This window comes from Adiantum capillus-veneris, chromosome 16 (assembly GCF_014529385.1).
Source record: "Adiantum capillus-veneris isolate H3 chromosome 16, ASM1452938v2, whole genome shotgun sequence".
Classification (NCBI taxonomy): Eukaryota; Viridiplantae; Streptophyta; class Polypodiopsida; order Polypodiales; family Pteridaceae; genus Adiantum; species Adiantum capillus-veneris.
Window position 1 is genome coordinate 817,500 of NC_140946.1, and position 72,089 is coordinate 889,588.

Sequence of the window (72,089 nt, forward strand, 5' to 3'; positions counted from 1 at the left end):
CAACCTATGGCCCTAGGGCCATAGGGTGGCAAACATGGGCAATGTAAAACCTATCAAAGAGAATTTAGGGCCATAGAATCTCTCATTGGAATATTCAAAAACTTACGTCCTATATACACTGGCACCCTATGGAATGGGGACCATAGGATCTTTAATCAAAATTGAGGGTAATTTAATTCCCTAGTGCAAAAGAGAGGACTAGGTGTCAATATAAAATCTCCCAAAGAGTATTTAGGCCATTTCAGTGCACCAACATGCGCATTATAGTAGCCCTATGGTCCTCAGGCCATATGATCTCTAATTGGAATAGAGGAAAACCTATTGTCCTTGACCTACTACACTGGAACCGTATGGCCCTAGGGCCGTAGGATATCTCATTAAAATAGAGGGAAACCTATAGCCCTAGGGGAAAGAGTGGCCCAGTTCTCATAGATTGCAGGATCTCTAATTGCAAGAGTGAGAAACCTATGTCCCTTAAGCTTATACATTGGCAATCTATGGCCCTCATGCAACAAGATCTCTCATTAGAATACAAAAAAACATAAAGGCCTAGCGTAAGAGGTTTGCTTAGGTGTCAATGTAAAATATCTTAAAGATAATTTATACCATTCAAGGTCACGTACGTGGGCATAATGGTAGCTCTATGGCCCTAGGTCCATAGGATCTCTTATTACAATAGAGGGAAACCTATTCCCCTTGAGAATCTACAATGGCACCCTATGGCATTAGGGACATATGATCTCTCATCGGAATAGAGAGAAAACTATGGCCCTAGGGCTAGAGGGTGGCCTTGGTGTCAATGTTAAAGCGAGGGATTACCCTTTTGCACTTACGCAAGGACAAGGGAGTTTTTTCTTGAGCCAACAATCACGCTCAAGGCCTCCAGGGGGGCCACGATCATCCCAGTCGATGTCCTGCACACGCGAAATGTTGTTTATTTAGTCATGTGTCCTAAAATACAAATAATAAGAAAAGCCCTAAATACAATTAAAAAATTTACATAAAGTTAAGGTCAAAGGGAATAAATGACAGTGAGTGCTAAAATAATTTTTAACCAAAAGAGAACTAAAAAAATGCAATTAATAAGCATTTAAAAGTACTACAAAATAAAGTATCCATAAAAAATAAAAAATCTTCATCAAAAAACTCAAAAGGCTAAAAAATGAAATAATGGATAGCTAAGGGTATAGAGGGGTTGGTTTATACCCCAACTCCCCCTACAACCTCGGATTCGCATGTATCTGTTTGAAATGACCGGTCGCGATAATATACGTGGTAATGTCCGCGGTAATGCATGGCGCCTAAAATAGGCAAGAAGACAAAGTATGCCGCATTTTTTGCTACATTCTCTGCGTTCTTGCTCTCCTCCATTGCTCCCAAGCTTCCCCCACCCCCCCCTTTCCCTTCTCTCTCTCTCCTTCTCCAAGCTTCCCCCTCCCTTCCTCCTCTCCCTTCCCTCTTTCTCCTTCTCCAAGCTTCCCAAGTTTCATCGAAGGGGATTTCGTCGAAGGAGGTTTTGTCGAAGGAGGTTTCTGCCATCGTCTTTGGAAGCACAACATCGAAGGGGGTTTTTCGCCATCGTCTTTGGAAGTTCAACCTAGCCAAAGCTCAACCGTGCTACAAAGAAAGGCGTAAACACAAAACAAAGCACCTCCCCCCTCTTTCCCTTTCGTTTTCTACTACACACACACACACACACACACATGCATACACACACGCATAAATCAAAAAAGAATTTTAAAAATAGTGAATCCATAACATACCTTGCTCATTTGGAAATGGTTGCTTTGCTCGACTTGTTTGGAAATGGTTGCTTTGCTAGGCTTGTTTGAAAATGATTGCTTTGCTTGGCTTGTTTGGATAGAATGTAAGATAGAAATGTTAAGCTTGTTAGATAGAAATAGAGAGAGAGTGTTGGACGGATACGCCGGGACGGACGTCAGCACAGCGAGAACTCACTTAACATATAATGTCAACTAAGGACGAAGCTCGACCCGCAGGCGCGTGGAAGCAAGCATAAGGTGTCAACCTACACTCGACCGACTCCTAACTAATTCCTACAGAGGTCTCTACCAATTGTCTAAGTCACAGCCTTCAAGAGTGCATAAGAGGAAACTTTCTACAACGTTGTCTAGAGCCGAACACCCATCAAACAATCTCGAAACACCATAGAACTTGAAGGAGACCCTACTAACACCAATAGGTCGCTCTCCCTAAGGTCTATGAACCAAAACACCCGGTGCAAAATCACGTAGGATGTCTGGCCGAAATTTGCAGGTCTTCATTTCCAAAATCTAAAGTGCCTAATGTGTAGCTCTACTCAATGTGAACGCGTGGATATGCTACAATGCAAAATCGGACAACATATGCTCACCAAATCACCAGATGAAGCTCGTAGAAGGAGCTCGCAAAACCGGACCGTACGCGTGCAATGTATGTATCGGCGCGTAGCTCTCGTCGGGGGCAATACGCTACACTTCTCCACACTCGATTTCGACCACTGGTGCACACGTAGCGTCAAGATGAAGCTCACACTCTCTCTCGTACACAGTACGCTCACTCACAAACTTCAAAAGCTTGTTTTTAAAATGACAAAAGGTTCTTCATTAAAGTCAAAAAGTGGTATATATACCTTATAATTCTCAAACCCTAAAGTTCCAAATCAACCATCTACTCAATCTAACTATCAAAACTGGGATACAATCTGGAAACTTCTGTAAGCCCCAATATTTACAAGGTGAAAAATCAGGTTTCCTCAATAAATGAATAATCACAAAAAATGATAATCTTCCGAGTAGTCAGTTTCCGTGGGGTGTGTCCAGCTTCTAACACTCCCCCCCTCCTTGCTCATATCGTCCCGACATGGCCGCTGAGCTGCTTCTTCATCGTATGGTTTCACGCATCTTGATCAATGATTCATATCTTGCATGTAGATTCATCATTGTTGGGCCGAAAATATCAGTGTTTATTGTGAAGAAACCGGTGTAGAACGCTTCTTCAAAGGCCTGGAAGTGATAGGATGGCAGAAAGATTATCCTTTGATACAACGCATGTATCACCTCCTTGGAAGGCTGACCAGACAGATCATAGGCACATCTGTAAGTATCTTGGAAAAAGAAGATATTGTCTGTCACCTGGCCTAGCTTGAATGTCTCAAATACTGCTAAAAAGAGTTTTGCAGATTTTTTTCATCATGATGCACGTAAGGTCAGGTGAGCCAGTGAACAATTTGATGGCGCCCGTTAGGGTTTTCACCATGTATTGGACACTTATTCTCTCACCTGCCTTCAAGCCCGGCAGCTTAGGATAATTCAGCCAAGTGGGTTGGCTCCTTTGTAATATCTCTTGGGCCTTCCACATCCTGATCCTTAGTAGAGGACAAAAGCTTAGGTTGTCTCTGATGTTTTTCGGTGCCTCTACCAAATGGATTAGGTATTGTGGGTACTTTGTCAGCCAAGCCTTCCTCCATTTTGGCTGAGAGTCAACTATTAACCTGACCCCTTCTGGTTGGGAGATATCTGCGTTGTAGAGTGGCATTGTCGGCTCTTCTCTAATCCTCTTATTGATGGTGGCGGCTTCATATTTTAGCAAAGGATATGGGAGAGAGGGTTGAAGCCATTCGCGCGTGAGGTTGCTGGCGTCGATCTTCTGGATAGTCATGGATTTGAAAACCCTCTGCTCCCATTCCAAGGCTTCCTTAGTCATCTCTCTGATCTCCACCTCTATTGCTTTACGCAGCTTTTCCTCCTCTTCCTGTGTCAGATCTTGTGGCTCTTGAGAGGATCCTTCTAGGATTTCCTCTTTCATAGGTGAGTCCACAGGATCTGCCACATTTTCTAAATTTATGCCTTCATTGGCCACTAGCCCTGTGCCTTCTTGCTCTCCGGCTTGCTGTCCTCTCAGCTCCTCAATCTACTTTAGGAGTTTCTATTTTTCTGTTTCAGCTTCTTCTCCCATATTCACGAGGAGGTCGTTCAACTCGGCGTTTATCTTCTCCGCCTCCTCGAGCTTTCTTTTGATACTTTCTAATTCCTCTTGCATGGATTTTTGTTCTTCTTCCATTCTTGTTTGCATAACAATTGACCCCTCTGCCATCATCAATCGTTGCTTTTTCTCTAGAGTCAGCTCTTTCTGAAGTTCTTGCATCTTCTTCATACATTTGGCTTTCCGTAGTGATATGAGTCGAGCTAGTAGCTCTGACTCTGGCAGGAGATGCCCACAGCCTCTGGATGGTTTGATCTTTCACTTTGAGCTGGTCCTTGAGCTCAAGGACCTCATCCTGGCTGGCTTCTTGATCTATCTCCACCTTTTCTTTGGCGTTTCGCATTGCTTTAACTTCTTTAGATTCCTCAGCCAGCTGTAGGGTCAGGTTATCCCTTTCCCTCTCGGCATCTATCAATGATTTGCTGAGTTGCTTACATTCCTCTTCAACTCCTTGCATTCTTTGGGCTGCTACCTAATTTTCTTTTTCCATTTCCTGGCATCTTTGCAATGCCCTTGCTAGGCTGACCTGTAGCTCCGCTTCTCTCTCTTTCTGCCTTTGACTTTGTCCTTGTAAAGAGTCTACTTCCAGCTTTATCTTCACTTCAGTGGCCTTGCTAGCTGCCATCTCACTTTCTGAGGCCATGGACTGCGCTCTTAACCCAGTTAACTTTGTCATCACCACATCCCAATCCTTGGAGGGCAGGTGCAGGTCCATGGTATCTGTGGCCATCTCTTTTAGTTCTACTAACCTGATGCTTTGCATTTGTTCCTTAGGTCTTGTGCTTACCAAGTCGAATGAGACTGTGGCAGCCTCTTCTTTCGTGTATCCTGCAGCTAGCAGGTCCAGAAATGTACTGTATGCTTCATTTGGCTCTAGTTGTCCACTTCGAGGCTTAGCCTCTTCCTTTGGTTCCGGCTCCTGGCTTTGCTCTTGCTTGGACTCTTCTTGTTCTTCTGGTTTGTCTTCCTCCTCTTTGTCTTCTTGTGGAGGGCTATGAGGAGGTGGTGAGGGCGGTGGGCTGGCCGGTAGAGATGTAGTCTTTTTCTTTAAATCTCGGTCTGCCTTAGTCTTCCTTTCTCTTTCTTGGCTCTCCTGCTTGTCCAGCAGTTTCTGTCTTACCTGCTCCACTTCCTCTTCTGTAAAAGGTACATGCGGGATTTTTTCTGATGCGGCATCAAGAATCTCAAAATTTTTAATGTAATCTTCGAATCTATCCCTTTGCACCCTTCGGGATGATCCCGAGATTGCTTCTAGAGACGGCTTCCAGAGTTCACTCAAATCGCCTTTAAGGGACCTTTCTGCTCTGAAGCTCTCCATCAGCCGCTCTAGTCTTGCCTCTTTTTGTGACTTTGTCTCTTTTGCCGACACTTGGGTAAATTCTTTCTTCCCCTTCTTTTGCTTGGGCTGCTCTTCTTGAACAAGCTCTAGCCGTCTTTTCAATCTTGAGGCAACCCTTAGTGCTCTTTGTGGCTCGTCTTCTTTGTCTTCTTTGAGCCTCAACCAGTCGTTCTATGACAGGGGGTCGGGCCATCTCCCTTTTGCATGCAATGCCCCATAAATCACCTTAGTAATTAGTTCTCCTGGCACAATATATGTGGGCTTCTTGTTACCCATCTTCACTAGGTTGTCATGTATATATGCTGCATAATTGATTATCTTTGGAGTGCTCTTCATCATTGCCCAAGTGAATGTCGTGGCAATTGCTCCTAGCGGCATTCTGTACTTTTGTGACCGCTTCATGCACATATGGAAGTATTGGTTGTACAACTGACTCATGATTGCCACTCTTGGGTTGGCAATATCTTCAAAAGTGTAGTTACCTTTCTTCTCATTGTACACCTTGACATCATCCCTTCTTTTAGTTACACTATCCCCCTTGTTGGAGAGGTCTAGTGCATCTGCTACAACTTGCTTGGTGATGACTATTTCTGTTTCTGGTCTGCCTTGCAGATCGGTTATTCTAGCCACTCCATCTTCCTTTATTGTTGTCACAAACTCCCAGACTCTCTTTATGTCAACCCCTGCCGGCACTGCTTCAAAATAGTTGTGGAGATCAATCTTCTCCAAGTACCCGGCCATCTTGCTTCTTACGAAATCATTGAGTTCTCGCGGTAGCATTGGTAGCTCGATCACATTCCCTTCAGTGTCTTTGAACACTCCTTGGTAGATCTTTAGGTCGTTGGACTCTAGCAGATCTTCTTGGATCCATGTGCTGGTGGGCTTTAATGTTCCTTCTGGTATGACGAAAGGCTCCACTTCTTCTAGGTAATCCTTATGGTCATTCTTTTCTTCTTTGCCGGTGACTTTGCGACTGCCATAGATCCTGTTGCACTCAGTAGTCCGAAGTTAGCGTTTTTTCCATATTATCTGAGAAACTGAGTTTAAACTATCCAAATGACTTGAAAATTGAAAATAAAGCTTAAAAGGAACTTGTGAAACTGTGCATGTGCTCACAGTGCCATTCTGGCCAAAAATTTCCATTTATACATCCTACACGTAGGATGTCTTTTTCATCAGAATTGGTTGATACTGGACATGCTGGTAGTGCATGGCTTATGGAACATGGCTATGCTCTTGGATTTGGATTTGGGCATCAAAAAGTGGATTTTTTGGGCTGATTCAGGCTTTAGGTCACAAATTGGGTAGAAAGTCCATAACAGGTAGCAAGTGATGTCCAAATGGGTTGAAAATTGGTATATGGGCTCATTGCACCATGGTATTGGCTCCCATGAAGTCACTCTTTGCACAGAAGGCCTAAATTATGCTGGAGACATTCTACGCGTAGGATGTCTTTTTCATCAATATGGCATGGGATTTGTTATGTGGGTAGTCCTCGGCCTATGGAACATGGCTATGTTCTTGGATTTGGATTTGGACAAGGATTGATGCTTGCAAGAGCCCGTGTAGTGTTTTTGGGCTCAAAAAGTGTATCTTGAAGGTGTTGGGGGTCAAAAAATGATTAGAATGGCTTCAAAATTGGTATATGAGCTCTTGATGATGATGTGATTGGATCTGGAATGGACAAACATCCTCTGTAGGCCAAAAATTTCAAATAGACATCCTACGCGTAGGATGTCTACTTCACCAATTTTTGCTTCTGACCACACAGATTGGTTGGTTATGTGCTTGTGAATGTGTTGTGCAAGTGTCATGTGATTTGGACAAGATTTGGTAGGTCTATGGCCCATTATTGCCTCTATGCCCTAACTTTGCATTTTTTCATGCATATGAGGTCAATGTTGGTCCAAATGTGATGAAACTTGGTGGATAGCATGTAAAGGTCATTCAAAAAATGTGTGTGATGAAAAATGTTGGAATCTGTGCCCAGAAATTCCCTTGAGACATCCTACGCGTAGGATGTCTCCTGATGATTTTTTTAATGGAATGTGCCACTAGTGCCTGTCCTTGGTCCTCTTGAGTCCCTTTTAAGCCTAATTTCAACAAATAAGTCAAATGGATAGAAAGTAACTCCTTGTGTGGACTTCAGAGCCTCCGAGCCGTTTTCTGACTTTTGGAGTGCTTTTTGGCGATGAAATTTCTTGATGTTGGTCTCCATAACTTCCTGATCCCTTGAGGATCCTTGCCGTATGGTTTTTGTCGACTTTGGCTTCACTGGAGCTTCATTTGGCAATTTGTCGCTCTAGAAGCACACGTGGTTGCGTTTACATATCTTCGATGATTTGTGGTGGTCTACCACCATATGACTTGGTTGTTGATGGTCTAGGAAAGTCGCTCGTGAAGTTTGGTGGCAAACGGGCATGCGGTTTGGCCGCGAGAGCAATTTGATGCTTTGTGTGTCAGATGCCGTTTTTGAAGTTTAGTGCCGCTTCGGGTCACTTTTTGGTCATGTGGGCCACATAGACTTGTCGAGCATGTCGAGATGCTCCTACCCATGAATTTTGGTAGCATTTGGGCGCCTTTTCGCTGATTCCCCATTTGGTGGCCTCTTGCGGGATTCTAGGAATTAGGGTTTTTCCCGATGGTTTTCTACTGCCTTTGGACACTGGTCTCCTATGCTAGGGTAAACTGCCAATGAAGTTTCATTGCTTTTGGGTCAGCCATTAGGTCGCCGCCTCTACTTGTAGGTCTCTACCGCCCGCTTTGTGTGTGAACCCTACGCTAGTTTTCGCGACAAAACGACAAACATGCGCGAAAAGCTCAAGGTGGTGAGCCTACCTCTCATGTCTGAAGCCCGTCGGGTAGTCGTGCGCGTTGTAGAAGTTGCTGGAAGCTCCGTTCGCTCTAGGCGGCAGAAGCTCTCTCCAAAAGGTCAATAGTGCAAATGAGCTAAAAATGAGGTGAAAATTTCTTATAATGGAGGTCCTTGAACCACTTTTCATGAAATTTGACATGTGCTCCCAACTTCTTGTAAGATGCGGTTTAGGCTCAAAAATTTCTTGATTTGGACTCCATTTGCTCTGTTTACCAGAAATTTGGCATTTCGGTCAAAACCTGGCCAAAACACGCTTTTCGCTCCAGTCTCATAATTGCACCTCCACTATACCATAGGTTGTCCTATAGTCTCTGATCATCCCCATATTTTTGTTTTTCATTACGATCGTTTTTCACCTGCTTTTTGTATTTTTGAAGTTTTTCTGCCGAAAATTAGCAAAATTAAAAGGAAAATAGCAAATCAAACCCAAAAAATCTCCAAAAATCATAGTAAATCACAAACATCACCGCAAATCATTATATACACTCACATGCAATTTTTATGGCCGGATTTCTCCGTTTTACCAATATTTTGCCCGAAAAATGGCTATTTCTACTTATATACACACACCTAGGGGCTTGATTTGGCGTTGGGCCCCATATACCTATAGATACATGCTGTGTAAGGGCATGTATACTTGGGTTAGTCCAAAAAATTCCGCAATCAAACAACAACCCTTAAAATAGTCGAAATTCATGCCCTTTTTTGCTCTTTTCTGCTATTGGTTCCGCATTTGAGAATGCCTCCCCCCCTCCTAGCCGGAGTCCTCTCGGACGACAAGGTATCGCCTCGGAGTATGTGCCATTCATAGGTTGAAAAATTTGTGCTAATGCTTGGCCGATTAATGTGACCCTAATTTATGCATACTCGGTCAATGCATGGAAAAATTAATGATGTGCAAGAGAAGGGAATAAGCAAGATGCTTATTGGCATTCGTCGTCAAGGTTTCCTGTTTTCTTTGCAAGTAACAGTTGTAACTCTAGTGCTCTCTGTTTAATTTTCTTTTTTGCAAAAGGCAATCGCTTTGCTGCTACTGTTGATATAGCCGTAGTTGTTTCTATGGAGAGGATTGGCTTGGCAGGAATGGCCGTGGATCGTATTTCCTTTGCTTTCCATTGGTAGCTTGTTTTTGCCAATTTTTATAGATTTTTTTCTACTTCCTTGGTTGCCACTGTTTTGTTGCTAATTGGCATCCACATAAGTCGGTTGTCCTTTTTCAATGGCAGCTGTCTGCCTTCTGTTGTTGCTTATACTGAAGGGAGTTCCTTTTGCTTTTGTTTCGGTATCCAAATGCGAGTAACCTTTGGGTTATTGCTGAGCAGTTTCTTTGGGATCCATATATGTTTTATGCCCGAGGTTTTTGGTTGAACTATCGGCTTCGGTTGAATTCTTTCGTTGCATTGTTGTTTGTCTGCCATGTCATTTCTATCCTTCTGCATCCATACTTGTCTCCCTTGTTTTGGTAACCTAGATCTTTGCACTACGGTCGGTGACTTTGTATGTATGTAATTAACATGGTTGGCTTTTACCTGTCTGTTGGCCTTGGATATCATGTTGTTCTTTGGTGGCATTCTTGCTTGTGGCTCTTTTTCCAGTGATTGCATGGCTGGCAGCTAATTATTCCGGTATTGTGGAGCAAAGGCTATTACCTGTTGTTCGTGTGCATGTTGAATTTTGACTGCATTCGCATTCCAATCTATTTGAACATTGTACTCTTTTTGCCAAGGTTGCCCCAACATCATTGGGTATTTGTGCTTTCATCCCCGACTACATAAAATTTGTGTGGGTAAATAGATTGATGTACTTGTACATGCAATATAGTCCATCCCAATGTTGTCAACGAGTGTGATGTACTACTTTCCAACACTTGAGGAGTAGGATGAAGTTGACCTGTGGATTTGAGCATTTGGTATAATCCGTAAGAGATCAAATTTGCTTGAGCTCAAGAATCAAGCAATGCCGTCGATTCAACTTGATTGCTACCCACTTTGACTGCAATTATTGGCTCCACTGTGTCTTCATCCAACTTCGTCAGTCGAATGGCATTGATTCGCAATGGTGCTCCACTTTGTTGTTGTTGTCGCAGAAGTCTTCGTTTTGCAATGCGTTCTTTTGCTTCTGCTTGAGCTTCTTCTCGTACTCTCTGTTTTTCCTTCATTCGTTGTTTTCCTTGATGAATTTGTTGAAGCATATCCTGTGTGAGTGGTAGATGATATTTCTTCAGTCGACATCCACTAATCCAGTTCGGCATTTCTTCACCTGCTAATGTAGCAAGCTTGACAGCTCCACTTTGTGATAGATCACTAATCACAAAGGGTCCCATCCCTCGCTTTTTAAGTTTCTCCACTGTGTCTTCATCCAACTTCGTCAGTCGAATGGCATTGATTCGCAATGGTGCTCCACTTTGTTGTTGTTGTCGCAGAAGTCTTCGTTTTGCAATGCGTTCTTTTGCTTCTGCTTGAGCTTCTTCTCGTACTCTCTGTTTTTCCTTCATTCGTTGTTTTCCTTGATGAATTTGTTGAAGCATATCCTGTGTGAGTGGTAGATGATATTTCTTCAGTCGACATCCACTAATCCAGTTCGGCATTTCTTCACCTGCTAATGTAGCAAGCTTGACAGCTCCACTTTGTGATAGATCACTAATCACAAAGGGTCCCATCCCTCGCTTTTTAAGTTTCTTGGCATGTTGCTTCAAAGTATAAACAAGTACATAATCACCTGTTTTGAACTCTTTAGTGCGCACATGCTTATCAGAAAACTCTTTTTGTCTTCTCTTTTTAGCATAGATTGAAGCTACAGCTCTCAAGCGGAGTTCATCTAGCTTTTCAAGATAATCTATTCTTGAAGAGAGCTCATGCCCTGTCCATTCTAAGCGTTTTGCTACTCGTAGAGTTGGAATTAAAAACTCTATGGGTAGTATAGCATTTACGCCGAACACCATGTTGTACGGTGTTGTTCCTATCAATGTTTTGTAAGCTACCCTGTATGCCCATAATGTTGAGTGTAGCTGCTGATCTCAATTTGTTCTTGACTCTGACACTATTTTAGTAAGAACCGTGCATAGTGTTTTATTTGTGGCCTCAGCTTGTCCATTGGCCTGAGGATGGTATGGAGCAGATTTCCTATGTATGACCATGAATTCCTCTAGCAGATATTCAATGACTTCATTAAGAAAATGTGTCCCACGATCACTGACAATTTCTATTGGTAAACCGTATCATACAAAAAAACATGCTCATACAAAAATTGTGCAGTAGTTCGTGCATCTGCTTTTTGCGTTGCCTTGGCTTCCGCCCATTTTGTGAGATAGTCCGTAGCCACAATGATATATTGGGTATGGGTGCGATATGCAGGTGGTGAGATAGGTCCCACAAAATCAATGCCCCATTTTGTAAATGCTCTTGCTCCCATCATTGGCCGTAGTGGCATCTCATCTCTCTTTATCGGCACCTTGGTGCGCTGACATGCATCACAACGCTTTACAAACTCTTCAGCATCCATATGCAATGTAGGCCACCAAATTCCTGCAGTTAAGACAATTTTTGTCATCTTATCGCCCGAAAAATGGCCCCCACTTATTCCGCTATGTGCATGTTCTAGAATCAGCAGGTATTCGCTTTCACTTGCACAGATTCTAAGTTGATTGTCCTTTCCTCGCTTATAGAGTTGGTTCCCAATTATCTGAAAGTCGCGAGCTTCCAACTCTATAGCCCTTTTTCGTGCTCTTGTGATGTTCTCAGGAAATGTCCTGGTGGTTAAGAAATCAATGATATATTGACTCCATGCAGGTGCAATGTTTACCTGAAACAATGTCGCGTGATCCACTGGTCGTTTGGCACTACTTATAGTACAATTGGTAACATAAGAATGTGTGTCTGCATACATAGTTGGCCAATAAACCCCTAATTATTTCAGTCTCTGGTGTGTTTTCACTGTTGAACAATGAAATGCACAATCCTGGACATGTGCTTCTTCAAGGTAGCACTCGAATTCTTCCAGATTTATACATAAGCGTAGGATTTGGTCTGATCCTAGATGATACAGCCGTCCTGCTATCAACTGGAAGTTTTTTGTTTGTCGAATTGTTTGTTGTTTGGATCTGTATTTCGTATTATCAAACCTACTTCCAAAGGAAAGAATGCTAACAATTTCCTGAGACCATTTGGGTATCATTTCAATATTGAAAAGATAAGCATCTGGTATGTCATCATCTACTCCTTCAGGAGCTTCCCCGTTGTGTATCCTTGAAAGATGGTCCGCTCGTAGATGGGTTTTACCCTTTTTTACCACCACTGTGAAATCAAACTCTAGCAATATAATAAACCAGCGTACAATTCTCCCTATATTGCATGGTTTATTTACCAGATACAAAAGAGCTTGATGATCTGTGAAGAACACAAATTTGTTTGCGAGCAAATAATGCCGAAATTTCTTCATAGCATAAATCATTCCTAACCCCTCTCGTTCGATGGTTGTGTAGTTCTTTTCCGCACTGTTTAACTGTCGGCTTGCATAACAAATTGGAAAAAATCCATTGTTCCGTCTTCAGGTTGAGCCAGAATACTTCCGATTGCATATGCAGAAGCATCAATGTAAACATGGAATATCTTTTCCCAATCTGGTGCTTTAAGCACAGGTGATGATATAAGGTTTTCCTTCAGCTTTTGGAATGAAGTTTCACACTCCTCAGTCCAATCGAAATTGACTAGCAAACGATACAGAGGTTGTGCGATGACTGCATACATATATATGAATCTTCGATAATATCCGCAGTGTCTCATGAAGGATTGCACTTGTTTCGCATTAGTGGGCTTGGGTAGGTCTACTATGACTTTGACTTTGTCTAGGTCAGTGGTTATGCCATTTCTTGAGACAATGTGTCCTAAGATGCGGCCTTGCTTAACCATAAATATACACTTTTTCGGGTTAAGACAGATTCGATATGTCCTCCATTTTTCAAATACCTTTTGCAAATGGTCAATATGTTCCTTTTGTAGAAGGGAGTGTACACAAAGATCATCAATGTATATTTCTAAGAATATTCTCAGGTATTCTTTGAACGCGTGTGTCATTAATCTTTGGAAGGTAGCTGGGGCATTAGTTAAGCCAAACGGCATAACTCGATACGCATAAATTCCCCATTCTGTGGAAAATTCTGTTTTGTGTTGATCCTCCCTTGCAATTGCCAGTTGGTTGTATCCTGAAAACCCATCCAGAAAGGAATAAGCCCGTTTTCCGGCCACCCGCTCAAGTACATGTTCTGTGATTGGCAAGGGATAATTATCCCTTATAGTGGCTGCATTTACCTTTTTGAGGTTTACACACACTCGCAGTTTTCCGTTCTTTTTGGGAACTACCACAATGGGTGACACCCAATATGTATGTTCAATTTTATAGATGAATTCAGCTTCCATCAGCTTGTCAATCTCCTCTTTGATTCGTTTAGCAAATGTGTCATTATATGTATAAGGACGTTGTTTGCTCGGTTTTGCATCCGATTTCAAAGGAATTGTATGTTGGCATATTGATGTATCAACTCCTTTGAGGTCTTTATAAGACCATGCAAACACATCTTTATATTTCTTGAGAAGTTGTGTTAGCCGTTCTTCTTCTTCAGGCTCTAAATCGTTTGCTATATAGACCGGCTGAAGCTTTTCACCTGGTTCCGTGAGGTCTATCCTTTTTGCATTTTCTGGCCCATCATAAGATTCTTGGTTGGTTTTTTCCCTGACTGGTGGTGTCATAATGATTTTTCTATCCTAGATGGTAAATTTATGATAGTGTGATGGTACATTCATGTTTCCTTTCTCTGCCTCCCCTTTACCATCACTATCTTCCTCAGTAGTCCATATCTCACGTAAAGACTGTTTCAGTTTTTGGTATTTATGTTTACGCTCCAGTTTGGTCCACTCTTGGTCTTTTATTGTTTCTTTTTTTTCTTTTTGAGATTTTGGTGATTTTGTTTCTGTTTTAGCTTTTCATTCCTGTTTTATTTTCTCTCGCGTTCTTTCCCCTCGATCTTTTGAGAATCTTCTTGATATTTGATCTTTTACACAATCCTCTGCTTTTACAAGCATCAAATAGTGAGTTTTACCTTTTATCCTGGGCATCAGGTTCTTTCTTGCTTTGTTTCCTGCTCGTTTCCTCCTATAGTGCTCCTAGCGTTTAGGGTGCTGATTAGCAAAATCATAAAACTTCCACGCTCACTTGAGGTGTCTGAACACTCATTATCTACATCATCATTTACTTCCAGATGTTCAGAGGAGTTATAAAACTCTTCTTCCTCTGGTGGTTCTATCGTCTCATCTTCTCCGGGTATAATGCTTACCATGTAGTAGGGTAGCACATCATAGCCATCCTTATCGCAAAATTTTGTTGTTGGACTATCTGTAATGGTACAGACATCCAATGTTGCTAGTATGTGTTCCCATTCTAGAGGTTCCAAGGCATCTTCAAGGAAAGGTTCCGAAATATACTCCTTGTCCTCAATCGCTCTTTCTAAGACGCATTCCTCTCTTCTTAAGCTTCCACAATGTGAAGCTCCGCACATCCATAGCTCTTTTTGTTGCCCTAACCATGTTGGGAGTTCCGATCCTGCTACTGTAGCTGAATCAAACTTTTCCACAGGTGTTTGGTTCACATCTTTGTAACTATGGTCTTTCAGGTGTATTTTAGTTGTTGTCTCGCCATGTCTGAAGTATATGTGATCGTAACCCCAATCTTGGACCATTTTCAATTGTCACATGAATGGTCGTCCCAAGATGATCTCATAATTGTTCTTTTTGTCGAAATCGACTATCGCAAATGTATGCTCATACTCGATTCCACACGAAGTGACAATCACCTTTTCTAAGAGTCCTAGAGGCTTCTCAATGAACCCATCTACCAATTGCAATTTCATTCTGGTAGCTCTTAAAGCTGGTTTTTCCCATTTTTTCCAGATTTCCTTGGTGGCGATAGCAACTCCCACTCCACTGTCAAGAATAGCTTTGGAAACTACTCCTTGGAATTCTACTGGTAGTGTGGTGTTTCCATCTTCTCCCTCGCAGTACTCTCCAACCTTGTTTAATGGTACTGGCCTAGTGTTTAGTTGAGGCCTGTCCAACTCTCTGATCCCTTCATGTAGCCTCAAGGTGGGGTCTCTCACTCCAAATTTTTATAGGCATTTACCTACTGTGGTCCACATATTTGGTCGTAACCTTAGGAGTTCTGCTAATGTGATTGTGCATGCCACCAAGGTGGACAATAACTCAATCAATCCTTGTGAATCCATCACTTTGTTAGAAGAAAGTCTTTGAGATGGGATTGCTCTCATTTCAGACTTGGCTTCATACTCTCCTAGGTAAGAGGGTAAAGTTTTCAGCGAGTCGGGTTGGCTGTGCCCCGAACTAATTGATCCTTGGTCTCCCCCTTGTGAATGTATCTCAAAGTTCATTTATGACCTTGCCTCAAATTATTCAATAAGAGGTAAGGTTACATTCTTTTCTTTTCTCGTGCTATTCATGTGGTTACTCATCCTATTAGCGTCGTTGGCCTCACGGATTTGCTTCCACAGATCATCTAGACCGTTACAGTCCTTACCCATTTCTGTCAATATTTTAAGCTGGACCCCGTCACTTGCCTCATCTGTTGTATTTGGCACTATGATAGGCTCTCCTTTGGACTCATAGGCATTAGTGAGTCTTTCCTTTGTTTCTACATGTTCCTCTAAAGTTGGTTGGATAGGGGTTGGAGCTGGTGCTTCATACAAATTTGGAGGTTTACCCAGCGGGTCTTCCATCAATGATTGAGCTGTTTCAATCATCTTTTTACACATTTCCAACCTTTGTTTTTCTATTTCCGCATATGGATAAGTCATCCATCTTTGCTCCTGGGTTTGGTTCTTTTTGAGTCTCGCTTCATAAGCTTTTAGAAGAGCATCTAACTGCTCATTTACCTTGTCTGCCAGTACAAATCCTCCTGATCCTGCACTTTTGGGCTCTGCTATTTCCTTGGGTGCTATGCTTGCCGTGGTGTGTGAGATTAAGCTAGCTAGATCCTCTAACCACTCTATTCTATCCTTTGCATGTTTCAACTCCTCGGATAGAGCATTTGCTCTCGTTCTTTCTTGGCTTTCATACGCGCCTTTCTAGCTTACCAAGTGCTTCTCTGATTTTTCATTTCTGAACTTTGGGCATCGGTTTTTTGCTCTTCAACTATGGGTTCGTTCGTCATTCTTTGAGCTTGGGCTCGTGTTACTGCCTAAATAGGTATGATTGTTTCATTTCCAGACCTTCCATTGGAAGGTACTGTTTCTAGCATGTTCAAGGTAGTTTTTGCTCCTTTGCTCGGGTTTTTAGGGCAATCGGGAATCAAATGAGTAACTCCACACTCGGTGCAATATGCGTTTACTCTAATGATTTCATCATGAGGACAGTCTCTTAGCCAATGGTCTCCACCACACTTTTAGCAGGGTCCCTTGGGTTGTTGAGGTGCTCCTTGAGCTCCTCTTTGTTGGTATGCATGTCTCTGTCCGCCCATGCCTCCGTTGGCTATGAACAACAATGTTCGTTCATCTAAGCTATATCTTCCTTCTCCTGCTGCATGTGCAGCTGTTGGTGGTCCTATACTTCCTATCATGCTCCATGGTTCTGGTGTCGAGGGTTCTTTCGGTGGGTAATAGACAGAGTTTGCCGCATATCCATTGGGATCTTCATAATATGCATGCATAGGCACCAAAGCCTTATCCTCTGATTCGGTTACAGTTGGTGTGTATCTGATACCGACTGGTCGTAATCCTGGTAGGGGTGGTTGTTGCCCCAACACTGGTTGTGGTCTTTCTACACCTACAGGTCCTGGTAGGTTGCCTGCTTGATACCTAGGCATCGCTGGAACTTGAGGAGAAGCTACCTGAGCTTGGGGAGCGTAAGGTCTCTCTCTCACATATCCCTTGTTATAAAAACATTCCTCTGTCCCATGGTTTGTCCATTTTTGTTCAATAGCACACCACTTGGGCTGTTTAGCCTGGGGTTTGGCATACAAGTTAATCTTTTTTAGCACTTCATCTACAAGCTGCTCTTGGTTTACAACTACTTCTCCCTTCGGTGCTGTCTTAGAAGACTTGCTTCCACTTTGTTGTGAAGATGAATCGTTGTCAAGGTCCTTGAACTCCCCCTCTTTGTAGACCGCACAAATGTCCACAAAGCAAAGAGCCTCCTTGGTTAACTCATTCAACGTCGTGCTCCTCTTCATATGTAAGTCCTTCTGGAGATCTGCATTCCTTAGTCCTTGGATAAATATAAGCATAAGTCTGGACTGAGTTGGCAGTTCTTTCACCAGACAGAACTTAACATATCTTTTTAGTCTTAGGGCTGCCTTTCGTACAGATTCCCCATCTTTTTGTTTGAATTTATGGATTTGTGAGACGGTATTATGAGCTATCCCCCTTTGTGAGAATTCCTCGATAAATTCGTCAAACACTTTCTCCATAGACTCAAACTCTCTACGCTCTACAGAGTCAAACCAAGTGGCAGCGTCATCCTCTAGGGTTAGTCCAAACCGTGCAAATTGGGTAGGGAAGTCTAACATCTCTTCAGCTCTAATTACATGCACAAAGGCTGCTACATGATCTCTTGGGTCTCTGTTTCCTGTGTACTTCTTGTTTACCCATTTTTGCACTTGAGAAGGTCTAATTCTACGATGGTTTACAAACCTCATCATTGGATCTCCACGTCCTAATCGATATACCTCCTCAGGTCTTCTGTAGTAGGCTGGTTCCTCTCCCGGTGGTGCTCCTAAGCCGTAATTTCTAACAGTTCTCGTCAAAGATGGTTCATCTCTTCGAACTCGTTCTATGGATGGTTGTCCAGGCTCTGTTGACCCTTGAGTCTTTGGCTTACTCTCTCCTTGATACCTTGAATAGAGTGGTGGTTCTTGCAAATCCCTTAGCCCTCGTGCGGCTTGAGAACCATCTCGGGTTCGGTCTTGTTCCAATGTTGCACTCTATCGAAGCCATGCTTGCAATGATGGCTGAGTTGCTGGTTGGTTTTGGTTGTTGAATGCCTGCGGTCGAGTAGAATGTGAGGTAGCGTCATACTCTTCAGAAAAGGGATTTGTCGACTTTCTCGGGGTGTAGGTGGCTCTTGGCACTTCCTCTGGGGCATATGCTGATGCTCCTGGACCTGTCGCCCTTTCTACCTCCTCTGGGAGAATACATTGGTATTCTCGCCCGTATCTATCAACAAAAACTATACCCTTCCCCATAGCAGTTTCATAAGAGGATAAGTAAAGAACCTTGTCTTTGCTTAATTCGTTTAAGTATGGTTCTTTGCTACGAAAGTAAGCGACTATACCCTCACTCTCATGCTTGTAGATTCCCACGTTCTCATTATAAGTTGGAACCTTGGTTGTTTTCTTATCATATATAAAAATAGCTCCGGGCCGATCAATGTTTGGTGGCGGTTCTTGAGCTTCTGAAACCATTTTCCCTTTCACCACATTATCTCCATATCTGTTGTAATCTTCAGGGTTACTGACTATCAGATAGTGGTTCCCCTTTTCGTCTCGGAATCTATCTCCATCATCATAGGCTCGGATTATTTCCAATCTCTGAGCCGATACAAATGCACTTGCGTCCTCGATAGTCAGAATAGACTAGGGCTCCCCTCGAGTTTGTTCCCTCTAAGAAGATCACAATGAGCTTGGAATCATTTAAAGGATTTAGGGAGGTGCTTCCTCCTGGCATTTGTCTGTCATAGGTGAAACCTCCTGGCTGTTGACTACCCATCATGAAGAAAGATTTGTCTGACGAAGTGTCAATATCACTACCTTCCTCAATAATCGGTGCTAGTGGATCTAGCCTTGCCTGAGTTACACTCTCCTTGGTGGACACTAAGCTACCTTGGTCACCTGCCACCTTCTGGTCTCTAAAAATGTATCTTCCTGATCTTAAATTTATCAAACTTATCAATGCAATTTATCACAAATCCAACCACTCACTTGGCAAAGGATCAGTCTCCACACAACTTCTTGCTTTGCTGTTGAAATATACCTGTCAAACGTTTAATTTCGGCAATCGAATCAAAGCATTTATATGCTAGAGGTTATCTTAGTAATGATTGGTATAACTGGAGAGTTAATTTTGACCACTATTGTATTTTATATACTGCTGATGTTCTGGATTAGGTCTGCTATTCTGGAACTATACTTCCCTCGGATGTTGATCAATTTTCGTGAAAAAGTCTGAATTCAGTCTTTACCCCGTCAAATGGACAAACAAGGTCCAAATTCACTTCTAAAAGAAGTTCTGGAACCCTCGAGCCAAATGGAATCTCGCTGTCTAAGCCCTGTCAATTTTTCTCTTTAGTAGGTCCCAATAGATATCCTACGCGTAGGATGTCTCCTGCTTTGTTTAGCCTGGATTTTTGCACTATGGATTCCCCTTGATGTGCTGAGCCCACAGCTGTTTTTACTTTTTGATTTGGACACCTATAAGCTGGTCAATGGATCAGAAATCTGTTCCGACAGTCTGCTGCTGATTTTAATCAGTCTAATCAACTCCAATTTGGACCAAAATGGACTAGGGGGCTTGCCTCAGGCTATACAACACCTTGCTATGCCCACTGTCAGTATCTGGCTTCAATTTCTTGCTTTAGACATCTTACACATAGGATGTCTTTTTCATTAGAATGACTTCAAATTCAAAACACAGGCTCCCCTTGAGTTGCTGATCACTTTGGTATGCTCAAAATTAGGTTTGGAGTGTAAAATCACACATAAGACATCCTACGCGTAGGATGTCTTTTTGGCTTGTTTGACCCCAGACTTGACCCACAGCTTCCCCTTGATGTCAGTAACCCAGTGGTATGCTTAAATTTTGGTTTGGATTTCAAAAGTCCCCAACTTTAGATGTTCTTGCCTTTTTCAGTCAAAAGTGCTAAAGCCCGCTTTAAATTTTCTCACCCAAATGAGATGAAACCCCTCTCAGTCACTCAATATATCATGCAAGTCATGCTCATGCAGCCATGTTATGGTTTGGGTCTTAAAATAATGCTTTAGCACAATTTGGGTAGGATGTTTGGCAATTTCAGTCTATCTGGCCTTATCCTATCAAGATATGGTCAAATTTCCACTTTCCAGTTGAAATTAGGGTAAACCCCACCTTCTGAACACATTGGTCAACTCAAAATCCCAAAATTCCCACCAGATTAGCCTGTAGACATCCTACACGTAGGATGTCTCCTGGCTTGAAATTAATTTTTTTCCTGATAGAAATGCTCATGATGCTCTGCAGCTCTATCAGAAACACTCATAGTAACTTTTGGACTTCTCTTAGGCTTTCAATCACACTTTTGCGTCTTTTACAAACTTGTGATGAATTTACCAAGCAAGTATACATGCATGAAGTGCTCTAGATTCTGAATCATGATGTCCTACTTACTCTACTCCTACTCATCATGTGAAATGGTGATAATGGTGTTTTGGTTGCTTTCTGGCCTCTCCGGACTCTCGAGCTCTCCTCTCACCGCTTCTACCACTCCAACTTCTACTCAAGAACTCAAATAATACCTAAAACTATCTTAGTCTACCTAAATCTACCTAAGTCGAAGGATCTAGGCCAGACACACGCTTCCTAAACTCCCTCTAAGACCTAGAGAGTCGTCCACTCTCTGATCCTATCTAAATGTAAAACGAGACTCTTGGCAAGCCAAAAATCCCTATCCTCAAGGACTAGTTTCGGTCACCTACCTAAGGTTTTCGTCCCCGGCAGCGGCGCCAATGTTGGACGGATATGCCGCGACGGACGTCAGCACAGCGAGAACTCACCTAACATATAATGTCAGCTAAGGACAAAGCTCAACCCGCAGGCGCGTGGAAGCAAGCATAAGGTGTCAACCTACACTCGACCGACTGCTAACTAATTCCTACAGAGGTCTCTATCAATTGTCTAAGTCACAGCCTTCAAGAGTGCATAAGAGGAAACTTTCTACAACCCTGTCTAGAGCCGAACACCCGTCAAACAATCTCAAAACACCATAGAACTTGAAGGAGACCCTGCTAACACCAATAGGTCGCTCTCTCTAAGGTCTATGAACCAAAACCCCAACCCAAAACACCCGGTGCAAAATCACGTAGGATGTCTGGCCGAAATTTGCAGGTCTTCATTTCCAAAATCTAAAGTGCCTAATGTGTAGCTCTACTCAATGTGAATGCGTGGATATGCTGCAATGCAAAATCGGACAACGTATGCTCACCAAATCACCAGATGAAGCTCGTAGAAGGAGCTCGCAAAACCGGACCGTACGTACACAATGTATGTATCGACGCGTAGCTCTCGTCGGGGGCAATACGTTGCACTTCTCCGCACTCGATTCCGACCACCGGTGCACACGTAGTGTCAAGATGAAGCTCACACTCTCTCTCGTACACAGTACGCTCACTCACAGACTTTAAAAGCTTATTTTTAAAATGACAAAAGGTTCTTCATTAAGGTCAAAAAGTGGTATATATACCTTACAATTCTCAAACCCTAAAGTTCCAAATCAACCATCTACTCAATCTAACTATCAAAACTGGGATACAATCTGGAAACTTCTGTAAGCCCCAATATTTACAAGGTGAAAAATCAGGTTTCTTCAATAAATGAATAATTACAAAAAATGATAATCTTCCGAGTAGTCAGTTTCCATGGGGTGTGTCCAGCTTCTAACACACACACATAGAGAGAGAGAGAGAGAGAGAGAGAGAGAGAGAGAGAGAGAGATAAATGAAGAAAGAGAGACTCAAAATAGAGAGAGAGAGAGAGAGAGGGAGAGAGAGAGAGAGTACATAAATTTAAAGACAGGGAGATAAATAGAAAGAGGGATAAATAGAGAGAGAGATAAATGGAGAGAGAGAGAGAGGGAGATAAAGAGAGAAAAGAGGGAGATAATTAATGAGAGAAAGATAAATGGAGAGAGAGAAAGAGAGATAGATAGAAAGAGAAAGAGAATGAGAGAGAGAGAGAGAGAGGGAGATAGGAAAAGAGGGAAAGAGAGAGAGATAGGGATAGGGATATGGATAGAGAGAGAGATAGAAATAGAGAGAATGAGGGATAGATAGATAGAGAGAGAGAGAGAGAGAAGCCTGGGGGATTCACTCTATATAAAACTGGGATGCCACCTGCGAGTGAACAACTTTGATAAAACCCCTATATAAGACTCATATTAAGGAATATGACCCCCCTTTCTACGCTTATATGACAATCAATGCAAAAAATTATCATACCCCTATCTTACATATAAAATTTAGGTCTCAGATGATCTAGCTAAGTAAAACTAGTCAAAGACCGAGCAACATAGTGACTGGCAGCGTACTAAGGAACCACTAATATTGATAAGTAGATGTACCCTCAATGTGTCTTAGTTTGACTTTCAAAGTATGTACCCGCTCAACTTGCACTCTAGCTAATCGTCCAATTCTACCCCATCTAAATTACTCAAAAAACATGATCATAAAGTTGTGCTATACAACTCTTTATAGATTTCATCCCTCAACAAATGAACTATAGTCACAAAACAAGCAATTGATACAAAGAAGTGTTAGTTCTTGCATGGATCTTTGTAGCTATTGACTCAAAAGTTCAAGGGAAGACTCTTTTGGAAAGCCATAATTTTGAAACACATAAATATCTTCTCATTCTTTCCTTTTCTCACTTCCCCCCCCCCCCCCCCCTCGCCCTCAAACCAATAAATATAATACCCCCTCCCTTATTTTTAAGCTTGGGAGATAAATTATTGGGGGGCTGTCCCTAACTTATATGCTTATGTAACTTGTAAAAAGAAACCCCTCCCTTGCACTTACGTGGTGTGGTAAGTTTTCCATGGTGAATCCCCCGGGGAGAGAAGTAGGGAAAGAGGGAGAGAGAGAGAGAGAGAGAGAGAGAGAGAGAGAGAGAGAGAGAGAGTAAATAGAGGGAAAGAGAGTAAATAGAGAGATAGAAAGAGGGAGAGAGAGTAAAAGAGAGGACTAGAGAGAGATAGGGAAAGAGGCGAAATAGAGAGAGATAGAAATAGGGAAAAAGGGGAAATAGAGAGGGATTGAAATAGAGAGAATGAGGGATAGATAAAGAGAGGGCTACATTACGTATATGTATATATATTTGTGTGTACATATATATTTGTTTATGCATGTATGTAGGCACTAAGTACGGGAGCATAGCACCCGAAGGTTAAACGCTTCCTCTTGGGTATAATCCTTTTTTAATCGTGGCGTTGCGATCATTGATCCACTCATGCATGGATTACCGCAATGGACCTTTGGTTTTACGATGGTTGAGACTGTGATGATATCTAAAGAGGTGCAGTTGACCTTTGGCACTACTAGCCTCTAGTTAGGTCTATTAGTATGTATATGTATCTACATGTTTGTGTATTAATATACTTGTGTACGTATTTATAGATGAGTGAGTAGAGTGGAAAGCTTAATCTTATATTGCTCTTTGTAACGTAGATGTCTAACGCTCTAGAGACCAACTGGTGGGGAGCAGCCAGTTGGCTCTTCTTTTGGTTGGTTCACATCCCAGGTGGGCTCCCACCCGTGGTGGACATCGCCTCCAGTGGACCCGAGTCTTGAGTGGTGAGAACAAGCAAAGAAATAAAGAATGTTTCTGGCTAGTTAACCCTAAACCATGAGCGTCATAGGTTTATTTTTGTTATTTGCAGGCATGGCCATCCTACACCTACCCTTCTCACGTTCCTCCACAGGGTCGTAGAGCCAGACCTACATCGGGCTATCTCTTTACGAGAGCAGTACCTCCGTTTGACGGAGGATTTGTTTGGCCGCTACACTCTACAGCAGCTTGCGACCTATGGTATTTCTCCGCAGACTACACCATGGGAGAGTCAGGGAGGGACTCCTTACCTACAGAGCCTCGCACTGATGGCACCTCACTCTGCAGCCCCTTCCTATCATCCTACTTCCTTTTCATCGCAGGGTCCTACTCCCCTTGCATCGCAAGGTCCCACTTCCATTGCCTCACAGGGTCCTATGCCACTCCATTCCACTCTTGCTTCGCCAGAACATCGTCAATGGACTTCCTTTGGCGGCACACGTCGACGCTCATCTCAGGGCAGCGAGCACCGTGAGAGACGAGCAACGGATCATCTTGTGGTTTCGCATGTTTTGGTAGTGGCAGGGGAACGGAGTCCCCACTTTCAGAGCGTGTCGCCCCTGACGTAGAGGACGATGATATTGACGCACCCGTGCCAGACACGCATGGGTGCTACTACATGGTTAAATATGGCAGGGTAGGGCATTTCGACGCCATCTACAAATTCTTATACAATTCAACGTATAAGAACTGTTTTATAAAGTTTAGAGACCAACTGCCCGATCATGCACGGTACATTGAGGACGCTCTGTTAGCTAGATTTCCAAACGCCCCCGATCAACATTTTTCAGAACAATGGTTGGAGGGCTACATAAAGACATTTATGAAAAACAAGCAGTCCAATGTGCAGCGTGCAGCAGCCAACCAGGTCAGAGATCCAGATAGAAGTTACTGCGGTGGCAACATGGCAGACGCGGAGTGGGAGTGGGCAATTCAAGAAAAGAGCGATCAAGCTGCAACGGGCTCATCATACAAACAACAATGCGAGGCTCGTGCAAGACAAACTCCCACGCACTATGGCTTAGGAGGCAAGAGAGCTTGGAATGATAAATATGTAAGATTAATTGAATTATAACATCGATCGATGATTATAAAGATTGTAGTTGATGATTTGGTATTGTTATTGCTAACTTAGAAAAATATCACTTTCTCTCGACCAGCCAGAGAGATGATCAAGTATCGGGAGCGACATATAGAATTTGATACTTGGTGATGGCTGTTCGAAAACAACCACATCTCTCGCGAGAAATTTGACATGGCGGTTGGATCACTACAAGCGGTAAGTTTAAACAAGTAATTTGTATCAATTGTTTTGATCTATTGATAATTGTTTAATTTGGTTTGGGTTTATGTAGAGTCAAAGTGATCAAATATACGTGCCTCTGGATGATGACAAGATAGAGGAGGATTACATAGAAAAATATTTTGTCCACAACTTTCGTAAAGTCCCAATCTGGTACAATGTATATACAACTATTTTACGTTTTATAGTAACTTTTTTAAATAGTTGATCTTTTTCATTTTAAATTGTCAAGGTAAAGTAAATTCGATTTCAATTCTTTGGTATTTTTTTTACTCTTCCAAAAAACAATTGATGTTTCATTGTTTTATGCAAGTAAAAAATAAAGGTGCTCATTTTTTTTGGGTGGCCCAAATGAGCACCTTTATTTTTGAATTTCCGTGTAGCGGCAATAAGCGCGGTAATAGAGGCGGCAACTGGAGCGGTAATAGCAGCGGGTATATTGCCACGACTATTACTGCGTTTATTGCTGAGAAACCGCTACCGTATCCGTAGCCGCGGTTATTACCGCTCCCGCAAATTTTTCTCTCTCCTTTTTCTTTTCTTTTTCAGCGGCTATGGACGCAGTTATAGACAACTCCTCTTATAGTGTCTATTTCTAATGTAGTGTGTGGGTTTGTGATTTCTATAGATCTGTATTCTTGTCTATACTTGTCAACAACTGTAGATTTCCATTGACAGTCAGCTCCGTATGTATAGACATATAAGAGAGGATGCTCCTCTATGTCTGGGATCCCGAAGCTTGTGTGAGCCGAGTTTGAATCTAAAGTAGACATGAGTTCTGGGCTTGACAGCTCTAGCTCAATGTAAGAATATTATATCACTGTGTTCAAGTGCTTTGATTAGGGGAAACTCGAAACTATGTCCAAAATCGCAACCATTTCCGCACAATTCTCTCATTGTCACTTTTAGACACCCCTAACTTTCGGATGAATTTTGAGGCCTTAAACGACGTTTTTTCGGATGCTGACCAACAATGAATAACCCAAAGGGTCCTTGATTGTTGTTCAAGGGTTGCACTAAATGTTGTAGAGCTACTCTAGAGCTTCGTTTTGATAGAAAAGAGTTTTTGAATTCGATATCGGGAGCTCAAGTTATGGCCAAAACAGTCTTCTATTGCATTTAGTCTTCTTGTAGGTCAATTCTGGCAATTTTAGAGTGTTAACACGAGATGCATGCTTTGATCCACTTACAGGTGTCCAAATTTTGTTTTGGAATGATATTTGGGATTCTAGGGTCAAAAGGAAGTCCTTTGAGTAGTCAAAGTTCCTATCTGGCCTCAATCTGTGCCTAGATTCTTCATGCGCATATGATGTCTATTGGCTCAGAATTGCTCCGAACTTTAACTCTAGAATCTCCTTGATGTACTCTAACCACTCCAAGTCTCGATTTGTGATTCTGACACTTTAAGACATGTATGTCACTCCTTTTTCTGTTTGGTTTCTTGCAACTTCCCGGGGAGGTTAGCTAAGCCAAAAGTGATCCAAATTGAATGAAACTTGGTCTCTAGTCTTATTTTGTGATGGCGAACACTTCTGTGAGCTTAGATGAAAGTTTTGACCTCTAATTTGGCACTTGAGACATCATATGCGTATGATGTCTTTTTGTGGCAAAATGAAGTGACTTTTATTCCACAGACTCCTTATCACTCAAGTAACTCTCAACAACTTTCAAAATTCAACTTGAACACTTTTTGTGCAAGTTATGGTCAATACAAGCATGAACCTTGTCCAATTCCGTCTTTTGGTACCTTTTAGCCCAAATGTGCTCCAAATGCAATGAAATTTTGGCTAGGGACTTCTTTTATGCCTTAGGACACTGTGGTAAGGAGACGTAACAAATTCATCGATGACGAATGTGACTCTGTGTAGTTGCATTACTCATTGTTTTCTATTGATGAAGCTTATGGACTTATCCTTTTTATGGATGTAATTGTGTCATGCCCTTGGTTATATTGTTTTGATGAGAAAAGAAAGTGTCTTTATAATGTGCATCAATTTAGTACTAAAAGTGCCTATGCCCACCTCTCTCTCTCTCTCTCTCTCTCTCTCTCTCTATTTTATCTATCTAGGTATTTGCTCGAGTTTTAGGTCGCTTGAAAAATATTGCTCAGGCTATGGTAAGACTCTTATGACACTATACTTGAGCCAAGGATACCATGGGACACACAGACTAAACCAAATACATCAGCTGACAAAGGGTGCCAACTTGAGACATAGAAATCCGTACTATACACCAAGTTTGGGATTTCCACCAAGAAGCGTGCACTTGACCACTAAAAAAGAGAGAGGTTATGAAACTATGTATTTTTTGTGAATAGCTCTTTATGTAAAAATCGATTGGTGGAGCTTTTAAACTCTTTTGGAGAAGTTAAGTGTATAGTTAAAAATGTTACGTTTTTGTACTCCAAAATTTGGAACGAACTTAATTAACCTATGTTTTTTACTTTTTTGAATTACGACAATATGGAAAAATCTACTTCTTTTTTTAGTGGTAGGTTTCATAAGACTATAATTCTAAGTTTTTTTTAGCACTATCAGATTGCAAGCTCTAGGGGGGTGCTAGAGAGAGAGAGAGAGAGAGAGAGAGAGAGAGAGAGAGAGAGAGAGAGGATGTGAAAGGGCCATTCTAGTTTTGTACTGAGAAAAAACTCATGTATCAATGGCTTCATGAGGCCTTGAGTGCAGGCACACTTAGCTGTATATTTGCTAGCCCAGTGCCACCTCATGTCTATGCATGGGCTGTAGGCCTTATTGGACCTCATCTTGCAAGTTGTGTAGTGCATGAATGGATGATAGCAACAGCCTGAAGTGAGTCAATTGCCTACAATAGCAACCTAAAGTGTTGGATAGTACCCATGTCACCAAAAATCTACGTTTTCACGTTGTGATGTTTGGAGAGATGGAGAGAGAGAGAGAGAGAGAGAGAGAGAGAGAGAGAGAGAGAGAGAGAGAGAGAGAGAGAGAGAGAGAGAGAGAGGTCACAGGTAGCATGAAGCAGGAACAACTCAACGCGATTGCAAACCTGTAGACAAGGTTAAACTCTTTTGGTACACTTTGACTACATGTATCATGGCATTGATGCTATTTCAAGTCACGAGCTGAAAATACAAGGTGGAAATTGAATCATAGCACTGTCCTATGAGCTTATAGTGGATTCAATAATGAGAGAGAGAGAGAGAGAGAGAGAGAGAGAGAGAGAGAGAGAGAGAGTTGAAAATGCCAATGGGCTATTTTTAGCACAAGCTTCACCAGAGCCTCCACCAAATTTGTACACATTAATAACATAGGGAATGTGTGTTGGTGGCAAGCAGAGAGTGGTAGTGGCCCTTGAAGTACATTGCTCCAACAAAATTCTTGCAAGTGTAGCATTTTAAATGGATATTGAACTTCTTTGCCTATCTTTTGGAAGAATACGGAGTTCTTCATTTTTTTTTTGATTTTGGCCATACAATTGTGAGTAGAAGTGTTGTATTAACACAAAAAAGAATGTACATAAAGCCCCAAGCACAATCACTGCCTTGAGTAGTCGACATATATGGAACCCTTCAAATCCTAACATTGACTGTATATTGTGCATTGATATTATATATGTTCTGTTAAGCACATCATGAGCCTATGTAGAGCACCTAACATCACATTCAAACCTTTTGAAATTTTCACCAAAGTGAAGCTTCACCTTGTTTAATCCCAAAATCTTGGCACATTTGCCTTAAAAAGGCGAAATTGTGCCGCTGCAGCTTAAACCCTACGTTGTTGTCGAAGTGGAATGAGGCCTCCAGCCAGCAGCGGGTTCAGGGGGCGCGGTCGAGGAGGCGACTTCAGAGGAGGTCGAGGGGGTCGCGGCTTTGGCGGACGGGGCTTCCAGCGCGACGAAGGACCTCCCGCCGAAGTTGTTGGTACGCTCATATCCCTAAAGCACACATGCTTAAGAATGTCCCTGATAAGATGAACCAGATATGGACTTGCATTGAGTGGCAGTACTCATTGTCCTTGATCAACATTATGAGGTTAAAACTTAGTGGTCTTGTTTGCACCTCCTGCCGAAGTTGTTGGTACGCTCATATCCCAAGAGCACACATGCTTAAGAATGTCCCTGATAAGATGAACCAGATATGGACTTGCATTGAGTGGCAGTACTCATTGTCCTTGATCAACATTATGAGGTTAAAACTTAGTGGTCTTGTTTGCACCTTCAGTTCTGGGTTTGGAACGTTTGTACGTATAGGTTAATGTTATTCCTCCAGCATGTGAGGTATGAGTGCGCCTTTTTTGTACTTTTTGAAGTGGGCTTTGTAACATTTCCTATGAAAGTGAGAAGTTCTCTTTGTATTTGACTTCATTCATTTTGTTATCTGAGTTGGCCGAGAGATTCAGCATAGTGTAATCTTCAACCTACCAACTTCATAGAGTGAAAAAGCGGAGCTTGAAAACTAAACCTCTCAAGAGAGAACTAAAGAGAGTGCCATGCTGTCCCCAAAGAGTTGGTCTAACGGTAAGGCTTTGGCCTCTCAACCTACGAGTTGTGGGTTCAAATCCCCTGTCGGGTCACACTCTAGAGGGACACCTTGTGCTCACCTGGTGTTCACGTTGCTAGGGCTCTTGCCCTTGGACACTCGAGTGCATCCTCCTCCTGGGGTGGGTCACCCGAGGAGGAGGTTCCTAGTTGGTTGCTACGAGTTCTCTCCGTCGTTCCCAGCATGTGGTGCATCAATTAGGTGGCCATGGTGATGCCTACGCGTGGCTCTTGCCCGATGGTACGCGGCCATTGCCCGACCATGTAACATGGCTAATATTTGGAAGGGATAAGCACCTCCCCCTGTGGGCCCTCTGGTGTGTCGAAAAAAAAAAGAGAGTGCCATGCTTTTCAAAGTGCATTGTTGTAATCTAGGTTGTTCTCGGAGCTTACGGGTTTTGTGCCCTTTGTGTTAATCATAGCTTAGGGGTTTTGCGCCTTTTTCCTTTGATGACACACACAACAAGTGAAACTCTTGCAAACAAAGTATGGCCTTGGCTGCTTTGCCTTGCAAAAAGACATTTTCGCTCAAACCCAAGTTGGTTACAACAACTGAAGAGGCCTCAAAAGAATATTTCACATTCCAAGGTTTACCTCTTGGATTTTAACCTCTTAGATTGTTAGGCTTTGAGTTTTCATAGGCCTCGACAAATTGACAATTGCTATTGATGGGAGTTGCTCGTGGGGGTAGGAGTGGAAGAGTCGAGACAAGAGTGTATTGGTCCACCCACGTTGCTGCATACCATTGGTGTTGATCAATGGTTTTGAACCATCCTATTGTGAGGTCATGGATACTTACCCTATTATTATTTGTAAATACTCATGAGTAAGACTTAAGATTAGAACTTGACCGGAAGTTAGAGTGGAAATTGATTGTTTGATTGATTCAACAATGTTACAATAGGCACCATATATAAGAAATGAAAGACACACACGAAAAATCATTCTTCTTTTTACCAAGTTGATAGATAAATCAAGGGAGAGAGAGATCTCTCAAGTAGATAGACAGACTATGTGGAGAAATAGAGATGTGCTATAGAGAATCATGAATGTGGTAATATGAGAGAGAGAGAGAGAGAGAGAGAGAGAGAGAGGGAGAGAGAGAGAGAGAGAGAGAGAGAGAGAGAGAGAGAGAGAGAGAGAGAGTCCCAGCCAACCCTCTCAAGGTTTCCTCGAGAGTCCACTTGGGTATTGATGTAGTATTTTCGTTAGATTGTGTAAATGGGATGTATAAAGATGCAATTCCTCAATGCATGACTCGATGTCACAAGATGGGCACCACGTGCCAACGGAAAAGAACAGACCAAACAGACTTTTAGTACTTCAATAACAGTTGTACTGAGAGAGAGAGAGAGACGACACGCGACACGGAGTGGCGGAATTCTATCGGAGAGAATATTGGCCCAAAACCTTGGCACCCCTTTCGGTATTTCTTCATATTGCATCATCAAACATCAAAGTATGAGCCGGTACTCCATCCTTTGCACCTTCGACCAGACGTTGTGAGGGAATGAGCCCATTGCCTCATATTTAAAGGCCCTAGGCCCAAAAGCAGTTTACATGAAAAGCCTTAAACTCAAAAGCATCTTGTCCAAAAGCTGCAAGGCAAATTATGGAAATCCGTACAATGCCACGTCAGCACCTGTCAGTGTAAATCACGAAAATCCGTATAGTCTACCACGCCAGTAGTCAGCGTGAAACGTTGGATTACGTACAATCTGCCACGTCAGCAGTTAGCGTGAAACGTGGGATTCCCTACAGCGTGCCATGTCAGCAAGCCAACGCGAAATCCGAAGTTCAACACATTTTGCCACGACATCTTCTGCGACTGCTTCTGCTTCTTAGAGTTTAGGCCCTCGGCCGGTGATCTTTATAGTGGCTCCGTTCTTCAGTGGCTTTACTGTCACAAGGCGGGCACCACGTGCCAATAGAAAAGAACAGACTGAACAAACTTTTAGCACTTCAATAACAATTGAACTGAAAGAGAGAGAGACAACACGTGACACGGAGTGGCGGAATTCCACCCCAGAGAGTATTGGCCCCAAACCTTTGCGCCCCTTTCGGTATTTCTTTATATTACTGCCGATTCACAAAGTACAACAATCAGGGAGCACCTGCTCTGCAATCTGCGCGCTAAAAAGTGCCAGAGAGGGCCCCAAGACTCACATTTAAAGGCCCAAAGCCTAAAAGCATCAAATATGAAAAGCTAACCCCAAAAAATCACTTTCCTAAAATTTCGGGATTTCCCTAAAAATCCGCCGCGAATTTCAGGGACGTCCGTACAGGTGCCACATCATCATATTTTGATGTGCAAAGTCTTTTGAGTGTGTTCTGCTTTATTTTTAATGCCTTTATATCACTTGGGGCCCCATCGGACAGGGTCCCCATAAGTTGGTAGGACTTCTTCTTCTGTTGCTTGTTCTTCTTAGGGTTCTAGAATTAGGGTTTGCAGGTTTTAGGGTTAGGGTTTCTAGAATTAGGGTTTGCAGGTTTTAGGGTTAGGGTTTCCAGAATTAGGGTTTCAACAATTAGGGTTTCTGACAGAAATTAGGGCAGCTATATTATCTGTAAGTTGGCTCGATTCTTTAGGCTTTGACACGTCAGCAGTTTGTTACATTTACACATCGGCATTTCGTGATATCCCCCCTTCTTGAAAGAGAGTAATCGCTCTCGTCGGCGATTACAACATATCTGCAAAACAACTCAAGCTAGCTAAAAATTTTTCGAGGGTCATTCAGAGGGACAAATAGTTTGCTCTTTTTGTTAAGGAGTTGGCCTCTTCTTTCGTCTCTTTTGATCAAGGAGTTGGCTTCTTCTTTCGTCCAGATCGGAACTCTAGATACTTTGGTGTAGTAAAATTAGCCATCATAGATCGCACTGATCTTCCACGAGTGTCTTGATGCACTAAAATTACATACCGAGGCAATCTCATCCAATTAGGAATATTCAGCAGTTTGCACATCACAATGCAACACAAATGCTCATATTTGCATGTTATAAGACACAACGAACAGCACCGTTGAGCACTCCCCCGAGACAAATGATTTGCGGTATGAAGCTACTCAACGACTACCTCGTCACTCTCCCCGCAAATAACCTAAAAAGGTCCGGGCTATGAGCTCAGAGGACTATATAACCAAACGCTCTTCAGACCGCAATGTGCGTCGGTTGGAGGCTCAAGCATACAACCAAACGCTCCCCAGACATCGACCTGCGTCGTTCGGAGGTTTTCTAGTATACAATAGAACGCTCCCCAGACAACGGTCTGTGTCGTTCCGAGGTTTTCTCCCCACACATCGGTCTGCGTCGATTGGAGGTTCAAACCATACCAAAACAGTATTTTTCACTTCTCCACCCGGGAGTAGATCACCAATCAATGAAACCAGTATTAAAACCAGAGTCAAACAATTCAAATCGGCACCAAGACAGGTTCAAAACAGATATCATCTATTTCAAACAAATTTCAAACAGGATCACCAAACAAGCTCAAATAGAACTCAAACTTAAAAAGCAATCTTGACAATAGTGGAGCTCGAAAAGTTGACTGACTTTCCATCGTGAAACTTGCACCAAAAATTAGGGTTAGGTTCCTTCCATAAGGTCGTAGCTGACCACAATATGGTCCATCCGCTCTTGCACAAACAATGGCAATGGTAGTCCCAAGACATAGCAATCACACTTGTCACGTGACACATCCAACCCTATGTGTCTGTGGACAAGCTACAACATGACAAGGGTTCAGTCAATCCAGTCAGTCTAGCTTAGGAAATGTTCTGGCACTTTTGTGAGTCTGTTCGCAGACCGTGCATGCCCAGGCACTTAGAGTAGATGCATATCCTCTGGTTGCACACCGCATGATTATCAGCATTACCATCAGAATCCAACAGAAACCATCAGGAGCATCTTCCGGTGCATTAAACCTATTTTCCCTATTTTTGACATTTTTCACTTATTATTTTAAGTGACTTTTGTTGGGAATTGAGTAGGGCAATTGGTAAGATAATATATAAGCAAACCTAGGCTAGCACTATTTGGCAAAAGAGCAAGGAGAACACAGGCCAAAGGCAGCAGGTTCCCCCTCTCTCTCTCAAGCAAGACTTCCCCCCTTGGTGGCGATTTTCCTCCAAGCAAGCGACCACCCTCTGTTGGTGTTTTTCAGCATCAGCATCTGTAACAAACTGCTGACATGTCAAAGCCTAAAGAATGGAGCCAACTTACAGATGCCGGTCGAGGGGCCTAAACCCTAAGAAGAACAAGCAACAGAAGAAGTGTCACAAAGTGATGACGTGGTCGTCGAGTGCAGAAAACCCTAACCCTAACTTTTGCCAGAAACCCTAATTGTTGAAACCCTAACTGCTGAAACCCTAATTTTAAAAACCTAACCCTAAAACTTGGAAACTCTAATTCTGAAAACCCTAACCCTAAAACTTGTAAACCCTAATTTTGGAAACCCTAACCCTAAAACTGCAAAAGCATGACTGATTTCCAAAAATTGCGTTGGCATGATGACGTGGCAGACTGTAGAGATTTCCGTGATTTACGTTGGCAGCTTTTGGCATTACTTTTTGGCCAGAAGCTTGAGTTTGAAAAAGTTTTCATGTAAACTGCTTTTTAGGCCAAGGGCCTTTAAATATGAGGCTAGGGCTCATTCTCTGGCATGCTTCCTGGAGAAGGTGTAGAGTCTGAAGTACCGGCTTGTAAATATCGAAAGGGGCGCCAAGGTTTGGGGCCAATACTCTCTGAGGTGGAATTCCGCCACTCTGTGTCGCGTGTCGTCTCTCTCTCTCTCTCTCTCAGTTCAGTTGTTATCGAAGTGCTAAAAGTCTGTTCAGTCTGTTCTTTTCTATTGGCATGTGGTGCCCGCCTTGTGATAGTGGTATCAGAGCATCAGGCGTCTGCTTTTCTGAAAGCATACCGGTCTTACAAAAGAGCAGACAGAGCTATTGGAATTGAATTATATTTGAGGTATCAGCCACTTCTACCCTTACTTCATCGCGCATCGGGCGCGCTCCCGTCTTCACCGCAGTGTCTTACAGGGCATAAGCCAATTAAGATCACTTGCAAGAGAAGGATCCAGATTTGTTTCAAGTCACTGTTTTTTTTTTTCTCAGAAGCAGTGCCATGCAGATGTTGATGTTTACAGCTACCAAGCAGCATACTCTAAGTACTTGGCAAGCTTTCAAGAAATTTTTTGCCCGAAGTTATATGGTTTCTGACATCTTCCTTCGGAATGCAACTTCTGGCAGAGTGGGGTATCATGAAATGCTTGCCATGGAAACCCTAGCAGATTATAACTTGAAGTTTCTCGACATCTCCCAATAGATGTCTCTTCACGAGCAGATGACCTTGGAGGTTTAGTGTGATTGCTACCATCGCCGCCAAAGAAACACTGTCTGTCCAAGAGCTGATGGACCATGCCGTGCTCGGCTACGACCTCATAGAAGGAACCTAACCCTAATTTCTGGTGCAGGTTTCAAGATGGAAAGTCAATCGACTTTTCGAGCTCGACTAATGTTGAGATTGCTTTTTAAGTTTGAGTTTTGTTTGATCTTGTTTGGTGATCCTGTTTGGAATTTGTTTGAAATGGATGGTATCTGTTTTGAACCTGTTTTGGTGCCGATTTGAATTATTTGACTCTAGTTTGATACTAGTTTCAATGATTGGTGATTTTACTCCCGGGTGGAGAAGGGAGAAATACTGTTTTGGTATTGTTTGAACCTCGGAACGACGCAGGCCGATGCCTGGGGAGCGTTTCGTTGTATGTTTGAAAACCTCCGAACGACGCAGGCCGATGCCTGGGGAGCGTTTGGTTGTATGCTTGTAAAATAATTGTTGTTGTGACTCCCTGCCCGGACCTGGATGTTTATGCGGGAGGAGTATTAAGAAGTCTGAGCAGTGGTTACTCTCATCACCTCCAAACGACGCAGGCTGCGGTCTGGGGGCGTTTGGTTGTAAAAGGCCGCTGTATCTCCCGGCCTAGACCTTTTTAGGTTATGCGGGAGGAGTGATGAGGGAGTCGTTGAATATCTCTCGGCCCGGACCTTGTTAGGTTATACGGGAGGAGTGTTCATCGGCGGCTTTATGTTTCTATGTCTTGTAACATGCATATGTAAGCATTTGTGTTGCATTGTGATGTGCCAACTATTGAATATTTCTAATTGGATGAGATTGCCTGGGTATGTAATTTTAGTGCATTAAGACACGCGTGGACGATCAGTACGGTCTGGGTGTGATGGCTAATTTTACTACGCTGGAATATCAAGAGTTCCGATCTGGACGAAAGGAGAAGCTAACTCCTTGATCAAAACAGTCGATAGGAGGAGCTAACTCCTTGATCAAAAGAGCAGAAAGCAGAAGCTAACTCCTTAATAAAAGGAGCAAACTGATTGTCCCTCGAAAATTTTTGAGCTAACTTGAGTTGTTTTGCAGATATGCTGTAATCACGGACGATTACTCTCTTTCAAGGAGGGGAGATGTAACAAATTGCTGACGTGTCAAAGCTTGGAGCCAACTTACAGATGCCGGCCGAGGGGCCTAAACCCTAAGAAGAACAAGCAACAGAAGAAGTGTCACAAAGTGATGACGTGGTCACCCGAGTGCAGAAAACCCTAACCCTAATTTTTGCCAGAAACCCTATTTTTGGAAACCCTAACTGTTGAAACCCTAATTCCAAAAACCCTAATCCTAAAACCTGCAAACCCTAATTCTGAAAACCCTAACCCTAAAACTTGCAAATCCTAATTTTGGAAACCCTAACCCTAAAACTACAACAGCGTGGCTGATTTCCAAAAATTGCGCTTGCATGATGACGTGGCAGGCTGTACGGATTTTCGTGATTTACGCTGACAGCTTTTGCATTGCTTTTTGGCCAGAAGCTTTTGAGTTTGAAAAGTTTTCATGTAAACTGCTTTTTAGGCCAAGGGCCTTTAAATATGAGGCTAGGGCTCATTCTCTGGCATGCTTCCTGGAGAAGGTGTAGAGTTTGAAGTACCGGCTTGTACTTTGATGATGCAATATAAAGAAATACCGAAAGGGGCGTCAAGGTTTGGGGCCAATACTCTCTGGGGTGGAATTTCGCCACTCCGTGTCGCGTGTCGTCTCTCTCTCTCTCTCTCTCTCTCTCTCAGTTCAGTTGTTATTGAAGTGCTAAAAGTCTGTTCAGTCTGTTCTTTTCTATTGGCACATGGTGCCCGCCTTGTGACAGCATCATCGCTTTTCCCTAGCATTTTCAGGAGTACCATAGCCTCAACAATTCAACGATAAGACCTTAGGAATTCAACGTTTAAAGACCAGCAAAAACAACATTTTCGGAGGACTTCAAAGGGTTGCAAATCAGCGCTTTTTTAGGGCAGCCGAAGGCACGGAAATTCTGCAGCAAACCAACGTTTTACTTGCTCCAGCACTTGCGTTTTTACAGCAGCAGATTTCAGCCCATTGGCGTTTTTGGACAGCAGAGCAAGCACATCAGTTTTCAGCCATCGAGTCGGTCTCGTCATCCACGTCGTCGACATCGACATAGCCTAGACTTGCATCAGTTCTCATTCATCCACTTTGTACCAGTTTGTGCAATCAATAGTAGACCACTCTCGCCAACGAGAGTTGGGCCTTCGGAGGAGGGTTTTACAACATCTCTGGTGTCGTATTCTCTTCTCTCTCTATCTCTCAGTCTCATACACCTTCTCACACAGTGTCCATTCACTTTGTTGTGTCCATTGCACTCTCTCATTAAGAACGGAAGGCTCTCCCTTCCATAAGTAAAAGGAACCTTGAGCACAGTTCGGAGCACTCATCTTGAGCAAAGTTCATCATTCATTCTGTTGCACCTTACACATTGGACCTCCAAGGTTATTAACAAGAGACACCTGCTGAGAGACGTCTAACGACTGCAAATTGTAATTTGCTAGGGTTTCCGTGGCAAGCATTTTAGGATACCCTACTTTGTTAGGAGTTGCATTGTGAAGGAAGATGTCAGAAACCATATAACTTCGGGCAAAAATTTTCTTGAAAGCTTGCCAAGTCTTCGGAGTGTACGGCTTGGTAGCTATAGACATCAACATTTGCATGGCACTGCTTTTGAGAAAAAACAATGACTCGAAACAAATCTTGGATCCTTCTCTTGCAAGTGATCTTTTTGACTTATGCCCTGGAAGATATAAGCAGAGAAGACGGGAGCGCGCCCGATGCGCGATGAAGTAAGCGTGGGAGTATCTAATAAGTCCGGGGTCAGGTCCCGAAGATACTTCCCATAATATTCCAATAGTCTCTGGTTTGCTCTGTTTGCTCTTTTGTAGGACGATATGTTTTTAGAAAAGCACACGCCTGATGCTCTGATACCACTGTCCCAAGACGAGCACCACGTGCCAACGGAAAATAACAGACTGAATAGACTTTTAGTACTTCAATAACAATTGAACTGAAAGAGAGAGACGACACGCAACACGAAGTGGCGGAGTTTCACCCCAGAGAGTATTGGCCCCAAACCTTGGCTCCCCTTTCGGTATTTCTTTATATTGCATTATCAGAGTACAAGCCAGTATTCCATCCTTTGCACCTTCGTCCAGAAGCATGCTAGAGAATGAGCCCATGGCCTCATATTTAAAGGCCCTATGTCCAAAAGCAGTTTACATGAAAAGCCTTAAACTCAAAAGCATCTGGTAGAAAAGCATCTTGTCCGAAAGCTGCCAGCGCAAATTAAATCCGTACAGCGCCATGTCAGCACCTGTCAGCGCAAATCACGGAAATCCGTACAGTTTGCCACGTTAGCAGTCAGCGTGAAACACGGGATTCCATACAGTTTGCCACGTCAGCAGTTAGTGTGAAACGCGGGATTCCAAAGAGCCTGCCACGTTAGCGAGCCAACGCGAAATCCAGAGTTCAATACATTTTGCCACGTCATCTTCTACTATTGCTTTTGCTTCTTAGGGTTTAGGCCCCGCGGCTGGTGATCTGCACAGTGGCTCCGTTTTTCAATGGCTTGACACATCAGCAATTTGCGACACTCGACTTGACTAACCGCTACGGCAACTCTTCAAGATAAAGCACCTCCGCAGTTGATTTGATGCACCAATGAGATGCAATGGTCAATTGCCCACCAATGTGTAATAACACCCATCAAACACATTTACAAACCATTTATGCGAGAGGGTTCTCGAATGGGAAAACCTATCTAATGGTCTTGTTTGGGCATGCAGGTCTTGCAAATAGGCTCACAATGTTGTCGGCACAATATCCCTCTCAGGCATACCTTGGCTTCAAAGAGGTAGTAGCAGCATGTCTACGTGGCACATAGAGTCATGTTCATGTTGCTAAATGGACTATTTTCTTATTTTCTCATTTTCTCGAGTAATTTCTTCTTATTGAAATTAGGATATTTAAAGATGTATACTTGAACCGTAAGGTTAGAAACTGTAGATCGACTGGAATTATTAAAAGCCATCAGGAACAGAAAACTATGATGCGTCATATGATGGGTGACATTAAGCATTGCGAAGGGGTTTTATCGTTAGTTCGGTAGAAGAGACCGGGAAACGAATATTCTTGATGTGTCACGTGGTGGGGTGACAGGAGCAGCGGAAAGGGAATATCTCGTTGGTTTGGCAGGAAACCGGAACTGGAAACAGGAATATGCGTAAAGATGCAAGCACAAGAATAAAGATGGCTTCTGAGAAGCTTTTCTTAAAAAGCGGAATATTTTAACGAGTTTTTCGAGAAGAGCAGACGCTTTCCCGCGAGGAATCTATTTCTGCATTGCATATGTGTATGTGGTTGCATCCAGGGACGCTTGGAAAGTATTGTGAAAGGCATTGTTTTTAACTTATTAGGTTTTATTGAGTTTTTGGGCAGGCTCAGACCAATTTTAAAATATGCCGATCGCCCACTTAATAAGTGGGCAGCCACTTAGAAAATAAAGCAACAAAACCAGCCAGCGAATTCTCTCTTCCTATTTCGGGTAGAACAGAAAAAAAAAATAAAATAAAATCACCGCGATCTCTACGCGGCCAGCCTCTTCTCAGCTACTCCTACTGTGGCCAAGGAGCTATAAAAGCGGCACATGCCCTCACTCAGAAGAGGAGCTGTCAGCGCCAGCAAGAGAAGATTCTGCCGCCGGAAGACGCAAGAGATCGCGAGACTGCGAAGCACGGAAGTCGCTTTTCCGTGCAAGAGCTACAGGTATCTATTGTGGATTCGCCATACGAATTGTTTTCCCGTATTTGTGTGTTTGCAGGTACTTCATCATGAAGGAGAAGCGGGAAGGCTTCGGCGTACGCTTCGGAATTCCGGCAACAAAATTCGGAAATTGTATGCGGAGTCTCGACTCCGAGTACAGACTGAAAAAGGATTGAGAACTCGTCTCTCGGATTTCCCTTACGGGAAGGAACGACCATCGAGTCAGAGAACTAGAACGGAGGGGTTTTCTCTGGTTCTTGTGCTCGTAAAAAGATTCTCCCTAATAAAGGATTCTCTTTAAGGGGGGGGGGACCGGCCCATCTTCTGGTCCCAAATACTGTGTCGAACTTCTCTCTCAACTCTGTTTAGTTGAAAGATTATTTATTTTCATCTTGTTGATTATTCGTGTGCGCTCCCATTTGTGACAGTGATATCAGAGCTCGGATTCCTCTCTTTCTCTGCAAAGAAGGACGATTCTGGGAAGGAACGGGAAGAACCAGGACAAGCCACGGAAGAACCGCTGAAGACGAACTTCAGCAAGTGCAAGCCCAACTCGTGGAATTGCAACAACTTATTTCGTTGCCGGCTGTTGAAAAGGCTTTGGACGGAATCAAGAAGCCGCAAGGAACGGATGCCGATGGGTGTCAGGAATATCTTGTTAATGGAAGTAATCCGCAAGTGGATGGTGCGGAAAGAGGTGCCGAAACGCACAAGGGATCACCGGATCAGAACAAACGGCCTTCCAAGAGCAAGGGCCAAGAAAAAGAACTTTCTTTGCTTAACAAAAGCAAGGATGTCTCTATCTCTTCTCCATCATACTCTCCTGACTATTTTCTACATCTACTTCTCATACAGTATCTAAATCTTCTCCCAAGAAGAAAACTCCTACTACTTTCCTATATACTACTAAAGAGAAGCCCCAGTTCAAGAGGGATAACCGTAGACGTCACCGCAAGATGTGGATTTTCAAATCCGCTGACAAGGATGTGAAGTTCAATAACTACACAGGACGGAGAGATATCTCCAAGGCACTGTCTTTCATCAGGCAGTTTGAAGTTGCTTTTGCCAACGGAAACTTCACTGAAAAATCCAAGTTGCATCATGTTGGGATGCAGCTTAAGGAGACTTCAAGCAATTGGTGGCTAGCCAAAATTCTGGAAGGTACTCAAGCTAGAACCTGGGCTCAATTCAAAGTTGAATTCTATGAACAATTTCTTCCACTTGATTTCGAGAAGGACATTCGGAAGGAATGGGACTGGCTTGCCCAGAAGGAACAAGAGAAAGTCACGGCTTATGTTGACAAGTTTTGGTTGGTTCTTCTAAAAGTGACACCTTTTGTGAAGATTTCCGACGAGGAAAAGATGTGAAAGTTTGAAGCATGTCTTCAACCACCGCTTCGGGAGAGCATGAAGGTGTAACCACACGACACCCTTCAGTGGATGACGAAGTTGACAATCATTGTTGAGGATTTACATTCCATTGGTACCCCCAGACGGATGGAACATAGCACATACCGCGCAAGGCAAAGAGCGGTCTATGATAACCATGGCAATCAAGGCAAAAAGCGTTCCCCAGAGGACCCGGATGAGTCTAAGAAGCCAGAGGGTATCAGAAAACGGCTTAAGTATCTCACATCAAACCAAGTACAAACCTTCAAAGAACAAGGAAGGTGCTTCTATTGTGGTGAAAAAGGACATATGAAGCCCGATTGCCCTGTTCATCACTAACGGCAGGAACAAGCATCTTCGAAGAAGGAACAATCGAAGAAGGAACCCGCTCCACCGAGTTTGAATTCCATTCTTGATGTGCAAGGGAATACAAAAACCGAGAAAGGGAAGCGTCAGCTCTTTAAAGGTTGGGGATCTGTGAATAACCAGCGGATGTTGATCCTCTACGACCCTGGATCGACGGACAACTTCACCTCACTCGAAACTGCAGAACGCTTGGGCCTCACGCCGGCTTAGCTTGGAACTCCGGTCACTTCCGAATTGGCATTTGAGGGATTGACCACCAATGCAACTCTCGTGCAAGGACAACTCAATCTCCGGATTGGTGAATACAAGGACCGTGAATGCTTTTTGATTGTACCTATCCAGGGATGTGATATCATCTTGGGTATTCCATGGCATTACCATATGCAACCGGTCTCAAATTATGTAGAAAAGATCCTCGCTTTTGAGCATGAGGGCAAGAACATTAAAATTTTTGTTGATATAGGGGATTGGCTATTCCCTATTGTAAGCCATATCTCCATTAAGAAGGAAATAAAGAAGTGCGTTTCTGCTTACTTGATTTTCGCACGTGAAAGAGATAAAACTAATGAGGGTTCGCTCTCTAGTTTGGAAATTAAACGTTTCAATTTCTTGAAAAGTATAAAAATTGTTTCACGGATACTCTACTAGACAAGCTACCTCCGGAACGTCCGAAAGATCATTGCATTGATCTCGTACCAGGTAGCTCTTCCCCAAACCTACCCCCTTATCCGGTTAGTCTTGCTCAGCAAGAGGAAATTTTGAAGCAAGTCAATGAGCTTCTGGAAAAAGGTCTACCACAACCAAGTACTTCGCCTTACTGCTCTTCGGTTCTATTGGTGCAGAAGAAAGACGGCACGTTTTGAATGTGCATAGATTATTGATCTCTAAACAAGATCACTATCAAGAATCACTTTCCGATACCGCGGATTGATGATATTCTCGATAAGTTGCAGGGAGTGAGCATCTTTACTCGCATTGACTTAAAAAGCGGGTATCATCAGATACGAATAGCCCTTGAAGATGTCCATAAGATTGCGTTTCCCACAACTTTTGGACTTTATGAATTTTTGGTAATGCCGTTTGGCTTGATCAATGCTCGTGCCACATTCAATCAAATGATGGATCGAATTTTCAACCCACACCGAGCTTTCATAGGAGCGTTCTTTGATGACATACTCGCCTTTTCAAAGACCGAGGAGGAATATCGGAAGCACTTGGATATAGTGTTTCAGGAATTGCGAAAGCATGAGTTGCATGTGAATGCAAAGAAGAGTGAGTTCTTCCTCACTGAGATACACTATCACGGCCATATAGTCTCACACAACCAAGTGAAAATGGATCCCGCAAAGATCCAAATCGTGCAAGATTGGCCAACTCCCACTACGGTACATGATGTACGAAGTTTTTTGGGATTGTGTTCTTACCATCGGAGGTTTATTGTCACAAGACGGGCACCACGTGCCAATAGAAAAGAATAAACTGAACAACTTTAAGCACTTCAAATAACAACTGAATTGAAATAGAGAGAGACGACACGCGCACGGAGTGGCGGAATTCCACCCTAGAGAGTATTGGCCCCAAACCTTGGCGCCCCTTTCGGTATTTCTTTATATTACTGTTGATTCGCAAAGTACAAAAGTCCGGGAGCACCTCCTCTGCAATCTGCGCGTTGAAGAGTGCTAGAGAGGGCCCCCAAGGCTCATATTTAAAGGCCCAAAGCCTAAAAGCATCAAATATGAAAAGCTGACCCCAAAAAATCACTTTCCTAAAATTTCAGGATTTCCCTAAATATCCGCCGCAAATTCCGGAACGTCCATACAGATGCCACATCATCATATTTTGATGTGCAAAGTCTTTTGAGTGTGTTCTGCTTTATTTTTAATGCCTTTATGTCACTTGGGACCCCATCGAACGGGGTCCCATAAGTTGGTGGGAACTCTTCTTTAAAAATAGGCAACTCATCAAGAATTTGTAAGTCTGTAAAACTTCTTCTTTTTCTTCTTCTGCTTCTTCGTAGGGTTTGTGATTTTAGAGTTAGGGTTTCGGGCAGAATTAGGGTTTTTGATTTTAGGGTGAGGGTTTCAGTAGAATAAGGGTTTCGGACAAAATTAGGGTTTCTGATTTTAGGGTTAGGGTTTCAGCGAATTAGGGTTTCGGGCATAATTAGGGTTTTTGATTTTAGGATTAGGGTTTCAGTAGAATTAGGGTTTCGACACGTCAGCAGTTTGTTACATCTCCCCTTCTTGAAAGAGAGTAATCGTCCGTGATTACAACATATTTGCAAAACAACTCAAGTTAGCTGAAAGATTTCCGAGGGTCATTCCGAGGGACAATGAGTTTGCTTTTTTATTAAGGAGTCAGCTTCTCCTTTCTGCTCTTTTGATCAAGGAGTTAGCTTCTCCTTTCGGTTGTTTTGATCAAGGAGTTAGCTGCTCCTTTCTCCAGATCGGAACTCGATATTCCGGCGTAGTAAAATTAGCCATCACACCCAAATCATACTCATCTTCCATGGGTGGCTTGATGCACTAAAATTACATACCCAGGCAATCTCACCCAATTAGGAATATTCAGTAATTGACACATCACAATGCAACACAAATGCTCACATATGCATGTTACACGACACAACAAACAGCGCCACTGAGCACTCCATCGAGACAAACGGTCTGCGGTATGAAGCTACTCAACGACTACCTCGTCACTCTCCCCGCAAATAACCTAAAAGATCCGGGCCATGAGCTCAGAGGATTGTACAACCAAACGCTCCCCAGATCGCAGTCTGCATCGCTTGGAGGTTCAAGCATACAACCAAATGCTCCCCAGGCATCGGCCTGCGTCGTCCGGAGGTTTTCTACCATACAACGGAGCGCTCCCCAGGCATCGGCCTGCGTCGTTCCGAGGTTTTCGAACATACAACAAAACGCTTCCCAGGCATCGGCCTGTGTTGTTTCGAGGTTCAAACAATACCAAAACAGTATTTCTCACTTCTCCACCCGGGAGTAAAATCTCAAACCAAAGTCAAACAATTCAAATCGGCACCAAAACAGGTTTAAAACAGATACCATCCATTTCAAATAAATCCCAAACAGGATCACCAAACAAGTTCTCAAACAGATTTCAAACTTAAAAAGCAATCTTGACATCAGTCGAGCTCGAAAAGTTGTCTGACTTTTCCATCCTGAAACGTGCACCAAAAATTAGGGTTAGGTTTCTTTCATGAGGTTGTAGACAACCACAGCATGGTCCATCAGCTCTTGGACAGACAGTGTTCGTCTGGCGGCGATGGTAGTCCCAAGACATAACAATCATACCGGACCTCCAAGGTTGTCTGCTTGTGAAGAGACATCTACTGAGAGATGTCGAGAAAATTTCAAGTTATAATCTGCTAGGGTTTCCATGGCAAGCATTTCAGGATACCCCACTGCAAGATGTTGCACTCTGAAGGAAGATGTCAGAAACCATATAACTTTGGGCAAAAATTTTCTTGAAACATTGCCAAGTACTTGGAGTATGCTGCTTGGTAGCTATAGACATCAACATCTGCATGGCACTGCTTTTGAGGAAAAACAGTGACTTGAAAGAAATCTGGATCCTTCTCTTGCAAGTGATCTTAACTGGTTAATGCCCTGTCGATAAGAACAAAAGGAACCTTTGAGCACAGTTCGGAGCACTCATCTTGAGCACAGTTCGAAGCACTCATCTTGAGCAAAGCGCAAACATTCATTCTGTTGCACCTAACAATCATTTTCAAGTGATGCCAAGCCCTGATGACATCTCATGCATATTCATCTGATATCCAAGTTGACGTGAAAATTGTCTTGAATTTTAACCACGTCGCAGATGCTTCTTTGCGTAACAACAGAGTAGACTACCATGTCTCTGCAGTTCCTTTCAAGTAAGATGCCACACGTCGCACCTTGGAGTGTTCTGTGAACCGATCTCCAGAGAAGGCGACGTCAAGCTGTTGTACAATTTCAAGGGCTCGATGGGTGTCGTGGTAGCCTGAAAACGTCTCGAACCCGCTTGACCCCCTTTCTTGAACTCCTTGGTCTTCTTGCTGATCGTCACTGTTAGAAAAAGACGAGCTCTTCTCCTCTGAACTGCTAGATTGCCTTCCATGCCTTAGACTTTCTAAGAAATCTGCTTTTCTTGCTTTTTCTTCGCTTCAAAAATCTTCAAAAATGATGGGACCTTCTTAGCACAATAGCCAGAACCAAGGGCTTTCTAGACAATGTATTTGCCACTAATTCTTCTGTCCCTTAACATGGACTATCTAGAAATGAAAGTAAGACAAGATGTTAGCCCACCTTATCTGCTTTTCCGAAAGCTGCTTTATGCGACAAGAAGTAGCGTAAACTCTGATGGTTTGTGAAGACGGAAAAGTTAGCTCCAAGACTTTCTCAAAAATCTGCTTTTCTTGCTTTTTCTCCGCTTCAAAAATCTGTCTTTGGTGCTCAGAAATGATGGACTTTCTTAGCACAATAGCCAGAACCAAGGGCTTGCCACTAAATTCTTCTGTCCCTTAACATGGACTATGTGGAAATGAAATCGTGACAGGATGTTAGCCCACCTCATCCGCTTCTCTGAAAGCTGCTTCTGCGACAAGAAGTAGCGTAAACTTTGGTGGTCTGTTGTGAAGACCGTAAAGTCGGCTCGAAGTAGATAGTGTCGCCAATTTGTAAGAGCATGGATAACGGCCAACAACTCTTTCTTGTAAATCTGTGCTACCAATTCAGGACATGAAAACATCCTGAAAAGGGAAAAAGCGGAGCAAAAAGCAAAGCTTCGGAAAGGGAAAGAAAAAGGCAAATAAGTCTACGTTTCGCCTAGTTTTTGACAGTTCTACAAAGGACTCATCCTCAGATAGTTCGGACTCGGACGATCACAGCTTTTACGCAAAGAAGAAGCATTTTTATAAAGCCAACCAGTATGACTTCCTCGAGGATAAAAGCAAGAAAGTTCGAGAATTTAAAGGTGGACAGTCAATTAAGTTTGACACTTTTTCTGGATTCCGAGATGCTTCGAGGGTGTTGGCCTTCATACAACAGTTTGACATAGCTTTCTCTGGAGGGCATTACTTTGAGCACTCCAAGATTCGAAGGGCTACCTTTTTCTTCAAGGGAAATGCTCGAACATGGTGGTCCACCCTCCTACTGAACAAAAAAGCGCCAGTTAAATGGCTGAAATTCAAAAAGGCTTTTTATTTCTTCTTGGTTGTTTCGGGTGTACGAACAAGATATACGAACTGCTTGGAATCATCTTCGGATGACCAAGAGAGATTCTTTGGACGCATATTGCGAGAGATTTTGGAGCTCTTTTCTACCAGCTTCTTCATTTAAGAAGATCTCATTTAAGAACAGATTGAGCGGTTTTGCTGCGGACTCCCTACAGAGATCCGAGATCACTGCTTAGAACAAAAGTCAGATTATATTCAAGAATTGATGGGTCATGCGAAACGGGGTTTTGCCATACATTCATGCAATACTTACCCCACAGATGAGATCATGACTCAAAGAACCGAAAATAAAAAGAAACATGCCAAATAGAGTAGTTGATAGCAGGCAGCCCTGTTTCACCCCGACCAAATCAGAAATCCCCTTTGGAGTGCGTACATGCCCCACCACTGACCTGTATATAGCCATGATCTCCCAAATCAACTCAGTGGGTACCCCCATCTCCTGTAGTTTGCGCATCAATCTAGCTCTGGGCTGTGTATCGAAAGCTTTGCGGAAATCCACAAAGCAACAATAGAGCGGTCTCCCATGTGATCTCCCCTCCTCAATCATGGCTCTGAGCGTCTTGCTGCTCGTATACCCTCTCTCTCTGCCCATCTACTCAACTGCTGCTCAAGACGTACAACCGTGTTCAATCATGATAGTGCGGCAGTTCCCAGGCTCCATAGGGTCCCCTGACTTGAAGATACGTACGGTAGTAGATAAATTCCAAGTATCAGGTAGGCCCTCTCACATGCACGGTTGAACATCACTGCTAGAAGCTTTGCAAGCAGATCTCTGGCATGTATAAAATGCTCTGCTAGCCAGCTGCCATCGTGGTCATATGCTCTCCTGGTCCTCATCTTGTCAATGGCCTTCTTTACCATCTTGGTGGTAAGAAAGCACATGTGTGTGGGCGTGGCTCTGGCGGATCCGGAAGAGATGGCTGCCTTTAGACTGTGTAGAGAGATGATGCATACTGACCCCATACCTCCGTAGAAGTGATGACTAATACATATCCAATGTGCTCCTCATCCTGCGGACACCTAGCCAATCCCATATCATTGACATCCAATTTTCTCAACATTTATTCTGAGGTATCGTAGAAAGCTGTCTGAGACTGGCCCGTTCTGGCATTGAAGTCTCCCAGAAGAATGGCATCTCCATCCGTAGAGAACTCCCATATGTCCTCATTCAATATCATGTAGGTGACTGTCCCTTGGATGATGCATAATGAGATGTGCTGGGGGCAAAATAGCATATTGCAATGTAGAGTGGCCTCCTTGTCTCTGCTCTCACTCTGACCCACATATATCTGCTTGCTCATCTCTCCAAATAATACAAATGAGGGGCTGAAGGTGCTCCCTGAATAGGACTGCCACACCTCCTGACCCATGTCCTCTTTGCATTGATCTCACATCCTGTCTAAGTAGTCTCCCAATGAGTTCCCATCATTCTAGGTAATGTGCCACCAGGAGTTTGATGTGTTTCCGAGTAAAGAATGATGTCTCTTCCCTTGAAGCTATCCTCAAATGCGCCTACATCTAGCTTCATTCATCCATTACTATTCCATGCTGCCATTTTACGGTTGGTCCCATAGGTCTTGCACCGTCATGCGGTACGTCTTTCCAAAACCACTACCCTCCCTCCCCTGTAGAAAACAAATTTCCCTTCATCCCTTGCTACCTTCTTCTCTGGCATCAGCTCTTGCATGTGTGCTAGTTGTGTTAGAGTGGTCATCACCCAAAAATATCCCAGTTTGCTTGAGTTTTGGTCTCTTCACACTTCCTCGCTTCCAATGTAGGGAACCTGAGAGAGAGAGAGAGAGAGAGAGAGAGAGGGAACCTGAGAGAGAGAGAGAGAGAGAGAGAGAGAGAGAGGGCGGACAAGCCTTGTGGGCAACTTTGCGACCAATAGATAATGCCACAATATCATACCACAATCTGAGACTCTATCATGAAATCAAGTGTAAATATGAGCAATGGTTGGATTTATTGTGGGTCTCGTGTTATTAATGCGGTAACGTAGCAGTGCTTTTACCATGGAGGGTGTCACAATGCTGGCACCTTCTTATTGGCACGAGGAATGTGATGTTGCCTATCGAAAAGAACTGTATTGATCAAAAGAGCACTTCCATCCTGATGACGAGTCTAAATGGAGATGTGAAATTGGCGTGTTTAACTTTCAACGTGAGATTAAGAAAGTGGGTCTGTTTATAATGGACAACTTTGACATTGGCTTGTCATGATGTTAATAATTTGTATAGAAGCTTATATACGGTTCCAGAGCTTTTTAACTTTCATTGTTCTGGCTTGCATCTCTGGAATAATCTTGGTCTCACTGTCTGTCGTGTTTTGAAGAGCAGAAGTGGCAACTTTCCTCCATGCATGCGAAGGCGAAGCAGTGATAAAGCTTATCAATGAGAAGATTCCTTACTTCAATGCACCGATCTATCTTGAAAACAAGACCCAGATAGGGAAGGTGGAGGAAATATTTGGTCCCATCAATGAAGTGGTAAGTTCAACTGATTGCTAGGCAGACCGTAACAAATATCTTGCACGACCTTACATTTACCCTCTTTGTTTGTGGTTTGTAGTTCTTCTCAGTAAAAATGCTGGAGGGTATCATCGCTACATCATACAAGTCTGGAGATAAATTTTTCATTGATCCAGCAAAGCTTCTTCCACTACAAAGATTTCTGCCCCAACCAAAGTGATTCCTGGCTGCACAAAACCGTGTTTTAAAAATCTAATACAAGTTGCATAGTTTGGTTACATTTTCGTTTTTCCTTGTTCAGGGGCCAAGCTGGAACACCATCAGGGGGTGGCAGAGGGGGTCGGGGCCGTGGTGGACGTGGAGGTGTGCACTTGTTGTGCGATCATTTCCTGCTTTCTCATATGTTGTAAGGCTAATGTTTTATCTCTCCTTTCCTTACAGGTGGTAGAGGTGGACGTGGAGGTGGCCGGGGCTTTCGTGGTAGAGGAGCAGCTGGTGGTGGACGAGGTTTTGGTGGTGGTGGTGGACGTGGGGGCAGTCGTGGTGGTGGTTTCAGGGGCAGGGGTAGGTCGTGAAGAGGACAGCTCTATTAAAATCTTCGCTTTCAGCCTAGTTCCGAGATAATCAAGGAATTTCTGAAGAGGGAGACGACACTCAGTTTTGAATCCCCCGTCCACGCATGGTTTGTATTAAGATTGACATGAGAAAGAGGGGAGCTTCTTTAAAAGCCGCGCAATTCACAATCGTACAAACTACGAGGTTCCCCCCAGGATAAAGATGTGTGCCGAATGTACAATACAGTTCAGAGGTTGCTAATATTGATTGATGCACATTCTTAACGATTTAACGTTGTTTGGAGGATACATAGATGTGTTACGTATGCAAGAGAGCAAGAGAGAGAGGAAATGAAATGTTATATTATAGTCTTCGTAAGGTCAAAATGACCTTTATGAGACCAAACGGTTACATCCATGTGTGACTAGTAGAGTGTCAGGAGAACATAAAGATAAAAATAGATGAGGGTACCTTGTATGTAAGCCTATCCTCATCATCATCAACATCCTCATCACATAATACTTCACCTCAAAACATATGGAGAGGGGTGCGATCACATGAGGCTAATGAGGTGCACAATGGTGATCATCCCATGAGACCTCTCATGTGTCTATGTAGTATGGCCTCGATGTCCTCCATGGTGAGCTGGGCGTGCTCGATGTCACTCAATGACTCTGAAGTAGACCTCGTCTACGGTGTAAAGAATCTTGGGCGGTGTGATCGGCCAAGTTGAATGGCTTGAACAAGAATGTGCCAATGAGAGTGTGATTGGGTAACTTGAGGTGGGCTATCTCGAGTGGTTCCTTTGTAAAAAGAAGTGATTTGGCTTTGTATGGATCCTCTGTGTACATACTTTGCTCCCAAGGGTAGTCTTTGAGTCTGCGGATCTCTAGAAAGAAGAGACCTAGGCACCTCCGATCATAGTAATCCATGATGCGGGATAAGGGGCCAAAGCCCTTCCTAAATAAGCAATGAAAACGTTTGCGGAACTCTTAATATGTTGTGCATAGGTAAATATAGTGCTCCTCTATCTTTGGCTCTCTTTGGCAAACTTGGCATAATCTCTCCTCTGGGGATATACCTCTGTATCGGCCAATCTATATCTCCAACTAGCGAGATGAGATGCGTAGCTAACCAATAACACATCTAATGTCGTGAGATAGGTGGGTGTCCATATACTTGGGGCGCGAGATAACCCATCATCTGTCGTTCGGAGAAGATGGTCTCAATAAAAACCCATCTTCATCCCCAACTCATGTGATTGAGACAACCAAGTCCTCCTAGTATTCAGCTAAGTCCTCCGAGTATCTAGTAGAATGAGATCATGTCTAATAATTGTTAGGTGTGGAGCTTGATTCACCGCTAGTAATTTTTATTCTAAATAACGCACATTTGTAAGGTCCGTGTTATGAGGAGAAGCCATTGTGCGTGGGAAAAATCACTCGTCGAAAAACTGACGGTGACAGGAAAGTGACAGGAAAACGGTTGGTCGGTTGTCAATGGCCGGCGGATGAGTTTCAGTCGGACTTGGCTACGGCTACACATGGACGCATGGACGAATTTCAGACGGACTTGTCTACCTAAGGATGGCCACACATGGGTGCATGGGAGAGTTCAAGATGAACTTGTCTACACAAGGGCGGTGTGCGCTCCTTGCCGCACTGTCGAAGCAAGGGACTTGCCAATACACCGTATGGGAGCCACAAACGGCTCCAAGCACACAACAAGCCTAAACTAGCAAGCTCAAGAAAACAAAGGGTGTGTCACTCACCGCTCTACGCTCGCCTTCGTGGTGGATTCCTCGCCGCGATGAAGAAGAAGCTGCAGTCGTGCCGTGCTCAACCGCTTTGCCGCCGTCGTGCCTTCGTAATGCTCGATCGCACACACTCTCCCTCTCTCTCTCTCTCACACACACACACAAGGAGGTGAAGAAGAAGAAGATGATATAGTGGTGTAGTTCCTTTCAGCATCGTTCAATTGACGGCTTGCAAAGCTAATGGGATAGTCCAATTTATGTTCTCCTGGTTGAGTGAGAACACACCCAATAGCAAAGTTTGATGCATCAATATGCACATGGAAAATGACATCCCAGTTAGGTGTCCTTAAAATCGGAGCACTTGCTAGTGTTTTCTTCAATTGTTCATAGGCCTGGTCACACTCTTCAGTCCATTTAAATTCAATGAGAAGCTTGTACAAAGGACGTGCTATCTCAGCGAAAAATAAAATAAACCGTCGATAATAACCCACGTGTCCCATGAACCTTTGAACTCCCTTGTAATTGGTTGGTGGTGGTAACTCTAGAATCACTTTAATTTTGCTCTCATCGGTTGAGATACCATTCTTGGATACTATATGCCCTAAAATAACTCCATGCTTGACCCAAAATTGGCATTTGAACGGGTTCAATGAGATACAATATAACCTACATTTTTCAAACACCTTCCGCAAACATGATAGATGTTCTTTCCAAGAAGAGTAAACACAAAGGTCGTCTAAGAAAGCTTCACAAAACTCTCTCAAATATTCTTTAAAAGCAGTGTTTATTAATCGTTGGAATGTAGCAGGGGCATTTGTTAAGCCAAAAGCCATCACACGAAATGCAAACACGCCAAATTCTGTGATGAAGGCAGTTTTAGCTTGGTCCTCTAGCGCTATCGTGATTTGGTTGTAGCCTGAGTACCCATCTAGAAAGCTATAAGCTTCCTTGCCTGCAACTCTTTCGAGTACATGTTCGGAATATGGTAGGGGGTAATGGTCTCTTCTAGTAGCTGCATTAACTTTTTTGAGGTCCACGCACACCCTGAGTTTCCCATTCTTTTTTGGCACGATAACTATTGGCGACACCCATTCAGAGTGTTCAATAGGATATATGAACCCACATTTGATAAGCTTTTCTAGTTCTTCTTGAATGATCTTTGCATACTTAGGATTCATCGGGTAGGGTCTTTGTTGTACGGGCTTCGCAGTGCTAATCATAGGGATTGTATGTTGGACCACAGAAGGCGGAACACCTTTCATATCATGGTATGTCCAAGCGAATACGTCCTTGAATTCCTTGAGAAGCTCTTTGAGGACCGCCTCTTCAACTTCTGTGAGGTCTTGGGCAATAAAAACAGGTTTTGATTCTTCACCGGGGTCAACTAATTCTATTTCTTTAACTATTGCCGGACCATCATAGATTCCATTATTCCCATCGATAGGTATTCTTTGGGCTTTTGTGTACACAACCTTTGCTTCCCCTGTGGTGTAAGATTTGAAATGTTCTGGTGCAGGATGCAAGTCTGTGGATTCTGGTTGTGCGTTGGTTTGTACTTCCATTTCTGCTTTCTTGTGTTGTCGAGCTAACTCTTGGTTTTGACGCCTCCTTGCAGTGCGGCTCAACTTTGGCTTGTCTATGATCTCTAATTGAGCTATGTCATGGGGTCGTGGTCTACACCACATAACATTTTGGAGATATTCACCCCAATTGTCTACCAATTTTCGATGAGCATCACATGCTCCTATATAACTGAGCCATTCTGCTGAGGATCTCTTCTTGTTTATCCTAGCACGTACATTGGCTCGATATCGACGCCTCTTAAGGTTTTTCTTTTTCTTATTTGAGACCTGCTTTTGATTTGCATTTAGATCTGGCTCACTAAAGGAGTCCTCGTTGGTGTCCTCTTCACTCTCGGAGGAGCTATCATCGGTTGATGTGCTCGGTCCTTCCGAATGTTTTGACTCAGAACTTGCTCCACTCTCTAATTCATGAGATTCAGAATCCGTTTCACTCTGGGAGACAGTGTCCAAGTCGTGTTGGTCAAAGTCTTCTATTGAGCTATCGGTGTCACTGTCAGATTGGTCCACAATTGCCTTGCCCTTAGAAGATGCATGTATGGCACTTATCATGTTCAGAGGTGCAATTTGTGGTACCTCTTCCCCCTCTGGTGTGACCCAAGTGGTTCCTCTATTTCCCTAGGTATCTATGGTTGATGCTAGGTGGACCCAATCCACATTGTCTGATTCCGTCATACCCGGTAACACATCCATGTAAGGAGAATCTTGGCCAATGTCTGTATCCTTCTTACAAGTGTAACAATATTGTAGTGGGGCCGAGTGAACCGTGGTGTCAGAGCGATGATCAATAATGGTTTTACTCCCTAAGGGGTGTACCTTACCAGTCACCAAATCCACTCTAAGGACAGAGTCTTGGAATTGCAAATAGACATGATTTTTAGACCAATCGTGAACCATTTGTGCTTCCCTCATGAATGGTCGTCCTAAAATCATTTCATATGACATAAGGTGTTTAGAGAAATCCATTACAATGAACGTATGTCGTACCTTGTGTCCTAGAACTTTGATCTTAAGATCCTTGAGCATCCCCATAGGTTTGGCTATGGTACCATTTGCCATCTTTACCACAATGTTAGTAACACTGAGGCGGGGTTTTCCCATGGATTCCCAACAATCTTTTGTAACGATGCTAACTCCCGCACCACCATCAAGAATTCCCTTTATAGTTAATCCCTTGGTAGTGATGGGTAGGGTCGCATTAGACTCGTCGCCTTCAAAATACTGCCCTAATTCGTTAATGGGTACCTCGATCACAGACTCGTGTCCATCTAAGTCAAGTGATTGCACATGATTTTCCTCATCAATCATAATCGACTCAGGCCTATTTGGTTGCGCAAACTGCGGTAATCCCGTTCGTAGCTCTCCATTAAGGAATGCTCGAAGTGCAAGGAATAACTCAGGATCTCCATACAGCTTTGCTATGATCGTGGTTCGGACCTCAAAAGACATGAAGTCCACTAGTTTGGCAACATTCATTGGCGTTTTGCAGGGTGTAGGTCCCTGACTAGGAACTGGTGAGGATGGAATCTCATATTCCTCAATGGGATCAGGTATTCCTTCGTTAAACATCCTTTCCAACAAGAAGGGTGTATGCTCACTTTCTGATGTCCCGTCCTCACTCCCTTCTTGGATGATACTAGATATGGCTAACGGTCTATGGTTCATGTGGGGTGGATGAACTTGCGTGGGAAACACTGTGTCATGAATTTTGACATGCATGGGTTCTGGTTCTAGTTTCCTTTGAGTCTCCTTCACTAAACCTCTTAGATGTTTCACCTGCTCAATCTCGTCTACTGGGTTTGGGTACGTCCCAATCTTCTTTTTACGATTCTTCCCTTTTTGCCCCTGCGGTTTATCTTGGGGGTCTTGGATTGGATTTGGAAACACTTGTGGTGTTTTCAGAGGCTCTTTATGGTTTTCTCTTATTCGGTTTTCATTTGGTTCCATGTTACGGTTTTCTTTGTCGGTCTTTCCCTTTGTGGTATTGGTTCTAGTCTCCATTGTCTCGACTGAATCTGAATCATCCTCGAGGTCATTCATATACACGGGGTCATCTCCTGTTCCTATGTTTGTTTTGGAACTTGGCTTTGAATTTTCCGTATTCTGCGACTTCTTCCTTCGTGTCTTCTTTTTCTTTGCTTGGATAACTGACGCGGTATCTCTCTCTTCGAGGATATGTCCTGGCCCTTGAAGCATGGACCGTGTAATCGCATAAGCGGGTGCGACGGGTGGTATTGGTGATGTTAGACTAGCAATTTCGACCAAATTCAGGGGTGTGATTTTAGGTGCATTTGGGTTATAGGGGCATTGGGCAATCAAGTGATCTATGCCACAACGATTACATGTGAGTATTGGCATTGCAGACGTGCTCCCTTGATTCATTTGCATCTGTGCAGCATTCTTTTGCAGCCTAATAGGGCACTCCGCTGCTCGATGTGGTCCACCACACTCGTAGCATTGAAGAGGTGGCCTCCTAGCCTGGGTGTTGATATTTTGACCTCTGAATGCGAGAGCAGCAGCTTGATAAACCGGCTTGACTTGTCCCCAACAATCTTCCATGTAGTATATAGGACATTCTTCCAATGTATCAAGTCCGTAGGCAATACTAGTGTCTATTTCCTCCTCACAGCCATCTGCATAAGCATTTGATGGCTCGCAACCCACTTGGTTCATAGGGGCGACTCTTGGATGCGGGGGCTGCGGTCCTAGCACAGGAGGTGGTAGCGGTGTAGCTTGTACAACATTTTGAGATCTAGGGACCATGTGTTGCGGTAGTTGCTCAACAGGTGGAGTAGGCATCAATACAGGAGCTCGAGGCGCATCCGTCCAGGCTACAGGTGGTCTATTTGCCATCATACGTTTGATCATTAAACAATCCTTAGCTTGGTGACCATACCTACCACATGCGTTGCAAGTTCCATTAAATTTTACTCTAAACGTAGGGCACTCACTAGTGCTATGTGGACCTAAGCAAATGGAACACCATTGTTGCTCCCTTCTTGGATACATGTGACTATTTTGAGGGGGTCGATTATCCTTAAGAGACTCTTGGATTGCCTTGGTGAGGTCTGTCAAGAATGTCTCAAATACCTTTGGCTCATTGGCAATGGGCTTTGCAGTCATGGGTTCATACTCAATGGCTTGTGAGCTAGTGGATCTCGTATCAGTAGACACCCTCATGCCTGCTATCATCAAGTTGTCCTCTAGTTGGATTGCATTGGCAGTGACATCTTCCCAGGTTGTGATACCTCTAATCACTAGTCCATTATAGATTCCTTCATTCCTCAACCCTCGAATGAATCGATCAAGCAGTTGGTTATTGTTGAAGCGCTCATTTACAGGGCAGCGAGAGTTTAAGTGCTTTAGACGACTAATGAAGTCCCTTAGTGACTCTCCTTCCTTACGTTCGGCCTTCTGTAGCTGAGATGCTACACCCCAAAGCACACTTTCTCGTATGTACTCCTTTAGAAACAACCTTCGAAGGGTAGGGTAGATTGTTTTCTCGTCCACCCTTAGGGTCCTATACCAATCTCCAGCCTTCCCACTTAATGTCAAGCTTAAGGCATTGCACTTATGTAGTTCGTTGCATTCCCCTAAGGAATCACATACTTGTTCAAACACTTCAATGTGTTTCCTAGCATCTTCGTCCCCATTGAATTTTTGCGTGAGTTTGGCAATTTGTACTGCCTTACTTCTAGGCTCTCTATCAGATGCGTGACGCATATTTTTCGCGATAGATCGACCTATGGTTTGAGCAAACGCTGCCAAGTCACCTATGTGAGGAGGTAGGGCCGGTGGAGGTACTCTTGGAATCATATGTGGGAGAGGAACGGGTACCGGTCTTGGCATATGTATAGATGATGTAGGATATGGAACATAACCGGGCATAGGTCCACTCGGATAAGAGCTAGGGAGCGGCACTCGAGGAGCATAAGCAAGTGGTACAATTGGAGGTGTGGGGGCCATGTGTGCATAAGGGGCTAGAGGCACATAGGGTCGAGGCCCCATATTAGGTACTACAACACTAGGTAGTGGCACTGCGCTAACCGTAGATGTCATCGGTACATTCTCTGTTAGGCTTATCCCTGGAGTGAGCACTGTGTTTTCCTTAATAGAGGGTTAAGCCAAGTTAGGGAAGCTAAAGTTTTCGCTCGGAGGCTCAGATTGCATAGAGACCCCAGGTGAAATGACGTAAGATGGGTCCATGGGGCTCATTAGAGGAGTCTCCATTTGTGATAGAGTAGGCTGTTGAGCCTTGCTCGTATCCAGAAATCTCATGGGGCCAGTTGAGAGTATATTTACCCCTCGGTTTTGCCTTTCTGATTGAATAATGCCATGGATAACATTACAGATCATTTTCTGTTGATCTTCGATGCTCGTGGCACTAGAAGTGGATTGTACAATCTCTATCCATCCTACATGGTAGGCGTGGCCAGAGTGTAGATCCGTCAACACCTCAGTGTGGAGGTCGTATGTCCAATGATCATTAATGAACAATCCTTCTAGAGTCGACGTGTTAACGGTTTCTTGTGAGGTAGAAGCAATGTTGCTCCCCGTGGTTTTACTTGTCACCAACGGTACTCTAGAGGGAACTTCTGAAGGAGGCATCTCAACAGGGCCTTCTTGGTAAGAAGTTGGCAGGATATCCACATGGACACTCTTTGGGGGTGTGGGGTCCACGTGCGATGTGAAAGGAGAGTCCACTTCCCCACCCCCTTCGTGTGCTTCATTTGCATCAGGTTCCGAGCGAGTAGCTCTACCTAATGTTTCCATGAAACGGCTAAACATACTAGTACTAGGCTGTGGAGCTTCGGGAGGTGCATGGCCTTCTCTCTAAGTGTTTTGGGTAGGGTATGCTTCCATGATTTTTGAGTCGGAGGAGGAATCACTAGCGGCTATTTTAGGGTCTTGGGTGGTGCTACCTTGTGTCCCCGCTGAGGGTCTAGAGCTTATCGTGGATGGGTAATGGGTGTCCGTATGAACAGAGGCACTCTCAATATGCTCGTGTTCTAGCACCCGCCCAGAGCGTAAGTGCATGTGCTTTTGATACCCTAAGGTGTCAAAAAGCTGCTCTAGGAGGCCTTGTGACTAGTTTTTAGCGTGTTTTTTGTTTGCTTTTTTGCTAGATTTTTTAGAGCGTGTCGTGGAATGGGCCGTGTGATAGCTCGAAACGAGCGTATCGGTCAGAGGGTCGTGCCGTGCTTTACAGCCCTCCGTTTGGTCACTCTATGCCCTCGGAATCCCTAAAACTGTCAATTTCCAGTAGGGAACTAGGCCCAAACTAGAAAGTCTAAGGGTGCAAGTGGGAAGACAAAGGAGGAGAGTGGAGGACTTGTCCCACATGCCTGATCCCATTGAGGAATATGAGATTCCATCCTCACTAGTTCCTAGTCAAGGACCTACACCCTGCAAAACGCCAATGAATGTTGCCAAACTAGTGGACTTCATGTCTTCTGAGGTCCGAACCACGATCATAGCAAAGCTGTATGGAGATCCTGAGTTATTCCTTGCACTTCGAGCATTCCTTAACGGAGAGCTACGAACGGGATTACCGCAGTTTGCGCAACCAAATAGGCCTGACTCGATTATGATTGATGAGGAAAATCATGTGCAATCACTTGACTTAGATGGACACGAGTCTGTGATCGAGGTACCCATTAACGAATTAGGGCAGTATTTTGAAGGCGACGAGTCTAATGCGACCCTACCCATCACTACCAAGGGATTAACTATAAAGGGAATTCTTGATGGTGGTGCGGGAGTTAGCATCGTTACAAAAGATTGTTGGGAATCCATGGGAAAACCCCGCCTCAGTGTTACTAACATTGTGGTAAAGATGGCAAATGGTACCATAGCCAAACCTATGGGGATGCTCAAGGATCTTAAGATCAAAGTTCTAGGACACAAGGTACGACATACGTTCATTGTAATGGATTTCTCTAAACACCTTATGTCATATGAAATGATTTTAGGACGACCATTCATGAGGGAAGCACAAATGGTTCACGATTGGTCTAAAAATCATGTCTATTTGCAATTCCAAGACTTTATCCTTAGAGTGGATTTGGTGACTGGTAAGGTACACCCCTTAGGGAGTAAAACCATTATTGATCATCGCTCTGACACCACGGTTCACTCGGCCCCACTACAATATTGTTACACTTGTAAGAAGGATACAGACATTGGCCAAGATTCTCCTTACATGGATGTGTTACCGGGTATGACGGAATCAGACAATGTGGATTGGGTCCACCTAGCATCAACCATAGACACTTGGGGAAATAGGGGGACGACCTGGGTAACACCTGAGGGGGATGAAATGCCTATACCCTTAAATATGCTACAAGCAATGCATATCGCTTACGAGAAGACTCATCCTAAGGTAACAAAGAAAACATACAAGTGGGTCCCTAAACCTTCTTTAGTGACCATAGCTAGTGCTAAAAAACAGAAGCCTTGTAAGAAACGTACCACTCGCTCCAAGAAAAGTAAGAAAATGTTGCGATGGATCCCTAAACGACTATTGGAAGCCCAAGGCTACTATCAAGGAAATGATCAAATCTGGGTGCCAAAACGTAGATTGTGCTCTTACCTATCACCTGACCCAAGTGAGCTCAATCCCGTAGTTCCAAAACGAATCAATGATCGTGGAAAGAAAAAAATCACAGAATGCTACACACCTAGTCCAGAGCTAGTTTGGGTACCAAAGAAAGAACGATTTGTTCCACCTAGCTCAGGAAGGGGGGAGTCCCATGAAGATTCTAGCTCCTCATGTAATACATCCATAGAGGTAAAAGCTTCTACACAACCTCCATCTATAGTAGTGGACCTCAATGAAGCTACAAAAGAATCCACACCTCCCAGTGTTCAAGAATCACCTGATGAACCACTTCAAGTTCGATCCTGGGAGAGTACCTTACCACCCTTGCAACTTGACGAGGCACCTAGGGTAATAGAAAACTACTGGCAAAAATCCTCACCTATTACCAACTGGAACAATTGGTTTCAAAGGGTGACAAGCTCATTTCAAATGGTATGATCTACCCAAGGAAGGGGGGAGTGTTTGCTGACAGTCATCATTCATTTGTTTCCCTCTCAACCTTTTTCCCTGACCTCTCAATTCCAATCTTAGGGAATGTACATATAAAGCTTTATACTCACAAAAAAAAAAAGAAAAAAGAGCAAGAGCAATTAGCAAACGAGTATGCACATTAAAAGTCAAAACATTGACTCAGACCTACACATGTCACAATTGGTACAGTGAAACAGAAACCTATGCCATAAAACACCTTCGATCCTCATCACTTGAGTGATGGAGGGTAGGTAAGATTGGTACGATAGGAGTGTTTCTGTTTTAGAGTTGAGAGATTAGCGAAGTTCTCTTTTCCCACTAATGTGCCTCCTGGAGGTATTCCTTTTGTTTCATAGTGTGTACAGGAGCGTGTTGCTATTGATAGGATTTGGACCTTCATGGAACCTTCAAATCAAGCGCGACCATCAACACAAACAGGTGTTTCTTGTCCATTAGCATTGCCCTTATCTTTTTTGCATCCATGTTTGTCTGCTTTGATTGTGATTGGTAGCATACTATTCAGCGCATTGGCTTAGTATCCAACATTTAATTCAATGCAATCTTTTGTCATAATCACTAGAAAATGTGCGCTCCTTGCCGCACTGTCGAAGCAAGGGACTTGCCAATACACCGTGTGCGAGCCACAAACGGCTCCAAGCACACAACAAGCCTAAACTAGCAAGCTCAAGAAAACAAAGGGTGTGTCACTCACCGCTCTACGCTCGCCTTCGTGGTGGATTCCTCGCCGCGATGAAGAAGAAGCTGCAGTCGTGCCGCGCTCAACCGCTTCGACGCCGTCATGCCTTCGTAATGCTCGATCGCACACACACTCTCCCTCTCTCTCTCTCACACACACACACACACAAGGAGGTGAAGAAGAAGAAGATGGAGATGGAGCAAGAGCACTCTTCAATTGCACAAATGAGAGAATGAGTAAAAATTAGGTTTAGTTGGCTTTTATAGGAGCTCACCCCATTCACACTTGGGCGCCCATGCTTAACCAACTAATCCCTTGAATGTCCAAGTTAAAGTGCGCCTCTCATCGGCGATCACTCTACCTTTCCCTATTGGACCGACAAGCGCGGTACCTGTCTCTACCAAATACATAATACACGTCCGTCATAGGTGATGGGGTGTCCGTGTGCCGTGAGGGTTAACATGCCCCCCTTCCTGATGTAGATTCCGTCCTCGGAAGCTATTGAGTTGAAGCTGGTTCGTCGAGGTGGAAGAGCATTTGAGATGAATGTCCTTAGCCTTCTTTAGTCACTGCAAAATCAAACAACATTGGCACAGTAATTGCATTCTCTTAAAAAGCATATGCAGTTTTAGGTAGACACATTGATTGGTAAAAGAATTTCAAACAATTTGTTAGCAATGAACATTAAATTGCAATGTAATCAAATGCATAAACAGATGTAAAGGTAAAAAATTAAACAAGTCTGGGGTCACTAATTTGACGGTCGAAAAGCACTAGAGATCGAATATTAATACCATGGGTAAGCTTCTTAATTTTCTGTGGTCAATTAAGTTGTTTAATCGCGAGAGCCAAGTATTGATGTTCGAGGGCTGACTAGAGGCTATATCTAGAAAACTTTGTAGTTAAGCTACCATAAAAGGAATTTCTCATGAAATCATCGCCTGACTGATTACTTTTTCTTTGACCCCCCAAAGTCTTTTCACATTGATTCAATTATGAAGTGGGTGCTTATTTTGTATGCCTTGGGTTTTTTGCTTTTCAAGGAAAAGCGCCCACACTGGAAACCTCTAGGGCTCTAGTACCATAGGCGATACATGTGAGTGAAGTACCAAATCAAGCTGAGATTTCTCTTCCAGCTTAAAATTTTACATTGTAGCACTTTGATTTTTTGTTTGTTCATTTTCAGCATTTAAATTTTGTAACTTTGGGGGGTCATATAACACTGATACACTCCCCAGGCTCATCACATTAGTAAACTCCCTTTATAATACTTAAGCTAAAGGTCAATAGGGTTAAGCCCACTAGAAAGCCCTAGTACATTTCACACAATGCTGCCTAAATCGGATTAAGAACCTAAGTAACCATTGCTTATTAGGAAGGCATTCCCCATGGTATTAAGAGAAGATTTCTGATACCTAGCTTTGTCAAACTAGCTTAGTCGGACTGCTTGATTTTTACACCTAAACGAGTGATTATGACAAAACATTACATTGAATTAAATGTTTGATACTAAGCCAATGCGCTGAATATTATGCTACCAATCACAATCAAAGCAGACAATCATAGATGCAAAAAGATAAGGGCAATGCTAATGGACAAGAAACACCTATTTGTGTTGATGGTCGCGCTTGATTTGAAGGTTCCATGAAGGTCCAAATCCTATCAATAGCAACACGCTCCTGTACACACTATGAAACACAAACAATACCTCTAGGAGGAACATCAGTGGGAAAAGAGAACTTTGCTAATCTCTCAACTCTAAAACAGAAACACTCCTATCGTACTAATCTTACCTACCCTCCATCATTCAAGTGATGAGGATCAAGGGTGTTTTATGGCATAGGTTTCTGTTTCACTGTACCAATTGTGACATGTGTAGGTCTGAGTCAATGTTTTGACTTTTAATGTGCATACTCGTTTGCTAATTGCTCTTGCTCTTTTTTTTTTTTTTTTTGTGAGTATAAAGCTTTATATGTACATTCCCTAAGATTGGAATTGAGAGGTCAGGGAAAGAGGTTGAGAGGGAAACAAATGAATGATGACTGTCAGCAAACACTCCCCCCTTCCTTGGGTAGATCATACCGTTTGAAATGAGCTTGTCACCCTTTGAAACCAATTGTTCCAGTTGGTAATAGGTGAGGATTTTTGCCAGTAGTTTGTTATTACCCTAGGTGCCTTGTCAAGCTGCAAGGGTGGTAAGGTACTCTCCCAGGATCGAACTTGAAGTGGTTCATCAGGTGATTCTTGAACACTGGGAGGTGTGGATTCTTTTGTAGCTTCATTGAGGTCCACTACTATAGATGGAGGCTGTGTAGAAGCTTTTACCTCTATGGATGTATTACATGAGGAGCTAGAATCTTCATGGGACTCCCCCCTTCCTGAGCTAGGTGGAACAAATCGTTCTTTCTTTTGTACCCAAACTAGCTCTGGACTAGGTGTGTAGCATTCTGTGATTTTTTTCTTTCCACGATCATTGATTCGTTTTGGAACTACGGGATTGAGCTCACTTGGGTCAGGTGATAGGTAAGAGCACAATCTACGTTTTGGCACCCAGATTTGATCATTTCCTTGATAGTAGCCTTGGGCTTCCAATAGTCGTTTAGGGATCCATCGCAACATTTTCTTAATTTTCTTGGAGCGAGTGGTACGTTTCTTACAAGGCTTCTGTTTTTTAGCACTAGCTATGGTCACTAAAGAAGGTTTAGGGACCCACTTGTATGTTTTCTTTGTTACCTTAGGATGAGTCTTCTCGTAAGCGATACACATTGCTTGTAGCATATTTAAGGGTATAGGCATTTCATCCCCCTCAGGTGTTACCCAGGTCGTCCCCCTATTTCCCCAAGTGTCTATGGTTGATGCTAGGTGGACCCAATCCACATTGTCCGACTCAGTCATCCCAGGTAGGATATCCATATAAGGAGAATCTTGGCCAATGTCTGTATCCTTCTTACAAGTATAACAATATTGTAGTGGGGCCGAGTGAACTGTGGTGTCAGAGCGATGATCAATAATGGTTTTACTCCCTAAGGGGTGTACCTTACCAGTCACCAAATCCACTCTAAGGACAGAGTCTTGGAATTGCAAATAGACATGATTTTTAGACCAATCATAAACCATTTGTGCTTCCCTCATGAATGGTCGTCCTAAAATCATTTCATATGACATAAGGTGTTTAGAGAAATCCATTACAATGAACGTATGTCGTACCTTGTGTCCTAGAACTTTGATCTTAAGATCCTTGAGCATCCCCATAGGTTTGGCTATGGTACCATTTGCCATCTTTATCACAATGTTAGTAACACTGAGGCGGGGTTTTCCCATGGATTCCCAACAATCTTTTGTAACGATGCTAACTCCCGCACCACCATCAAGAATTCCCTTTATAGTTAATCCCTTGGTAGTGATGGGTAGGGTCGCATTAGACTCGTCGCCTTCAAAATACTGCCCTAATTCGTTAATGGGTACCTCGATCACAGACTCGTGTCCATCTAAGTCAAGTGATTGCACATGATTTTCCTCATCAATCATAATCGAGTCAGGCCTATTTGGTTGCAAAAACTGCGGTAATCCCGTTCGTAGCTCCATTAAGGAATGCTCGAAGTGCAAGGAATAACTCAGGATCTCCATACAGCTTTGCTATGATCGTGGTTCGGACCTCAGAAGACATGAAGTCCACTAGTTTGGCAACATTCATTGGCGTTTTGCAGGGTGTAGGTCCTTGACTAGGAACTGGTGAGGATGGAATCTCATATTCCTCAATGGGATCAGGTATTCCTTCGTTAAACATCCTTCCCAACAAGAAGGGTGTATGCTCACTTTCGGATGTCCCGTCCTCACTCCCTTCTTGGATGATACTAGATATGGCTAACGGTCTATGGTTCATGTGAGGTGGATGAACTTGCGTGGGAAACACTGTGTCATGAATTTTGATATGCATGGGTTCTGGTTCTAGTTTCCTTTGAGTCTCCTCCACTAAACCTCTTAGATGTTTCACCTGCTCAATCTCGTCTACTGGGTTTGGGTACGTCCCAATCTTCTTTTTACGATTCTTCCCTTTTTGCCCCTGCGGTTTATCTTGGGGGTCTTGGATTGGATTTGGAAACACTTGTGGTGTTTTCAGAGGCTCTTTATGATTTTCTCTTATTCGGTTTTCATTTGGTTCCATGTTACGGTTTTCTTTGTCGGTCTTTCTCTTTGTGGTATTGGTTCTAGTCTCCATTGTCTCGACTGAATCTGAATCATCCTCGAGGTCATTCATATACACGGGGTCATCTCCTGTTCCTATGTTTGTTTTGGAACTTGGCTTTGAATTTTCCGTATTCTGCGACTTCTTCCTTCGTGTCTTCTTTTTCTTTGCTTGGATAACTGACGCGGTATCTCTCTCTTCGAGGATATGGCCTGGCCCTTGAAGCATGGACCGTGCAATCGCATAAGCGGGTGCGACGGGTGGTATTGGCGATGTCACACTAGCAATTTCGACCAAATTCAGGGGTGTGATTTTAGGCGCATTTGGGTTATAGGGGCATTGGGCAATCAAGTGATCTATGCCACAACGATTACATGTGAGTATTGGCATTGCAGACGTGCTCCCTTGATTCACTTGCATCTGTGCAGCATTCTTTTGCAGCCTAATAGGGCACTCCGCTACTCGATGTGGTCCACCACACTCGTAGCATTGAAGAGGTGGCCTCCTAGCCTGGGTGTTGATATTTTGACCTCTGGATGCGACAACAGCAGCTTGATAAACCGGCTTGACTTGCCCCCAACAATCTTCCATGTAGTATATAGAACAGTCTTCCAATGTATCAAGTCCGTAGGCAATACTAGTGTCTATTTCCTCCTCACAGCCATCTGCATAAGCATTTGATGGCTCGCAACCTACTTGGTTCATAGGGGCGACTCTTGGATGCGGGGGCTGCGGTCCTAGCACAGGAGGTGGTAACGGTGTAGCTTGTACAACATTTTGAGATCTAGGGACCATGTGTTGCGGTAGTTGCTCAACAGGTGGAGCAGACATCAATACAGGAGCTCGAGGTGCATCCGTCCAGGCTACAGGTGGTCTATTTGCCATCATACGTTTGATCATTAAACAATCCTTAGCTTGGTGACCATACCTACCACATGCGTTGCAAGTTCCATTAAATTTTACTCTAAACGTAGGGCACTCATTAGTGCTATGTGGACCTAAGCAAATGGAACACCATTGTTGCTCCCTTCTTGGATACATGTGACTATTTTGAGGGGGTCGATTATCCTTAAGAGAAGCTTGGATTGCCTTGGTGAGGTCTGTCAAGAAGGTCTCAAATACCTTTGGCTCATTGGCAATGGGCTTTGCAGTCATGGGTTCATACTCAATGGCTTGTGAGCTAGTGGATCTCGTGTCAGTAGACACCCTCATGCCTGCTATCATCAAGTTGTCCTCTAATTGGATTGCATTGGCAGTGACATCTTCCCAGGTTGTGATACCTCTAATCACTAGTCCATTATAGATTCCTTCATTCCTCAACCCTCGAATGAATCGATCAAGCAGTTGGTTATTGTTGAAGCGCTCATTTACAGGGCAGCGAGAGTTTAAGTGCTTTAGACGACTAATGAAGTCCCTTACTGACTCTCCTTCCTTACGTTCGGCCTTCTGTAGCTGAGATGCTACACCCCAAAGCACACCTTCTCGTATGTACTCCTTTAGAAACAACCTTCGAAGGGTAGGGTAGATTGTTTTCTCGTCCACCCTTAGGGTCCTATACCAATCTCCAGCCTTCCCACTTAATGTCAAGCTTAAGGCATTGCACTTATGTAGTTCGTTGCGTTCCCCTAAGGAATCACATACTTGTTCAAACACTTCAATGTGTTTCCTAGCATCTTCGTCCCCATTGAATTTTTGCGTGAGTTTGGCAATTTGTACTGCCTTACTTCTAGGCTCTCTATCAGATGCGTGACGCATATTTTCCGCGATAGATCGACCTATGGTTTGAGCAAACGCTGCCAAGTCACCTATGTGAGGAGGTAGGGCCGGTGGAGGTACTCTTGGAATCATATGTGGGAGAGGAACGGGTACCGGTCTTGGCATATGTGTAGATGATGCAGGATATGGAACATAACCGGGCATAGGTCCACTCGGATAAGAGCTAGGGAGCGGCACTCGAGGAGCATAAGCAAGTGGTACAATTGGAGGTGTGGGGGCCATGTGTGCATAAGGGGCTAGAGGCACATATGGTCGAGGCCCCATATTAGGTACTACGACACTAGGTAGTGGCACTGCGCTAACCGTAGATGTCATCGGTACATTCTCTGTCAGGCTTATCCCTCGAGTGAGCACTGGGTTTTCCTTAATAGAGGGTTGAGCCAAGTTAGGGAAGCTAAAGTTTTCGCTCGGAGGCTTAGATTGCATAGAGACCCCAGGTGAAATGACGTAAGATGGGTCCATGGGGCTCATTAGAGGAGTCTCTATTTGTGATAGAGTAGGCTGTTGAGCCTTACTCGTATCCAGAAATCTCATGGGGCCAGTTGAGAGTATATTTACCCCTCGGTTTTGCCTTTCTAATTGAATAATGCCATGGATAACATTACAGATCATTTTCTGTTGATCTTCGATGCTCGTGGCACTAGAGGTGGATTGTACAATCTCTATCCATCCTACATGGTAGGCGTGGCCAGAGTGTAGATCCATCAACACCTCAGTGTGGAGGTCGTATGTCCAATGATCATTAATGAACAATCCTTCTAGAGTCGACGTGTTAACGGTTTCTTGTGAGGTAGAAGCAATGTTGCTCCCCGTGGTTTTACTTGCCACCAACGGTACTCTAGAGGGAACTTCTGAAGGAGGCAGCTCAACAGGGCCTTCTTGGTAAGAAGTTGGTAGGATATCCACATGGACACTCTTTGGGGGTGTGGGGTCCACGTGCAATGTGAAAGGAGAGTCCACTTCCCCACCCCCTTCGTGTGCTTCATTTGCATCAGGTTCCGAGCGAGTAGCTCTACTTAATGTTTCCATGAAACGGCTAAACATACTAGTACTAGGCTGTGGAGCTTCGGGAGGTGCATGGCCTTCTCTCTCAGTGTTTTGGGTAGGGTATGCTTCCATGATTTCTGAGTCGGAGGAGGAATCACTAGCGGCTATTTTAGGGTCTTGGGTGGTGCTACCTTGTGTCCCCGCTGAGGGTCTAGAGCTTATCGTGGATGGGTAATGGGTATCCGTATGAACAGAGGCACCCTCAATATGCTCGTGTTCTAGCACCCGCCCAGAGCGTAAGTGCATGTGCTTTTGATACCCTAAGGTGTCAAAAAGCTGCTCTAGGAGGCCTTGTGACTAGTTTTTAGCGTGTTTTTTGTTTGTTTTTTTGCTAGATTTTTTAGAGCGTGTCGTGGAATGGGCCGTGTGATAGCTCGAAACGAGCGTATCGGTCAGAGGGTCGTGCCGTGCTTTACAGCCCTCCGTTTGGTCACTCTATGCCCTCGGAATCCCTAAAACTGTCAATTTCCAGTAGGGAACTAGGCCCAAACTAGAAAGTCTAAGGGTGCAAGTGGGAAGAGAAAGGAGGAGAGTGGAGGACTTGTCCCACATGCTCTCATTCTCTCTTGAGGGAGTAGGGTATATATATAAGAGTGAGTCTAGTATATATCATAAGACTGAGGACTGAGGCCTGGGCTTGGGCTACCTTTTATACAAACCAACCCGTCCGTTTTAAGAGTCACGTTTTTTATTTTCGAAAAATTTAGCCGCCCGCTCGCTCGCGTTTTTATTTTTCGATTTTTTTATTTTTTTAATATTTTTTTTTCCAAAAAAAACTTTTTTTTTGATGCAGAAAATATAGAAATTGAAAACGCAGAAATTGAAAATGCAGAAATGCAGAAAATTGAAAAAACGCAGAATTGCAGAAAATTGCAGAAATTGAAAACGCCGAAATTGAAAATGCAGAAACTTGAAAGAACGCAGAAATGCAGAAAATTGCAGAAATTGAAAACGCCGAACTTGAAAATGCAGAAATTGCAGAAAATTGAAAAAACGCAGAAATGCAAAAAATTGCAGAAATTGAAAAAACGCAGACAATAGCAGAAATTGAAACTTGACAGAAAATGCAGAAGACGCAAAAAACAGAAATCTCCACACACTCCTTCCCTGCCTTTCCTATGATAGAAATTGCACCACAAGGAAGCGTAAAGTGCTAACCGAGCTTAGTGTAGGGCATATCCCCGGCAGCGGCGGTAAAAATGTGCGCTCCTTGCCGCACTGTCGAAGCAAGGGACTTGCCAATACACCGTGTGCGAGCCACAAACGGCTCCAAGCACACAACAAGCCTAAACTAGCAAGCTCAAGAAAACAAAGGGTGTGTCACTCACCGCTCTACGCTCGCCTTCGTGGTGGATTCCTCGCCGCGATGAAGAAGAAGCTGCAGTCGTGCCGCGCTCAACCGCACAAATGAGAGAATGAGTAAAAATTAGGTTTACTTGGCTTTTATAGGAGCTCACCCCATTCACACTTGGGCGCCCATGCTTAACCAACTAATCCCTTGAATGTCCAAGTTAAAGTGCGCCTCTCATCGGCGATCACTCTACCTTTCCCTATTGGACCGACAAGCCCGGTACCTGACTCTACCAAATACATAATACACGTCCGTCGTAGGTGATGAGGTGTCCGTGTGCCGTGAGGGTTAACATGCGCGATCACTCTACCTTTCCCTATTGGACCGACAAGCCCGGTACCTGACTCTAAATAATACAACGTTTATAGATCATAGGGTGTCCGTGTGCCGTGAGGGTTAACATGCCCCCCTTCCTGATGTAGATTCCGTCCTCGGAAGCTATTGAGTTGAATCTGGTTCGTCGAGGTGGAAGAGCATTTGAGATGAATGTCCTTAGCCTTCTTCAGTCACTGCAAAATCAAACAACATTGGCTCAGTAATTGCATTCTCTTAAAAAGCATATGCAGTTTTAGATAGAAAAATTGATTGGTCAAAGAATTTCAAACAATTTGGTAGCAATGAACATTAAATTGCAATGTAATCAAATGCATAAACAGATGTAAAGGTAGAAAATTAAACAAGTCTGGGGTCGCTAATTTGACGGTCGAAAAGCACTAGAGATCGAATATTAATACCATGGGTAAGCTTCTTAATTTTCTGTGGTCAATTAAGTTGTTTAATCGCGAGAGCCAAGTATTCATGTTCGAGGGCTGACTAGAGGCTATACCTAGAAGACTTTGTAGTTAAGCTACCATAAAAGGAATTTCTCATGAAATCATCGCCTGACTGATTACTTTTTCTTTGACCCCCCAAAGTCTTTTCACATTGATTCAATTATGATGTGTGTGCTTATTTTGTATGCCTTGGGTTTTTTGCTTTTCAAGGAAAAGCGCCCACACTGGGAACCTCTAGGGCTCTAGTACCATAGGCAATACATGTGAGTGAAGTACCAAATCAAGCTGAGATTTCTCTTCCAGCTTAAAATTTTACATTGTGGCACTTTGATTTTTTGCTTGTTCATTTTCAGCATTTAAATTTTGTAACTTTGGGGGGTCATATAACACTGTTACATTCCCCAGGCTCATCACATTAGTAAACTCCCTTTATAATACTTAAGCTAAAGGTCACTAGTGTTAAGCCCACTAGAAAGCCCTAGTACATTTCATACAATGCTGCCTAAATCGGATTAAGAACCTAAGTAACCATTGCTTATTAGGAAGGCATTCCCCATGGTATTAAGAGAAGATTTCTAATATCTAGCTTGGTCAAACTAGCTTAGTCGGACTGCTTGATTTTTACACCTAAACAAGTGATTATGACAAAAGATTGCATTGAATTAAATGTTGGATACTAAGCCAATGCGCTGAATAGTATGCTACCAATCAGAATTAAGGCAGACAAACATGGATGCAAAAAGATAAGGGCAATGCTAATGGACAAGAAACACCTGTTTGTGTTGATGGTCGTGCTTGATTTGAAGGTTCCATGAAGGTCCAAATCCTATCAATAGCAACACGCTCCTGTACACACTAGGAAACAAAAGGAATACCTCCAGGAGGCACATTAGTGGGAAAAGAGAACTTTGGTAATCACTCAACTCTAAAACAGAAACACTCCTATCGTACTAATCTTACCTACCCTCCATCACTCAAGTGATGAGGATCAAAGGTGTTTTATGGCATAGGTTTCTGTTTCACTGTACCAGATGTGACATGTGTAGGTCTGAGTCAATGTTTTGACTTTAATGTGCATACTCGTTTGCTAATTGCTCTTGCTCTTTATTTTTTGTTTTTGTGAGTATAAAGCTTTATATGTACATTCCCTAAGATCGGAATTGAGAGGTCAGGGAAAAAGGTTGAGAGGGAAACAAGTGAATGATGACTGTCAGCAAACACTCCCCCCTTCCTTGGGTGGATCATACCGTTTGAAATGAGCTTGTCACCCTTTGAAACCAATTGTTCCAGTTGGTAATAGGTGAGGATTTTTGCCAGTAGTTTGTTATTACCCTAGGTGCCTTGTCAAGCTGCAAGGGTGGTAAGGTACTCTCCCAGGATCGAACTTGAAGTGGTTCATCAGGTGATTCTTGAACACTGGGAGGTGTGGATTCTTTTGTAGCTTCATTGAGGTCCACTACTATAGATGGAGGCTGTGTAGAAGCTTTTACCTCTATGGATGTATTACATGAGGAGCTAGAATCTTCATGGGACTCCCCCCTTCCTGAGCTAGGTGGAACAAATCGTTCTTTCTTTGGTACCCAAACTAGCTCTGGACTAGGTGTGTAGCATTCTGTGATTTTTTTCTTTCCACGATCATTGATTCGTTTTGGAACTACGGGATTGAGCTCACTTGGGTCAGGTGATAGGTAAGAGCACAATCTACGTTTTGGCACCCAGATTTGATCATTTCCTTGATAGTAGCCTTGGGCTTCCAATAGTCGTTTAGGGATCCATCGCAACATTTTCTTACTTTTCTTGGAGCGAGTGGTACGTTTCTTACAAGGCTTCTGTTTTTTAGCACTAGCTATGGTCACTAAAGAAGGTTTAGGGACCCACTTGTATGTTTTCTTCTTTACCTTAGGATGAGTCTTGTCGGAAGCGATATGCATTGCTTGTAGCATATTTAAGGGTATAGGAATTTCATCCCCCTCAGGTGTTACCCAGGTCGTCCCCCTATTTCCCCAAGTGTCTATGGTTGATGCT

The 72,089-nt window shown here is 43.4% G+C and overlaps 1 protein-coding gene across 1 annotated transcript; it reads left to right on the plus strand.

Annotated features, from left to right (window-relative positions):
- Positions 1-28,839: 28,839 nt before the first annotated feature.
- Positions 28,840-50,134, plus strand: LOC147438438 (H/ACA ribonucleoprotein complex subunit 1-like protein 2). Its single transcript, XM_086484106.1, has 5 exons — positions 28,840-29,024; positions 49,141-49,289; positions 49,372-49,487; positions 49,573-49,634; positions 49,713-50,134. Exons 1-5 carry the CDS (start codon positions 28,895-28,897, stop codon positions 49,844-49,846), a joined length of 591 nt encoding a protein of 196 aa, XP_086340232.1. The 5' UTR covers positions 28,840-28,894; the 3' UTR covers positions 49,847-50,134.
- The last annotated feature ends 21,955 nt before the right edge of the window (positions 50,135-72,089 follow it).

Coding starts and splice junctions, on each gene's coding strand:
- LOC147438438 (XM_086484106.1), top strand. CDS start 28,895: ATGAGGCCTCCAGCCAGCAGCGGGTTCAGGGGGCGCGGTCGAGGAGGC. Junction 49,290..49,371: donor TTGGTCCCATCAATGAAGTG/GTAAGTTCAACT, acceptor TGTGGTTTGTAG/TTCTTCTCAGTAAAAATGCT. Junction 49,488..49,572: donor AGATTTCTGCCCCAACCAAA/GTGATTCCTGGC, acceptor TTCCTTGTTCAG/GGGCCAAGCTGGAACACCAT.